Consider the following 60,948-nt stretch of genomic DNA (forward strand, 5'->3'; position numbering starts at 1 on the left):
GAAGATGAGAAGAACGTTACGTGGGAGTTAGAGGACAAGGTTAGAGTCACATCCAGAGTTATTCGCATAGTGTACTCTATCGCTGAATCTCGGGACGAGATTTCTTTAAGGTGTGTATAGCTGTAAGACCCCTATATATTTTTACATTATTTCGTAACAATATTTAGCATTTCTGTATTTGATATTTATTTTCTGGTCAACTTGCTAGTAAATGTGGGTTTGACTTTTTGGTAGAAAGAGAAAGGAGGGAAGACAAAATAGTAATTTCGAGAAAATGTTACTATTGGAAACTAGTATTTTGAATTTTGAATATTGCGTATAGATTATCTTTAATATTCGGAAAGTTTTCAAATAAAGAGGAAACAAGATATTAATATAAGGAACATAAGTGATATACTACTGTTAATAGAAAATAATATTCCATAGTTATGAATAGGGATATTTAGTAAAATCGGAAGTTTCTAAAAAGTTAAGCCAAATATATGGTAGGTAAATTCTTTAGAATGGTCACCGGAAAAATAAGGTTTTTTTTCTTGAAAACAAAAACAACACACACAAGCTAAAACAAAGAAGAACGGAGAGAGACAGGGCGGATTGTGCGAGCTAGTTTGGGATTGGTTTTCTCGCGTAGTTTTCTATATACTCTCTTTCGTGAAACAAGAGGTAAGTAGTTTCGTTTTCATTTCACGTCTATACAGAGATATAACTTTACTGTAGTATAATGTTTCCGCTCATTTTTTCTGCTCCTTCTCTTCTGTGATTATTCTTCTCGTTATTATTAAAACCGGTTAGATTTTATTACTGTTGAAAACTCTTAAGTGATTGTTAATGGAGGCGCATGCCCCAAACATCGTCTTGTCCTGTATACCTTTTGAACTGTGATATTGTTGTTGTGTTGGTATTTTATTTGTGAACTGTTATATTGTGGTTGTGTTGTTGGATTGATGATTGATGGTAGGGGGTTTGAGTGTGGTTGAAAGCTGGAAGGAGACGTTAATGGCGGTCGGATCTATGGCTGGGGATGAATTTTAAAGTTTATGTATTAAAGTTTTGGGTTTATTAAAGTGGTGGGGTTTTTCACCAGGATCAAAATCGATGGGATGAGAGTGGAGGAAGAGAGATTGGTGGTGGCCAGAATTCGCGTTGGTGCGCTGGTGAGGGTGAAGGGGATCGGTATCCAGTGCTCCTAATTCTTTTGTTTTGGTTTCTATTTTGGTTGGGCCAAATCACAGCAGTGTTGTTACTTTGGGCTGGACCACACCAGTTTGTTTCTTTGGGCCGATTCTATTTTTTTGTTTGAGCTGGGCTCACATGATTTAAAATGGGTCAAGTTGAGTCATTTAAATTTGTTTAGACTTTTGGAGGCCATGTTATAAAGGCTTGGGCCTTGGTTTTGGGCTGTGTTTTGGTTAGTTGGATTAGGACCATGGGTTGAAGAGTTTTATCTACGAGTTTGTGATAAGACCTATTTGGATGAATACCGAACTGTTGACCGTTGAGTGTTGACTGTTTACTGTGTTATATTGTTATATTAATTTTTATGGACTAATTCCATGGTAGAATGTTATGGAAGTCTGTATAAATTGGTTTGTCATTATCTAAGAAAGATTTGACGTTAATATTGTGAAATTTTATGACACATGACAAGATTGGAAATTTTAAGAGACATAGACATAAATTTGAATAAATTATGTAACGAAAATCCTAGAACCTAGCTACCACAACTCTTTTGATTTACCCCTTGTGTTGGGCGTACATAATATGATTGGCCCTTGTGTAGGGCGTATAAGATGTTGATTGACCTATGTGTAGGGCAATCGTAGCCGAATAGTGGCTTGATTATCTCGTTCGCAAAATTAGAACGAGACGTGCGATATTTTATGCCGAATAGTGGCAATACCCACATATATAATGGCGTTCGTGTGAGGGTTACCTGGTATGCAATATCCCGCTTCGGGTAACTACACACGGAGTGGTTCATTACATGAGGGGAGGCATGTGGATGTACATGTTCAGCATTGGGAAGCGATTGTGGTAGTCAGGGAAAACTAGGTAAAACATAGAGACGACGTGTTATTAGGGATACTTGATAAATGTTACTGATATGATACTTTCCTCTGGTGTGGTTATTGATTTAAGACTTACAAGTTAAATTTCATTTTATGACATGCACTACAACAGAGCATGGTTTTAGCAGCGCCATACCCCATCGCTAAAGGTGCCTTTGAGCATGGCAAAAGATCTGTCGCAACACACCAGATGGCGTTGCAAAGGCGTGGCTAAAAAGTGCGTCTCAAATACTCAAATTCAACGCCAAAAGTGGTGTGGCAAATGTTCCTAGTTTGTTGCGACGCCTATGGGCGCTGCTAATACACTAATTCTGTTGCTACTTCATTTATGAAAATTAAATTAATTGCAAATTTATTTCAAACTATTTGCGGCTTGGCGTTGCATAAGAGAGCTTGTAATAACTAGGATGGCGTTGCAAAAGTAATACCTTTAGCTGCACAACTAGGCATCGCAAAAGGCAACCTTTTGCTACACTATTCCGTTCAAGGAAAGTTCAATTTTAGTCAGTACATTTGGCGTGGCAACAGACGTCCATAAATTTAGCGACACACCAAGTGTGGCAAAAAGTGTCTACGTTATGGTAGAATCAAATCTTTTAGCTACACCAAAATTGTTGCGAATGATATAAATTCCAGAAAAGCACACGCTTTATTTGGGACGCATTTAGCATTACAAATGATGCAATTCATATATATACCTGTACATTTTCATTTACATAATCCTGCCCAAAACAATTTTTATAGAACACAGTAACCCTATAACAATTCACCACAAATCATAACAAAATGAATTTCATTACTAAATCATTCAATACAAAATATCTTAAAGAATTCACATAACTATTTTTTGTGAAAAAATATCATCTCACATAATCTTAACAATGTTCAACTAAATTTAGACGAATTATTCAAAACTAAAATTCCATAGATAATGTCTATAGCATGCTAATTTGAGCAGCATCCACTCGAAGCTTCTTCTTGATTCTACTACTTCTGGCAACCAATCAACCAATCTGGCACAACAAATTAAAAAAAAAATATATATATATATATATCACTTTAGTAAATTTATTAGAAACATTAATAAACCTAATATACACAAGTTGGCAATGCATGTGAAACTATGCACCTCCTATATACGTGCGTAAATTGGTGCCCATAGCCAAAAGCTTAGAAAAAACTTATCAAAGTTATAACTCGATCACATTCATGAAGGTACAGATCAAATAAGAAGACAAAAATAGCCAAAAGCTAATGGATTTTGAACTAAATTGTACATGTAAATGCCAAACCATTAAAAACCCTCGTGTCATAAAGTTATCACCAATGAAACAATAAAATAAGCAAGGCTAAACATCAAGTAAATCAAGCAAACAAGCTCAACTACAAAAAGCAGTTCCAACAGATGGCAGAGTCAGATGTAAAGGTATCGGGCGTGGGATGCTTCCTGTATACTCAAAATAAAAGGACTCAAATAAGAGCTGTGGGCATAGCAACTCATTCCCAACTCCAGGCACAACATAAGAGGGAGGTGTGGTATATTTGTCAACACGTTACTACATGCATTGGTTTGACTCAATAACTGCTTTCTTATCGTTAGAACACGTTTTTGACCTTATCGGTCCCATCTATCATTAGAGTCTGAAAAGGAGATATTTCTCGTTGTAGAAATGGGCATCTAGCTCGTTTAGGGCTTCAGTTGTCCTTCACTCTATTACCTTCTATTCGAAGTCTCGTTTAGGGCCCGTAGACATGCAGTAACCTGGCTCCGTTAACTCTTGGCTATAGCCTGCGGATACGGTGGCACTCCTCAACGAGCATCGAAGCCAAGATATCAACTGGCGTAATTGTGGCGTTAAACCCATACCCCTAGGCCGGCAAGTTAAGATAGAATATCCCTTAGGGGTTGACTTATCCTTTTCTTGCCCTAACCTAGGCCTGTGTGGAACCTGTACTCAAAGTAAACCTATTTGTCCGACAGGACAGACAGTCCGGAGAGAACAAGAACAATCCGGAGTTACATACATTCTTTTACTCGTTCACTGACTCTCAATGGATTACTCCCTTCGCCTTTTTGGGGCTATGGGAGTCATCCTTGGAGTCCGTACCAAAGCTTTCTAGAGGTGCCTATAAGGAAGTGGAAATAAATAGGATGATTCCAAGTAGTTTATTGGTCGTTAGGTCGGTGAAAGCTGTCCCCTCAGAGCTAAAGGCCTTCTAGTTGTATTTTTGTAGACCAAATGGGACCTCAACTTGGTTTCCAAAAAGCAACCGACTCTTTCCAGGTCTAGTGCCGAAGCAGAGTACAAGGCACTCACCCTTACTACCTCTGAACTGTTATGGCTTTCTTACTTGCTACGCGCTCTACCGGCCGTGTAGTGGTTTTTGCTCCAGCTCCAGGTGCAGGGGCAAATCCAGGTGCTGTTACTTTTTGAGTTCGAGCAAATTGAGAGGCAGGGCCAAAGCCCGTTGATTAACCAGATCTATCGAAAGCAAAGGCAGCTTACCCCGCATCTTAACAAGCAGCTAAGGTAGAAACCCATTAACCCATTAACCCATAACGTCTTTCTCTTTCTCCAAATTCCAGAGTTGTCTACAATGACAGCTTGATCCAAAACCATAAGCGAAGGCATCAGGAGGAAAAACTTTTTGTTAGGGTGATTCTGGGCTCCCGAATAAGCGAGTCGCTATCTGATCCATGAAAACCACATCATATAGTTGGACTATAGATTCTCTTCCCCCAACAAACATGCACTTTTCAGAGTTGTCGTTGCCCAGGTGGCGTTGGTGGTATCGTATATAAGATCACGCCTGGTTTTAGGAAGGGCTTTCCCTCATCTAAATGGTGGTGTGTTCTCATCTTTTGAAAGAAAGATGTACAGTGGCGGTCTTCTCGTCAATCTTTGGAGCTAAGCTAGGCACTTGCTACTGGGCGACCGGCCAGAGACTCTACTCGGCGGTGAGCTTCTTTATCGCCTCTTGTCTTTGGTTGTTCAATACTCCCATCAATCAACGGAACGTAGTCGCGGTAGCTCTGCCATCTGCAAAAGGAAGGATAAGAGCAATCAATCGGACGATATAATATCTTTTTTGATTCCACAACCAGTGCCTCTATCGAAAGAGAACAAGTCACCTATTCCATCCCCAGTTCTTTCTCTGCTCGTGGGATAGGAATGAATGAAGAAAATGACGATCGATGCTTCCGCTCTTGGCAATACCGCTGTGGTTGAATCACTATCCGGTGCTCTCTTTCTGTTTGCAAGAAAAGAAGGAGCCGCTACTCTTACTGAGATGCTATTTCATCCGGTCCTATGTTTGCAATTGAATCACCAACCCATTTATTTGGTACACTAACCGCAGGCGACTATTGAAGAAGCGGTTGGAGGAATAACCGCCGCTAGAAAGGGAACCGATTCCCTAACTGCTATTGGTGTTATATCGAAACCGCTCTTACTCTTTTCGGTGGTTCGGTCCGGTTAATCAATAGTCGAATCAATGGAAACCTCCTTCTTCAACCAAGTACCGCCCGTTGTTTCAATAACCGGTCTTGTTGGAATTGAATCGAGAATATGCCCGTAGGAACTTTTTGGCACCAAAGCAAGGAGATACTGACTTGAGCTCACCTCTCACTCTCCACTCTTTGATCGGACAAACTCTCTACGCTCGCAGTACTGCGGCTAACAAGTCGGAAGTGTCCCCGAGTCCTAATTCGGACTAGAATTTTTCTTTATCTGCATTATCCAACAGCCCATAGGCGCGGAAAACCTACTTGAAACTAGAGTTCACGCCTATAAAAGGGAAAGAAAGAGTGAAAGCACCCTTTTTGTCTTTGAACGGTATTTCCCGCGATGCGATTCGGATCTGAAACCGCTATGGTCAAGAGAGAGCTGCAAAAAGGAAGCAAAGGGGAAGAAGCTAATGCAGAGGCAAAGACAAGCTTTTCTTTGAAGCGAAGAATGCTCTGAGAATCCCAAGTCGATGCGAGATTGCAAAGTTGAGAAACATGACCGCATAGGAGGTCTGCTTTGCTTTTTCGTCGTCGCGATTTGAGAAACCGCTATATGGCTGAAGCTGAATCAGTTGTCACTCCTTTGGCTCCTCACTTCAAACTCTCTGGGGTCGTGTTATCCACTCCTTCATCAAGGTTAGGTCGACCAGACCAGGATCGAGTCGAGTACAACCCAACTCTAGAGGCGAACCGGGAAAAGGATGCTCCACCTCGCCGGTCATTTATGCCCATAGAGATACCACACTTCGAATATATATACACCATACCTTCACACTACTCACATGTCAAAACCTATCTTCTAGAACAAAACTCGTGAATATTCCAATATCCGCATACAATAGTCACATATGAAACGAAAGAAAACCACACAAGGACTCCTTTCATTAACTATTAGGTCTCCTGTTGTTGCTCTCCATCTACGTTCCAACACGGAATGCTAAAGCTAGTTCCCCTAACAAAATAACTAAAGTAACATATACACGATTATACAAAATAACAGGACTAACCGATTCAAGAGGAAACATGAACCAAAAAGTGTTGCCTTTGCCCCGTTTTGCAGCCGGAATCTGTAATTAACAACATTTTTATTTTACTATCTGACAATTTGTTTTTTACTTGGTAAGTTTTATCTATTCTATATAAGAAAAGGAGGGTTACAAAAAGATTTTATGTATCTAACAATTGAACAAACGTGAAGAACAAAACAATACAATCAATGATCTATTTGAAATACACTTGCTTCACAATATCACTTGGACCGCAACCTTAGCTTACCTCATATTTTATGTGGTGCGACAATGATTGCAAAAGTTCTATACCAAAAGAAATAATAATAAATGTGTCTATGTAAATAGAAGTTTACATATATTTCTTAACTGGCCTAGAACCTGACCACTTGCTAATTTCTTCTTATGATTATCAATCATCTTAATGAAGAATGACCAACCCCACTTACTAGTTACTTCTCGATCAATCACAAAGACAATAATATGAGCAACAAGTAGAATATGCCTAAAGCATATATGTACAATGTCAAAAGGGATACAAAATTTCTACATTGTCTAGCAAAGCTTATAAGTGTCACATACCTCCTCCGGATACTAGACACCAGACTACGTACTTTCCTCAAAAGCTACAACTATAATGCCAGCTGTTGAAGTTCCCACTGATTTGAAAATACATGAATTGAGAGTGATTGTGAAGTGAATAACTCGCAATTAACACCTTTCAATTCAACTTGATAGACGAATCAGAAGCTGGCTCAATAAGCAAATAAAGTATAAATGATGGGAAAATATATTGTCAACAAAGCTGCAATGTGGTAGCGAATGAAAGTAGCCTAAAAACCCAAAATCAGCCTCTATATACACAAACCGACCAATACCCAAAACTGTGCCTAAGGAACATATTAGATTCTAAATTAGACGCCAACTCGATACATTGTCAAACTAGACAAACTCACAGTCAATCATTTCGTTCTAGCTAGTCCAAATAAGCTCTACGTTTTCATGACACCCGTTTATCACAATTTTCCTTTTTTGAAGGTAGAAATCCGATTTCCTACCAAGCAAAAATAGGCTAAAAACCTAAAATCAGCATGTATATTTATAACGACCAATACCCAAAATTGTACCTAAAGGAACCTCCCCTTGAACGCATATGAACAAGCTTTCTAATAGGTTAACAACTTGGTAAATATCATATCGAAAACGTATCTATACCAAGCCAATGCCATTGTAACACACTCAGAATTCTAAAGTGAACATAGGCAGTTAGAGGATTAACTTCGTCACTGATGTTTTCAATGCAAAGACTAAGTGCTCTTAAGTAGTTGAAACAAGTATTAAATTTATAATCGACTTCATAAAATTACAATAACATGATTGAAACAGGATCAGGTTCGACCTATTTTGGTATTGGAAGGATTAAACGTGAAATGATTCCAAACACTACGGCATTATTAGCACATAATGCAAGTCAGAAACAAAAGAGAACAAGAATGAAACAGGACCCCCCCCCCCCCCCCCCCCCAAAACACAGTTCTTAGCAACACAATCCATCATTCACCGTAGTCAAGCATAACATCAAATGAAGTAATTGAAAGAAATATAAAGCCATTCCAAACATGCAAACTTAAAGTGGCATATACTCAAACAGTTGATGGAATTTATCGAAGTTAAAAGACTTGAGACCAAACACAATTCAGGAATGGGGATCACACAAATTCAATACCAAATTTCATAATCTTAAGACAGAAATATAATTAAAAAATAAAAAACGAAAGCATAACTAGAAGCGAGAAAATCTACCCATTTTCGAAAAAGACCACCAAAGTAATTTGGAATTAATAGAAAAAAAACATAGATATAAACAGAAAAAACGCATTTTTGCTTTGCGAACCACGGTTTTAATCTTGAACAAAGAAAAGAATATACCAAAACTTCAGTACCTTAACAAATGACATGCTTAAGACCTACACCGAAGTTAGTCCTCCAAGGGAATGATTTGGTGCATAATTTTCAAACAAAATAGGAGCGTCTAAGCTACATGGCTGATCCCTTATCTTGAATCACCTGCAAGAGAGAAAACAATAAGAACTTCCGCATTCCCCGACCGATGAATATCAACTATCAACCTCAAAAGAACATAAAATAAAGAACATGTACTTTCGCCTGACATAGACAAAGAAGCTAGTTTAGGAATAAAAGTGACCAAGTGATGCCTTCTTTTAAAAAAAAAAAAACTTAGTAGATTACCAACAACATTTAAGATTATTGACTTGAGACCTAATGCATGTTTAAAGATAACACATGTTTAAAGCTTAGAAAGTGAAAATTGTGCGAGTTAGTAAATCAACCAAAGGGTGTACTGATTAGTTCCATAATGCAACCTAAAGTTCTTTTGGGTTCCAACCTTAGCAACCTATCGTCTAGTTCAGTTGCAATGTCCAAGTACAGTTCCATAATACAACCTAAAGTCCTTTTCGGTTATAAACAAAGTATCGTCTAGTTCAGTTGCAATGTCCAAGTACAAGCAGACTTCAATTTCGCAAACAAAAGCTAGTACATAATATTTAAGCAAACAAAAGCTCGAACAAAAGAATTAAAAAAAAATACTTCATGCGTAAGTTTTGCAACAGATTCAAAATATCTAACTAAAGGTAAAGGATAATGGCATGTAACCTTTAAAGGAGGCACCACTAACGTACATAGGTTACAGAAGAAAACCTACTTATTCAACACAAGGGCCCTACAAATGACATCTACACAAAGACTACAAACCTGCTATTGATCCCTTCAACCATCTTCTCTAACCTACACGATGAATTAAGAAAAAAAAACCCAATAGACACATAATTTAAGCAACCAAAATTCAGGTTGAGGTTAAACCATACCCTTCTAGATACAAGGGGGGGCAACAAACACAAAAATATTTCCAGAGGGCATCACCAATCACATCTACACTCATTAAAAGATCAGAGACCTATATACAATTCAACAAGAAATATCTCCTTAAGGAAAATTAAAAGTAAAGCCAACAACGAAATTACAAAATTTCCTTTGTTTCATACCTTTTTCCGTCCAACCAAGATACCAAAACAAGATCTGCGCGGGTTGAATAATAGAAAAAATTAAAACTTTTGAGCAGAGTTCTAATTTTTATCAAACAATTTAAAATATTAAGATTTAATTAGAAACCCAATGTTCACAAATCCCTTACCAAAATTAGCTGACCAAATCCGAAATGTTGAGAGCGTACCATTGAGAAACCCTAACTCGTTCTCAAGCCGAAATCTAAAATCCAACCAAACCCTAAGTAGATAAACACAAAAGGTAAAGAAAAGAATTGAAGAGGAAGCCCCGAACTGTTTTTAAAAAAAAAAAAAAAACTAGGCTTTCCAAACCCAAAGAAGAAGAAGAAGATGTGAAGAAGGAGAAGAAGAAGTGAAGTAGCAGAAGATGAAGAAGAAACAAAACTAACCTTCATTATAGATGAGGAACTGCTGGTTTTAGCTATCCACTTCTAAAAGTGAGAAAGATATGAGTGCGGGTTTCCAACCTTTAATGTGGTTTGGACTTTCTTTTCTTATTTTTCATAAATTATTTTTATTTTATTTCTAACGAAATCCATCTGTTAGTCTACCGTGACTAAATAATCCCCATAATTATCTAAAAATAAAATGCGCGGAAAGCAAGCCATACTTACGCTTTCTAAGCTAAGAACCGCGGTTTACGGTAAAAAACTGTTACTAAGTGAAAAATGGATGCGTTACAAAATCACCCTTTTGGTGTAGTGATATATACACCCTCTTACTTCTATACTATAGGCTAGGCTTCGATCGAAGTGTGTTGAGCTTGCTGAACGGTATGTCCCGCATAAGACAATAGAATAGGTGTATTTTAGATGCCGATACGTTTCGGCTTTCGCTGGTCTCCAATGTGGACCGCTTCCTCGGTGAGAACTAGTCGCAACCCGTTTTATAAGGAGAACATAATATGGTTGTTCTCCTTTTTCGGTTTTATAACTAAGCGTTGGGATTTGGTTATCCCGTGTGGGGATAAGGCGGTTCAAATGATGGCGATCGATATAAAGGTATCGGTGGGATTTCGACACATTCTTGCATATCCAAGATGCACCAAGAAAACAACACAAGTATCGTGAAACGAGATACACCCGGTGTATAAAAGGCATGTTACACACCTCATTACCGCCTCTAAGCTAGTGGGTGGGACTGTTGCCTGATGTCCCAAGGCCCTTTTCAAGCAGTTGGAAGCCTTTCTTATGACAATACATCAAACGATTCTGACATTACTTGTAATAGGCAATGATATATAACTACTAAGCGGTCGGTAAAGATTTAGATTTTTGAACCACTATGAACAAGAAGTAAAAATCTCAATGAAGAAATTAAATCCGAGAGGGCATCTTCTGTTAATGGCTATATCCTAGGAATTAAGCACCACAGTCGTTGCTCATTTCCCAGGACTGACCCGACTCACACAAATGGGGGAAAAAATGGCTTGTGAGAGCACACGAGATTTCACACAACAACAAGTTAATAATTATAATAAAATAGAAAAGGAAACACATGCATAGGCGTCCGAATTAAGTGCATTAAAAAATCCAAAATTCTAAATAACTAGGCACCAAAACTCATCAAGAAGATTGAAACTAAAGTTTTTCCTTTCCATTTCCTCTGAATTGATCAAAGATGTATGAAAAAGCTCTCCCGAGTAAAATGTGAGTTCATTGAGAGATTACCCCTAGAGTTGAATCGTGTTTCAACATATCAAAAGTTAAAAACAAAACATGTTGTGAGAAGTGCAAACTAGAGCTAACACCAAAATAATGTCCAAAGTCTACCCATTGCAAACATCATGCAAATTGTGGCTTTTAAGCAGTACAAAAACAAACTAATCAACAAGGGCCTACTGAAGTAGAATCAATATATTGTGATGTATCTCGAAAAGATGAAAGAAGGCATTAGAAACTTGATATGGAAATCAAGGTAGGATAGGTTGACTGAAATTCTACCAGAATACAAGCTCACTATGTTCCTGATTTGCATTAGTTCTAAAAGTTACAAAAGATATTCAAATATGCTACTCCTATACTGACGCCAATACAGAGAGGGAGGGCAATGTTTTATTGCATTATCCAAATGCCGCAAAATAACAATTTAGTACCCTGTTTTTTTTTTGGACAATTTAGTACCCCGTTAAAGAATGATCACAAAAGGTAAAATAAGACCCAAATATTGCAATTATATGCATGAAAATGTCAAATTTAGTTCTTTACATATTGATAGCATCTCTACTACTATGGATATAGCACTAAGGACATAATCAAAATCAATATAAAAGCCTGTTTCCATTATAAGGAGAACAGAATATGGTTGTTCTCCTTTTCGGTTTTATAACTAGCGCTTTGGGACTGGTTATCCCGTGTGGGATAAGGCGTGTCTACTTTCTTCTACGTCAGATCGAAGTAATTCGGCTCTGGGGAGAATCTAGCCGTTTTCACATGTCAATCGAGAATAGGCTAACTACCTGTATAGAGGCTGCAAAGGGGGCAGAAGCTGATGCAGAGGCAACACAATTTCATTAAAATAAAAATAAAAAAAATGTCATACAATATCTAAGGAACTATGACTGGTTATCTGACGTCTTAAAGGTTCAAACACACCAAGCTTTCAAGGAATTATCAATGCCTCGATGTGTACACCTAATTGTCAATCATATATCCCTAATTGTGTGAAAAAAAAAAAAAAAAAAAAAAAAAACAATACATCATTAACAGAAGATAAGATACCAATATTTCTTACTTGCTTAAAGTTCTCAAACTACGGACCCATTGAGAACCTCCACTGAACTGTAGCATCCAAGCCTCCATCCTAGCTTGAACGGCCAAAACCTCTTCCAATTTAGTTCTTTGGGATACCATTTCAGCAGATGAGCTCGTCATTATGTTTTTCACCTTCCTCGACCCTTTGTCCTTTGTACTTCCTCTTGATCTTTGCTCCTTTGCACTTCCTCCTCTAAGTGAATGGATCTCATCCATCTAGCTGATGGTAGCATGACACCATGCCCAAGGCCTTTATAATATATCAGATCTTACACCCAATAATGTACTAAAAATTTCATCCTCGGTCTTTGGCTCACCACCTTACGCCCGGACTCAACTTTAAGTTGTCGATCCGGTTCGTAAGTTTAAACTAGGGATAAATATATGAAATTAAAGTGCAATGGTAAAAGCAAGTAAGAGTCATTTAACTTACATAATTTTCCTGAGCTACAGGGACTAGTCCATCCCTTACTACTAAAAGTGGGTTCGACGGTAGAATTCAATCTTTCCCACGGTTTGTTGGGTTTTGAGTCACAATGAAAAATATTTGAAAACGCATAATTTATTTTAAATAATAGTACACAACTCCAAAGCAACATAAATTATATAAATAAAAATATACCGATTCCTCGAAGAAATGTAGAAATGACTTTGAACCAACCTGATGCTTTGTTGAGAGCTTTTGCCGACTTGAATTCGCTTTCGCTAATTTTCTCAAGTAAAATGAATATTGTATTACAAGTTGTATTTGAATAATATAATCATATAATCAGTGGCTCATTGGACTCAACTTTGAACTAAGATGGGATAAATGTAAAGAGCTGCATTATTGCCTAATCTCAAGTCAAGAGGAAAACAAAGGGTCTCAAAATTTTAATAAAAAAAATTAGAACAATCCTTTCCTTGGAACATAGCCAGACTACCACTTCAACCTCAAAAATATAATTATATCCTCTTCTAGATTTCCTTAATTTCCTCAAAACACATGAAACCAATCACAACAATAACCAGCCAACAATAACCATTTAAAGGAGGCTAATAAGTAAACTATCATACCTTGAAATCTTCCCTTCAAAACCAATCATAGCAAGCATCCCATTTATCTTGCGCCACGCCACTATAAGAATTTCGTCGTGCCACTGCATCATTTCCAAAACGTTTATAGTGCAAGTGAAGAAGACACATATATCCTCTTAAGCGCTCCCCTAATATCTTGTCCACGACGTACTTCACATGTGGAAGTTGCATATCCACATCAAACTTGTCCTACAAGAAATGCATTACAAAGTTACAAGGAATCATTCTGATATGCCATGCAACTAGAATAAAAACTTTATTACCTTAATGCGATCACGTAATGGTCCTCTCACATCCTCTTCCACTTTATCCCAATCACTGCCTATAAGAGGTTCATGTTGTCGCGCTACTACTCCAATCTCCCTCACGAATTGAGTACTCCACCTTCCCACAGGTCTTGCATGATCTTTGTGGATATCTATCCTAGGTTTTTACCAAGAGCAGCTTTGTAATCAATGAGTTTCTTATTCATAGCCTTGCCTCTTTTTTTTCTTAGTTGGAGTCATTAACAAAAAACATTCATAAAAAGAAGAAAAAAAAAGATGCCTAGTCTTTTATTATTGAACTATCCAATGCATTAAACAAATCAAAATATAATTTTATTACCAATACTTGATGTGTTCACTTCGCTAACCGCTGACATTGGTTGTGCCTTCACTCGTCGAGTTACACCTGGCGTCATAGCTATACACGCAAAACTTAAATTTGATAAAAAACAATTGATATCAAATGGCACATAATCTAAATACAATAATAAAGCACATTAAAAGTCATATATAAAAAAATTAATATAGCATTAAAATGGAGAGTTTCAATTCTTAATATATAAGCATGTACCTGACTTAGCACGAAATAGATCCAATAACAAAACTATCACTTAATGTAATGCAATCCAAACAACCTGTCCTAGCTAGAATATGCTTTAACGCTTAATGTGAATGCATGACATATATATATATATATATATATATATATATATATATATATATATATATATATATATATATAGATTACCAACATACAAAATGGATAATGAAGTTTTTCATTAACATTCATCAATGTCTCAGATCATCATCACCGGATCTGACATGCTCCTCTTCGAACAATACTCCATTAATGTGTCATCTATTTCATCATCTTCCTCGTCAATAATGAAATTGTTATCGGTTTGATGACTTTCCATAGCGGCCCGACCACATTAGCATCAACTTCGTTTGGGTCCAAATCCTCCCTATCTAGGCGTATGGGTGTGAATGGTGCATTTTGAACCCACGCTGCTGCGCTTGCTTCATGAGTTTGATCAAGTTGGACATTGTCGATATTCACCCCAACCTGCTTCTTCCCTGTTAATATGCTACATCACTACCCTTCTTCTTCTTTCTCGGAACATCAAACACGTTTGAGGCTTTGTCTTTTGCACAACTTTCAAACAACACCTAATTTGGTATCATCGGCGTAAAAGACTTGACATGCTTGCGTGGCTAAGACAAACTGGTCTTCTTTATACCACGCCTTGGAGCCATTAATACTAGTAAAGTGACCATCGGTTTGAATCCCCGCCTTCTATTACCAACATCATACCAATCACATTTGAAAAGATAAACTTCGATTTCCAAATAGATAACTAACCTCAAAAACATCGGTTAACACACCATAAAAGTCAATCTCTTCTCCTTGGTGTTCCCTTTTTACTTTAACACCACTATTTTGGGGTTCGAGATTTTTTTCGATCCTTGGTGTGAAACCTAATCCCATTAACAATGCATCCGCTATACCGCTTTCACACGCTTTTCGTCAGGGCCCACATGCCAATGAATATAATTCATCCGTAAACCCGGAGGAGTTCTCACTGCACAATACTTGCATCTATTCATAAAATTAGTACACCAAATTAGGAAAACATAATTAGCATATTATCCAAGTTCATAACCATTGTATAAAAAAGTAGCAATACGAGCTCTTACACGTTTTTTAAACCAACTAGGAAACAATATTTCTTGTTTCTCATGTAAGTTGTGTGAGCTTTGCATTTCAAGCTCTGTCATGTGTTGACTGCATGCATATCAAATATATATAAACTTAATAACTCAGAGTAGTTGATGATGATAAAAAAAGACTCGGTAAGCTAAATGCAATAAAACTTACTCTAAATATGTTGAAATTTCTTCAAAATTATTCAACACATAGTAATGAGCCTTGGCATAGTCTTTTGGATCAAGAATGGAACTTGTATAGGCTCCCAAAGGCCGAACATTCTGTGTGAAAACAGGAAATCCAACCTGTTGATTCTCATTACCACCATCATAGTTTCGTTCTTCACGATTGAACCGAGTTTCAACTCCTTGAAGATACATGGAGCAAAACATGAGACATTCGGTGTCTACATACGCTTCAGCAATTGAACCTTCGGGGCAAGCTTTATTTCTAACATATTGTTTTAGCGTGTGTAGATACCTGTTTACATATAACACACACATGTAATATATATATAGTAAATAAAAACTTGAACATGCTAATTTCAAATTAAATAAATTACAAACCGTAAACCTCACCTTTCAATAGGATACATCCACCTATACTGCACTGGTCCTCCAAGTATAAGCCTCCGCGTGGCAAGTGGATAGCCAAATGGACCATTACATCAAAGAATGCAGGAGGAAATATTTGTTCGAGCTTACAAAGTATCACCGCAATGTCCTTTTCCATTTTCTCTAATACTTCCAATTTTAAAGTCTTGCAACATAACACTTTAAAGAACATTCTCAACTCAACCAATGCAATGGCTACATCATTGGGCACAAAACCACGTATTGCAATTGGGAGAAGTTGTTGCAAGAGCACATGACAGTCATGACTTTTCATTCCTGTTATCTTACCATCTTTAGCATTTGCACATCTAGAAATGTTAGATGCATAGCCATCGGGAAACTTCACCGACTTCAACCACTCGCAAAAAGATTTTTTCTCTGAAGATGACAATGTGTAGCATGCTGGCGGCATTACAAACTTATCACCTCTTGGGATTAGATGCAACTCTTTTCTTATACCCAATGCGGCCAAATCTAATCAAGCTTTTACTGAATCTTTTGTTTTGCTATCTATATCTAACAATGTCCCCACTACATTGTCACAGATGTTCTTCTCAACATGCATAACATCCAAGTTGTGTCGTAGCTTAAGAGTGTCCCAATACAGTAACTCAAAAAATATGCTTTTCTTTGTCCAATTCAACTCCATCTCGATGCGGCTTTCTCTTCTTGTTAGGCGGCTTTCCGAATTTCTAAAGAGGTTCTACATAGTTCACCTGTGATAACAATTCATCCCTAGACAACTCTGTAGGTGGCAACCTGCTCTCCCTATTTCCATCAAATAAGTGTTTGCCACGAGTTCTCCAAGGATGTGGTCAGCAGAAAACCACGATTGGCCATATAACACACAACTTTCGCCATTCTTTAAATACATGGAAACTATCCTTGTTACAATTAGGGGCAAGTCGGTTTCCTTTCGTGTCCAACCGGATAAATTACCTAGTCTTTGGAAAATCATTTATAGTCCATAACAACTGCGATGCAATCGAAATGTTTCCTTTGCTAACGCATCATACGTCTCCACCCCATCATTCCATAACTCTTTTAGTTCATCAATCAAAGGTCGTAAATAGACATCGATATCATTCCCAGCGATGTAGGCCACGGGATCGATGAGGGCACATGAAGGTGAATGGTTCTTTCATACACTTCCACGGTGGTAAATTATACGGCATAACCCATTACCGCCACATACATACTATATTGGTCGCTCATATTCCCCCAAACGGGTTAAATCCATCGCTTGTGAGACCAAGGCGAACATTGCGAGGATCATTGGCAAACCACTCATGTTCCTTGTCAAAATCACCCCAAGCTTTAGAATCATTGGGTGTCTAAGCACGCTCCCTCATGCTCAAGTTTTTCTTTATGCCATCTCATATCTGCGGCATTTAACCCTTGACATGAATAGCCTCTTGAGCCTTGGTTTAAGTGGAAAGTAACGAACACCTTCGTGGTATTTTTTTAGTCTTGCCTTCAAGACTTGATACCTCGGCTCATTACATTCGGACAATTTTGAAGATTTTCATTTTCTTTCCAAAACAACACACAATCATACTTGCATGCATGGATTGAGATATAACCAAGTCCCAAGTTACGATTAATGCCTTCGCCTCGTAATGGGACTTTGGGAGTGTCTCACCTTCAGCAATATTGCTTTAATCAACTGGAGAATCATAGTGAATGATTTGTTACTCAACGATTGATTATCTTCAAATGAAGCGACTTCCACGACACAATCTAACTTTGAAGATTTATAGCCCGGATACAAAGGTTGGCGTGCTTCACTCAAAAGTTCATCAAATGGATCTATATTACCTCCTCGATTCCCTATGTTTCACATTAGGCACCGGATTATCAATGTGTATTGGAGCCTGCAAATCTTCAAACATGTCATCCAGTCCATCAAATTGTACCCCTTCACCAACATCATCGCATCATCATCGTCACTTTGTTCCTCATAGTCTTCTCCATGAAAACACAACGGGTGTAATTCTTGTCCATGCCGTAAAGGTCTAGATCGTCTTTTACCTCGTCGATGTGCTTATAATTCCTATTTTTGCATTGTTTGCATGGACATCTAGTCTTGCCCGTTCTGTCTGTATGACCACGAGCAATCTCAACAAAATCTATAATTCCTTTTTTATAGTCAGGCCTAAACCTATTCGGTGATTGCATCCAACTCTTATCCATTTCTAGTAATCAAAGAAGAAAACATGAATCAAGTATGTTGCACCTTTAATAAATATGGCAAAGGAAACATATCTCACCAAAGGAAAAAAAAAATAATTGTATACATCACATGGTAGAACAAAACAACACTACTAGATTAAAATGAGGAAAAAATATCGCAGTCACTCGATCTATTATCATACTTAAGCTGGTATGAATAATTGAAACTACTGTATAAGGACAATTTGACTTGCTACAATCCACAATATAACTTATATTTGACTTGTTGCATCCAAATTTAATCATAAAAGGTAAGAAATGTATATATCTTATTTATATAGTAGCTCTTCATGACTACTTCTCAAGCTAATCCCTAATTCCTTTTTGATATTTGGACAAAACCTATTTGGCAATTGCATCCAACTCTTATCCATTTCCATGTTCCCTACTACTGAGATAATAATTGTACATCACAAAATAAGAAAACCCAAACATTTAAACTAACCAAGGACAGTCCATTAACAATCCAACTTCCTACACCACTATTGATAGAAATTAATTTAGGCATGCATATAAGAATATACTGAACAATTACGGTAAAAACAATGTGTAATTTAACTTCACAAAGTGGTCTTGTATTCAAGATTGCATTCAATCAAACTTCTACTGTCTTTAAAATGCATACACATGATAGAAAGATTGAAAAGCAACCAAAATCGAGAAAAAAGGGCCGACAATTATCAATCGTAACTTCGGTTCTAATACATAAGTCATCTTAGCAAGCATGCACACACATTACGGAAACTAGCAAGCACATAATTCACCCATAAGCTCATTGTATATAACAATGGCAGTTTACAGAAACCAGTTTTTTTCCAATAGTTATGGCAGTTTATTAGATTTACAACTTTTTCAATCAAAATAGAAATAGTGAAATTAAATACACTACAATATAGGAAATCTCATTGTATATAACTAAACCAAGTGCCTAATAAGAGTCTGTTATGGTGGAGATGCAAGTGCAAGTGCAAAAGGGGATTTAGTGACGTCATGTTCAAATTTCACTCCTTAGGTTCTTATAAGAACAAAACGAGAGGACGATGATCCTACAAGCAAAAATGCTTGTAGTCGATGATCCCATCAGCTCAAAAAAAAAAAAAAAAAATCCATCAAGTTAATATGATACGTAATAATAACGGAATTACAAATACTAAAAAATGCTAGCAAGATGATTCGGTTACATGGTATGTGACAGTGAAAACCAACGAACAATTTTCTACACCAATAACTTGGCATACTTGAAGTAAAATAAATTTAACGAATATAAAGTAAGGAGAATCAAACAAAGAATTCAATAATGAAAAACCAAACACCCAACGAAATAATCATACAACAAAACAATGACAAAAAATCAATCATACTCATAAATTAACGAAAATATTACAAAGAAATTTATTAGAACCTGAAACACTGCGGGAATTGTGTATAGAAACAATGGAGAGAACCTCAATTCCTGTAGATAAACACTAAAAAAAGGTAAATAAATTACGACTAGGGGATAAGAGAAAATGAAATATATCTGAAGTCAAGGATCTTGCTGATCATGGAAGGATGTATGCTAGTATATGTTAAAGAACTCCCAATCAAATAGTCCAATTCAATTGATGAATTGACTTAGAAAATTGGGATTCCCACGGTTCTAGTTTGTTTGGTCAAATCTATTTCCATAAGATGAATTATACTACTTCAGTAGCTTAGTACGATAATTTGATATCCTGTTCTGTAAGTCTTGTTTGGTTTCCTAGCTGGTCTTGTTTTAGAGCATATGTCAATGTTCTGAAACACAAAAGGATGCTTCCTGGGTTATCTCTATCCGAGTGGCCTAATTTCGTTACTATTAGTTTTACTCAATGTTGCATGGACGCAGACGCGGACAGAGACGCGGACGCGGACGCAGACACGGCGACTCGACTATATCTCAAAAAAATAGAACGCGGACGCAGTTTGGACGCGGAAATTAAATAATATTAATATATATATTTTAATAACAAAACAGTATAAACTAATTCATTTATGTATAATAAATTCATGAGTATTAGAAATAAACATCGATGAGCTCAAGATTAACTCATTCTCGAAGATTAACTCTGCTATGTTCTTTAACTCATTCTCGATATAACTCAAGTTTTGCACACCCAGACATCACTTCTCAATGTCTCTGACTCTATTCACAACACTCATCACCTCCTTTCCTTCATTCCAACAGCCCATGAACAAAAAGAAGAAAAACAGACCATTCTTTCAACTTCTTCACTTTCAGACTCTTCTACAACTTCTTTCACTCTATCATTACATTCTAGAGACACCCTTCACAAATCTTCACATAAATACTACAAAAGATTCACAAATCCGTTTTCTGAATTTCTAGTTCTTTAGAAGTAGCGATTCTAGTATACTACATTACCAAAGATTCGAGTTTGAAGTAATAACCAAAGCTTCAAACTTTAATTCCAAAAAATACAAAACCAAAAATCAGAACTTGAAGCATATAATTTCTAAATTTAAATGACGTACCTGTCGAGAATCAGTAACCAAAGAAATGGCTTTTAGCAATTTGAAGAAACAATTTCTGTGGTACACTCGGCCTCAGTCGATGAAGAATGGTTTTTTTGTTTTGCTTTTATCCTTTTTTTTTATGAGTAGCGCGGTAGTTTCTTTTATTGGGTAGGGTTTATTTTGGTTTCCCAAATTGTTAGCGAGGTGACCGCCAAAATAATTCCTACCTAAAATCATCCCACCCAATACTGTTACGACACCAATGGCGCTGCCAATTACAATCGTGTAGAAAAATAGAAAATGGATGAAAAAAGGAAATTGTAATATTAAATTTATTAAAGACGCCAAGGGCGTTGCCAAAGGTAAAATACTTTTTTGCGACCACTGCGCCGTAGCTAGTACTCAATTTTTTCATTAAAAATGAAATTTCAGTTAAACAAAAAAATTAAACAAATGCTTTTGCAACGCCAACTAGCGTCACACTAGTTATATCCCCATCAGGTGGTACTAATAAGACGGAAACGTTTGAGCAGCGCCATTAGACGTTGCAAATGCTATGCTTTACCAACGAAAAGTAGACATTGCAAAAGGTTGGGTTGCAACAGATCCCTTCTGTTGTAGTGATGATTATTACAATTTGCTTTGCAGAAGAGTGGGTTAAACTAATTATTCTTGCAGAGAGGACCCACTATGCGGTAGAGCATGCATAAAGGGTAGGTACTAAGATACCATAAGTTTTATTTACTCTTAGTTAGAAGCTAAGGTGCCTTTATGAAGGAACTAACTACCTTAAGCTAAGGCTTTCTGGAGGAAACTACCCGCCATATAAAGAATGAAGTATTATATATATCTAAATGGTTTTTCTAAGGCTACTCATACCAGCATTATTTATAATGCTGACCCAATTTGCATGTTTGCTAATCGGGTGTGTTCTTATATGAACATAGTCGATCAGCCTAGACATGGTTAGCTAATGTTCGAGAAGGTGGCGTGCTACTCGTGATTGATGTTAGCATTTATTTTTAATAAGATGTCATTTCATTTTCCTCAGAGATGTAGTGGAATTTGTTGGGGACATATGTTTTAATTTATTTTTCCGAATTGTTAAGTGAAGAAGTTTGTAACTAAATTTTGATCGCAAGTTTTCATAATGATGAGTTAATTGTTTTGAGTATTTTATTATTTATATTTTCCGCATGTGTTATTATTCATTAGGGTTATGAAATAGATTGGGTTTTGAGGTTGTTGTCACATTTTGGATATCAAGGAGTCAGATATTATTTATAGTATCTGAATTATCGAAATTCGGGGTGTGACAGGGGGGTTAAATAAAAATGCCCAACGTACTAATACTGTATGATGATATATATCTAAACAGTATAAAAAATTTGGGGTGTGAGGAACAATAGATTCTGATTTTGTCACGGTGGCAGTTATGCAAATAGCGTCAATTATGGGGGCAGTTTTGGTAGTTTACAATTTTTTTTTAAAAAAAACAAATTGGTCAACTTCATGGGCTCCGCTTTACTCAACCAATCTAAAAAGGTGGCTTTGCCACGTGCACAAAACTAGTATAATGTACAAATTTAAGCCCAAACACATAAATTGACCAATAATTACGGTTTTAGGACAAAACGGGCTAACATCAGCATCTATCACTAATAATTTCGCTATAAGGACATTTTCTGGCTGACGTCAGCAAGTTATTTTTTATTAATACCAATTATGATCTTCTTCTCTATTTAGCAAAAAAAAAACTCAAACTAGAAACTTGTAAAATACTTTTGAGATCTATCATCTTTGAGCTAATTGATTTGTGTGTTGTGAACTGTTGATTAGTGATTTAAGATATAAAAAAACATTTATCTTCTTCTCCATCTAGCAAAAAAAAAAAAAAATCTAATTAAAAACTTGTAATTTTTTTTAAGATCTAGTTGTTTCTATATTTGAGTTACTTGATTTGTGTGTTGTGATTAGTAATTTAAGCTATAAGAAAACATCTTATTCTCTTATGACAAATACTCTTCTCATTTTTTAATTATAGATTATTGATAATTGAAAAATAATGGGTCGATTTCGGCACCGGTTCAACAAATAATTGACAACAATTGATTTTTTTTTTTCAAATCCTCAAATCTTCTATTAATCAATTGTGTGATTTATCTCGATTTCAATATTGTTATCGTCGATAATATTTGTAAGTTTGGAGTAGTAGTCTGATACACATGCAAATACCACTATGCATGTGTACAACACACATGCATGCGCACACATTATTATGTATGTGTACAACACACATGCAAACACCACTATGCATGTGTATACTAACATGCATACACCATTATGCATGTGTATAGCACATATACAAACATTATTATGCATGTGTATAACACATATGCAAATACTATAAATGTGTATACATGTGCACAACAAATATGCAAACACTACTATGCATGTGTATACCACACATGCACACACCATTATATATGTGTGTAACAAACATGCAAACACTATTACCACACATGCACACACTAATATGTATGTATTCAACAAACATGCAAACACCACTATGCATGTGTATAATATGAAATAAATTAAAATTTTCATATTAGTCCTAACATAAAATGTGAGTGTGCTTGAAAAGTCACGTGGGAGTTTTCCCCAATAGCCATAACATTTTGATTTTGATTTAACTAATAAAAACTTAAATAAGAGTAATATCGTCTTTCAGCAGTGGTCAACCCGGTTAGCTATAACACAACACAGACGTATGATAGTACTTGTTGTTATTGAACTCAACAGAAACGCCCATACAATTGAAATTACAAAGCCCAGCCCAGGCCAATAAGGAGGAAGGTTTTAGTTTAGGGCTAGGGTTTCTTTCATCATCTATAAAAACGAAACATGATCTCATTTTCTATCTCTGCTCATTTGTTCCAAGGAGAAAAAAGAGGAGCAGCCGCAGAAGAAGAGTAACCATGGTTAGCTCTCCTCTCATTTAACACCTTCGTTCTCTCTACTCATACCTTCAGTATTCGTTGTTAATATCTAATGAATCTCTACTTTTATAGGTTAAGTATTCCAAGGAACCTGATAATCCCACCAAGTGTAAGAAGAATCAGATTCATTCATTCTTCGTTTTGTTATGTTTTGAGTTTTTAGATCTTATATTTTATATTGTTTACTTGTTCTCAGCTTGCAAGGCTAGAGGGTCTGATCTCCGTGTTCACTTCAAGGTAATGTTTTTCTTCTTTCCTGATTTTAGATCTGTTATTATTGTTTTGTTGACGTGAAATGAAAACAAATGTATAAATGAACGTATTATAATTTCATTCCTGAACTATCTCTTGTTCAAAGAGTGAATAAACCTCGTCACTAATTTGTCGACAGTTTTGGCTGCACTCTACTGCCTTGAGATACTTGTTTGCGTCTCAATATAGTACTGTTGTATCCCTGGGCTGCGTAGATGTGTTCAGTCATTCTTTTGATGAGGGTGGGTTCTTTCAGATTTCATTGTTGATTGTGAGATTGTGACTTTCTCCATGTGTTTATGTATAATACCTAAATGGACTGGTAAAATTAGCTGAACTGGTTGTTATGTTGATTTTAAGCTACTGAAACTTGTAGATAACTAAATAATTTTGGTTTGTGTATGCCTATAACAAGGAAAAAGTGGAGATAATATGTGAACAATAAATGGTTATACTGGACATTTCTAGATATCAAAAGTTGAGTGCTTTTAGTTTTAGTCTTAGAGGAGTGTTTGAATTATTTGACTTTGCCTTCTTGGGATTCTTTGAAAATGTCAGTTTAAGAATATCTAATTTGGATAGATTACATGTTTAGAATTTTTTTTTAAGTTTTATGACCTGAAGAAAAAAGCAGTGTTCCATTTGTCTCTTAGAATGGGTCTCTTGTAAATTTCAGGAAAATTTACTTCATTGTTTTTGGGTGAACCTCTGTGCATTATAATACTAGCAGAAGGTTCAGTAAATGATGGAACATTTTCTCATGACTTGGTTATTAGAGTTTACTTTAGTGTGACTATGGTTACTTGTAGAAGAAGAATTTGTAAATAACGGAACATTTAAACATGACAAGTAATGTGATCCTCTGTTGTGTATAGCTGTAGTCAAAAGTGAAATAGTTTTCCAGATGTATGCTATATCTATCTGCTTTGGATGTTTATAAGTTTCCAGTTTTGGTATTTTTAGTTTGGAACTGCAATGTTGAAAACCTTGGTATTTGGCTTTTGAACCTGAAGAAAAAAAAGCAGGGTTCCATTGCCTCTTAGAATGGATCTCTCGTAAACATCAGGGAAATCTACTTCATTGTTTTTGGGTGAACCTCTGCATATTATCACTAGCTGAAGGTTCAGTAAATGATGGAACATTTTCTTATTACTTGGGGTCTTGAGTGTACTTTTTTATGACTGATACTTTTTTTATGAAATTATAAACATCTTTTTTGGAGCATTTTATATCAAATGTACTGACTTGTAAACCTGAGCGAAAAAAGCAGGTATCCATTTATTCTCATTGAATGGGGCTCTCCTTAACTTCAGGGAAATGTAGTTCAATATTTTTGGGTGAGCCTCTGCTGTTATTTTTACTAGCAGAAGGTTCAGTAAATAATGAAACAATTTGTGTTGTTTCAAGGATGTGCATGTCTGGTGGATGTCTTTGTTGGGGACTGTCGGTAATATCTTTACTAGTTGGCATGTTCCTATGTTCTTAGATTGTAATTTGGAATCAAATTGTGTTTAAAATTTAATTCCCCGAGAAAAGGTGGCATTAGTTTTACCTTTTGGGAGAACCCCATTAGATATCAATATCAACGTGATTTGTACGTCATTCTCTGGATTATTTTTGTAAATATGGTTGTGTGATTATATGTTTATTTTTTGGCCTATTGGTTTGAGAATATTCTATGTTGTGTTCTTTATTTTTGGTTGTATTGTTTCTGTATAACTAGTTTGTTATATTTTGATAACTTTGGGAATACTTGATTGTTGGTGTTAAATTTTGTCAGCTTGGAAACCTCTTCACAGATTTTACTTATCATATTGCTACTTGTTTGTTAACTATTATTACTTTCATTCTCAGAACACAAGAGAGACAGCGCATTCAATCAGAAAAATGCAACTGGGGAAGGCAAAAAGGTATTTGGAGGATGTGCTAGCACACAAACAAGCCATTCCTTTCCGGCGTTTTTGTAGGGGTGTTGGGCGTACTGCCCAGGCAAAGAATCGCCATTCGAATGGGCAAGGGCGCTGGCCAGTGAAATCTGCCAAGTTTGTTCTTGACTTGCTGAAAAATGCAGAGAGCAATGCTGATGTATGTTGTATTTTTAGCTGTTTAAGTTTTACTAGCTTTTTTAGGAGACAGGTATCTTACTGTTTCAATATTTCTTGTAGGTGAAAGGACTGGATGTTGATTCATTGTATGTTTCACACATCCAAGTAAACCAAGCCCAGAAGCAAAGGCGTAGGACATACCGTGCCCATGGACGAATCAACCGTGAGTTTCCTACTGAAATGTATTGCTTTCTTTCACAGATTTATTTATCGATAATGTTGATATCTGAAAATTCTTTATGCAGCGTACATGTCATCTCCTTGCCATATTGAATTGACTCTCTCTGAGAAGGAAGAACCTGTCAAGAAAGAGGTACCACACTTTTTGGTGATGGAATCAGTTCCATCAGTGTAATATCAAGTGACTATTATTTTGTCTTTGTTTTGTGTAGTGGTAAGTAGGACATTTGTGTGTTTGTCTCATCTAAATTTATGTGTTTTCGTTATTGCAGGCTGAGACCCAGCTGGCCCCAAGTAGACCAAAGAAAACTCTTCGAAGTGGTGCTTCCTCTTGAGTGCAAGTTTGAAGTTGCTGTATTAGAAAGTTGAGAAGTCTGTCAGTTGTTTTTTCCCATCTGTCTTTGACAGTTTTGTTTTGGCCTATTCTCAAATATTGGAGATATTTAATTTTGCTCTTGGTTCAGTTGATAAACTATTGTTTTGTTAGTTGTGGTTACATTGGATGGTTAATTACCGATATTTATGCAATCCCCCAACCACTTTTTGTCTATTCCCTAGGAATACTCCTCTAGCAATACTGTGATCCTGGCCCTCCTTGCTATCTAAATTATATATTCGGTGTATATTTTTGTTGCATACAGCATGATGATAAATACTTTAGCTCAGTGTCTGAATGGTTTTGTAATCATTAGTCTTTCATTGTTTTGTAATATCATTGTTTTGTTTTGCTTGATTTAGTTGAATCATCATGCTTTGGTATTAGAATTGAAATGGAGTTTGTTTGATACCGTTTTTCACTTGGTTATAAATTTGACTGTTCGGTCCTTGTACAAGTTTTTATAACGTGAGTTGTATTGGACCTCTTCCAGGTTTTGTAGTTGTGGATTCAGTTTAAATATTTATGGTCGTCCTCTTAAAATTACATCTTAACAGTAAACCCAAAAATAGCTGAAGTGATGCAAGCAAACTTTCAACTTTCAGCAGGCTAAATTCTAAATACTTGTAGTAGGTGCTTTCTTGTCATTGTATGTGCTGCAGTCCCCCATTCCTTGAGCTCGTACGTTGATCCTGGTACTGAACTCTGTTTAAGCTGGGTTTTGACTTTGACCAAAGGCACCTTAACTGCTTTTTCTTCCTAATATCAATCCGTTCATTATATATTCTCTGAGCAGAAGCACAGTAGATCAAGAAGAAAATGTAGGGGTAGGCCCGACTTACAGGGACATACTCGAGATTTATGCTACAGAATGAAATTAATAGCTTAGACACTGCTTTTAGGTCCCCTTTTCTCTTGTTGTCTTTTGGTAACTATATGAAACATGAATTGAAATTTGCAAGAAAATGGTCGAATGGTGTTCAAAACATCAAACTGCGTTGTTATAAATTATGACTGATTTATTTGTGATTTTTACTTGTACTGTTATTTCTGGGAAATTTTGGGATTGGTTGACTTTTGTGCCAAATCCAAAGAGAGTCTGTGATGCAGTCAAATCAGTGTCAACATTAAGGCCATGGGCTTTTTTTTTTGTATTGGGAACATCCTAAAGATCCAAAGTTTTCGGCTTTCCATCGCATGCTGTATGCTACTTGCAAACTTATAGGTGAGGGCAGAAATTTTGAAGTGAGAACTGAGAAGGAAGTAGTCAAATCCATTTCCTGTAGGCCGGAGTGCCGGACATCACTCTTCATGGTATCATGGTATGTAGATATCGATATTGAACATATTTTCTTGGTGTTTTACTTGTCTGAATATTGTTGGTTTAAACTTGCTATTCAAAATTTGTAATCTGTTTGCAGCTTTCTCTTAAACACGGATGGTCTGTTTACGGACATGTTATAAAGCTGTTCAAGACACTATATAAAGCTGTTCAAGACACTATATAAGCTGTTCAAGACACATGTCCAGTCCGTTTAAGAGAAAGCTTGTCTGTTTGCATGGGCTCCATTGATATCGAAACTTGCCACTCCTAGAGCTCTTTGAGTTGAATTTCCCCTTTAGGTGATATGAGGAGCATGTAACTATGCAAGTATGTAACACACCGAAGGTAAGAGCTGTACCGCTGTTCATAAATCGCATTAACAGTTAATAGTGGATCTATGAACTAGATTCTAGAGGGAGAGTTGTCAATAATTCAAAGATAGGCAGATACATTTGAGGAAGTTTGTTAGCATTCAAGTGTAAGTGTGTAATTTTGCTAAAAAGCTATCAACGAATCCCTATGAAAACCAAACAACCATAACATTAGTAACGAATCCCTACGAAAACCAAACAACCATAACATTAGTAACAAATGATTATGATCATTTTTAATGCGCTTGCCCTGCCTTGTATGATTACTCCAACCATTTCTTCTTACTTTGCAACTCTAGATCATTTGACATGGTACTTACTCTTGTAACCAGTATATCTTTGCCTTATTACTCAACTGGAACACTAGACTTGCATTATAGGTTTACAGCTATTTAGCTAATTAGTTATTCAAAAAATGAAATGGACACAAATCATCACGTCCATATGTATAGATAATGTGGATAACATGCTAAGTTGCAAACTAATTTGATTTGGTAGGACCACTTCACAGTATAGCGCGCACGGTGAATGCACCCTTCATTGTACATGATCTTCATGCCCCCTCATTTGTACATGATCTTCATGCTGGGCAAATTCCCTCTAGTGAAACCATACAATACATTGTGATAAAATGATGAGCAATATATGTTCAGACAGTCATTACAAATTCTGACGACCACATAGTCAGCTTGATCATCACTTTCTCTAAGATTGTACAACTGAAAGAAGAAACTGATAACCATTATATGTTCTGACAACTGTAATCGTGTATAATTTGGAAAATGAGCAGGCACGCTTACAGACCCGAATGTATGACTGCAATAGAGACATTGAAAGAACTTAGGTAGAGCAGTTAGCAAAGTTGGGAAGGGGGGGGAGAGACGGTAAATAGCTGCTAAGTGAAACTTATAAGGTGGACAGATACTGTGTCATATATGGAAATCGTTGATATACAGGAACATACTTACAGAAACTAAACCAAATACAAAATTGTGTTTTCAAAAAGGTAACAAGTTATCTCATCAGGTTGCAGATGATGAAGAAACAAAAGGGTAGTGAATATGGTGGTAAATCATCGATTTACATAGTAGTGTCAGTATCGAAAGGTTGTGCAAGATTTCTGCTTCTTCTTCTTCTTTCCTTTTTGAGGAGAGGGGAGGGGGAATGGACTATTCTATTGAGCATATGGTAAGATGAATATTTTTGACCTTCCCATTGTTTCTTCATCTCAGAAAGGGGAGTTTAACAGTCAACTTGGTTATTAAGCATCAATTAGTTTGAATTTTTTTCACTTAATGGCTTTTCAGCAAATAATGTGATTCAAATGCACAATATTATTAACCAAACAGAGGCACAAAGTATAAAATTTAGGTCAATAACCAACCATAATTAGGAGAGAATAGGGCTGTGCTTAAGTAAATTAAAGTTTACATACGAAACAAAATGTGAAAATATCTGCAAAAGTAAGATTGTGAAATACCCAAATAACGATGTTTCCTGAGTAGCGTATGTATTTAAAGAAATACATCCAAGCTTTGCTATGTTCCAGACTCCTAGCTTTCCTATAACACTGCACTTATTCTGAAACCCTGGCAGAGAAACATCCATTGAGCTATAGTTCAAGCTAACATAACAGAACAGTTCAAAATGAAGTGACTAATGCGGTTACGTCCTGGACCAAGAAACCTCCAACGCAATTCCTTATCATTATGGGGATCTGGGGAACAAGTACATATCATCATCCCATGGCCTGCATATGAATTCCACGCTCCTCCTATAACAAGTAGCTCATCACCAAAGGACTTGAATGCTATCCCCCATCCTCTGCTATGATCAGCTCTTACTGGAACTTTACCTAATTCCTTCCAAGAGTTACTCTTCTTCAAGTACACTTTCAGCTGGTTTGAAGACGCTTCAAGTGAATATAGCTCGTTCTTAACAACAGCAAGAAGGGGTGGAGACCGAGAAGTTGAAGTAGGAGCATCTTTTAATATGTCTGGAATAAGTTCCCAAGTGTATTTATTACTAACATCAAAGCATTCCCCACAAGTGAGATTGTTACCATCCTCATCTTGACCACCAATAACATAGAACTTGTTATCCATGTAAAATCCGGAGCATAGTTTCCTCCCCTTGCGCATTTTTGGAAGAGGGTTCCAGGATTTGTTTTTGGGGTTATACATCTCTGCCGAATCCAAAACCTCCATAATAGTCCCCATAGCAATACCCCCAGCTACACAAGCGAAATCACCACAATTAGCAGACGCAAATAAACATCTTGGTCGAATCATTGAAGGGCCTTTGCACCATCTATTCACGGCTAATTCATACCTCCAAATAACTACACCTTCAATTTCTTTCCCAGAGACTAGCAAATGAGTACCAACACAAAGTGATTCCTTGTCTCCAGCTACAAAACAAGGATCAGACGGCAAAGCTGGGAGGTTCCTAAACGAATTAAAATGGCGATCAAACGTCCACCAATGAGGCTCCCCACACGCCAACATAAATACTGACGGCTCCTCTATTCCAATTTCTTTCCTAATCTTATAAAGTTCACCACTCTTAAGTAGATCCAAGTAAGACCTGCTCAGAAAACAAAGCTTCCAATGTTCTGAAACTGGAACCCTTGCTAAGATCCGATGAACAATTTCGTCACTTAGTGAAGGAAGACTATGTGAGTAATCTGCATCCTGAGGTTCAACTGAATCAGAAGAACCAACATTTCCGTCTCTCTTCAGCGAGAATCCATTCTCAACTACCACACTCTTCCTATTCGTCAACTCATAATCAAGCCTACTACAATTTTTCATTTTCGACATTTCTCAACTAAATTCTCTGTGATATTTTCTATAATGAGAAACCCCCCAAAACAGATTTCTCAACAAAACCCCCTACTCAAACCAGACCTTAGTCTTAAAACTCCACATCATCAACTACCTAATAAACCAATAGTCCATTCATAAACAAGAACCCAAGTCCCTAAAGACAATGAGTTTTAATCAACAAAAAGGCATCACAAACAGAACTAACAAGATGTAAAAATACAGAAAATCAATCAAGAACAAAACTTTTGCTCATTAAACTATAAACAGACAAACACCATCATAAATATTCACAAAACAAAAAGAGGCTTACCAGACAAGGCATGAGCAGCAGAGAAACATGAAATACTGAAAAGGGGTTGTGCCAAGTTCAATATTTAGGACTTTTTTCGACGAACAAATGAGAAGAAACCGAGATTTGCACATAAAGGAGAAAGTGGAAGAATAGAAGAGGCCATCACCATTAAAGACAAAAAAGAAGAAGAAGAAGAAGAAATGAAGTCGGTTTGAGGAGAGAGATGGAAGTAGCAAAGCATTGTATGTGGGAGTTTTTATATGCTTAAATTACATATTATTTAAATACGTTTGATATTATGAGAGACGACATTGAGGAAAACGCTTTGTTCAACAAATGTTTCTTTATTTTTTGTACTCAAAACTCTGGGGCTGTAGTGCTGTACTCAAAACTCTGTTTAACTGTTCGCCATTTTTGTGTACGCAGTGTAACGAAAAAACAATTCAATGACTGACTGATTGGTCATTGGTGAGCAACTGAGCATGCACCTAGAAACTTTACTCGGACAACTTTACTTCTGTAGGTACGTAAGTTGTTGGTTAAGATAAATTTGGTCCATATCATTCGGGCCATCTTTCTCTTACACGTTTTTGTCTTGTTTTGGGTGTGTTTTGGCTGCATTATGTTTTGTTCCAGCTATGTGGACCCAGTGCACTATGTGTTACGCAGTGCAACTCTAATATAATTCACCATCACTACAGAATCGAAAACATGGTGATTGACTGATTGGTGAGCATGCACCTAGAAGTCTTTACTTCTAATCTTCTATACTTTAGTAGTTCTTTAAAGTAAGATCAAATCTCGGCCCAGATATATCAGGCCTTCTTTTTCTTACACCTGTTTTTGTCTTGTTTAGTGTATGTTTGGCTGCATTGTGTTTTGCTGATGTGTTTGCCTGTTTACTTGCAGTGTGTATCAGCCTCGAACTATGTAGAAACTGTGCAAACTGACGCGTGGCAGGCATCTGTAGCTCTTGGGTCGTGGCCGAATACATGATTATGGGCAGTAAGCCCAATAAAACATTAACAAATGGATAGACTGTAAACTGTGGGCTTGCCCACGAAAGGTCACATCGGTTATGCATGCAAAGTTGCAAACCATTTGGGAATACCAAAACAACAGTTAGTATCAAATCTGTTCAGTAAAACAATTTACCAAAGACTTGTATTAGGGCAACTTAATCATTCCACATTAGTTTTAAATTCCAACTTAACAGAGAAATTGCCACGCTTTAATCCTAGAAAGTGGAGGTCTATTGGACAAGCCCCCTTCTTTTCCTTTCTCAAAGGGTGTGTTGGAGTGTGATTCACCCATGGCTGTCTCTCCACTGCTTTGTGTGGTGGGATTTGCCTTTTGTCTTTGCATCAAAGGTAATGGTATTATTCTATTTACAACTAACACAAGCTTCAATGTCCATATATAATCGTGTTTTATATTCCTTTCTTGAATCATTCTATGACACATAAAGTACCCAAGATTACAAGTTTTAGGTGAGAGAGTCTAATTAGGTGCTTTGTTTAATAACCTTACAAGTCCAATGAATGTTAAATTGAAGAGGCCGGATCTTCTCCATCTCCATCCGGGTGGAAAAGATCACGTTTTACACCTTACAAAATTTGTTTTACACGTGTCCGTTTATATAGCCCCGAAACTAAAATCAGTTTAGGTGTTAAATATTGCTAAAATTAGGAAATAAATAAAAATCACTACAAATCACTAAAATAAAGGAAAGATTATGTGCGTGGAAAATGGAAAACAAAATCTCCACAACCTCAATGGTCTCATCTCTACTTTTGTAATTTGTATGCTACACTGGTTATTAAGAAGCGACACACGACAAATGGTACCATTTCTTATTCCATTGCAAGAGAAATTAAAGAAGCATTTCACTGTGCTGGTCGGCTGGAGGATCACCTTGGGGTGTTGGAGTAGTTCTAGTTGTTCTCATGTCCATGATTTCATCCCAATCTTACTTCCATGAGCTTTGGTTTCCTATGCTTAGTGTATGAGTGTGAGGAAGGTCTTGTAGTTTGTATTTTGTAATCTAGCTCGTTATTAAGGAAGCAATAAGAAAGCTTCCTCACGTGACTATGTAAATTGGATTAACAGAGACACATCATTATTTTGCATCCCAATTAAGCATTGGAAAATCATGTCCCAATTAAGTTTTCCATCTTAACTTTCTAGTTGCAATAAGGGTTAACTAAACATTAGAGTATGGGCTGAATTGTAGAAAGACTAGATTCCCAGAAAAAACAAAAATAGGTAGATTAGAATCGAAGGAAACTTTCTTATTTGGTGGGATTTTTTTTTCTCCTTTAAAATTGATCTTGTTAACTCCGTTTACTTGGTTTTATTTTAGTGTTAGTTAAGTGGACAATGTCACAATTAGTTTGTAAGATGTAGGAGGGCGGGGATTACACCCGGGCGGAGAGGATCTGGACTCTAAATTGAATATATTATGTGATCCTTAATGCTGAAAACTGTGATCTAAAAGAAGGATCAGCCAACAATTTTATATTCAGGCTACATGTGTTTCCTTTCCAAAACAATGGGTTACTTTGTATACTCAATTCAACCAATACTGGTGGTAGCTTTTTAGCGAATTAGGGTGTGTGGACCAATTAGTGAGAGTAGATATTAAAAGGTGGGTTGTATTTTAACACCCTTATATCTATCCATCTAACCATCGTGTATTCTTGCAACGTAGCTTTCATACATGAACAATCCACAAATTCTTAAAGGGAAGTAAAGGCACAAATTTAAATAAAACTCCAGCAGCTCCCCCAATCAAAATTGAACAGCTTCGTATTGAAAAGTGGCGCATCGGCCGTAACAAGAGACATAATAAAGTTGTTTGGTTAGAACTAATCATAGCTTTCTAGATGGCGATTTCCAGTGGAGCCGGTAGGCTGGCCAGTCCCAGTCCAACTCAGATAGCTGATGATCACCAGAGCATTACTTCATCTTACAAAATATCAACATCTGATGATATAGACAGCCAAATTTTAAGTTTTTAACTATCAATATCTCCTATGCACCAAGTTTGCTCTAGCTAAAGTTTGTAATTCAACAACACACTGTAGATAGAATTAGGGTGATCTTGGACACACCCATAAAAACACTCTTATACTCTCAATTTTAAAATAAATAAATAAATTATTTAAAACATATTTAGGTTCCTAATTGTTTTTTTATTAGGCATACCCAAAACAAAACAAGTCATTTACTTATTCTTCTTTCTTTAAAAAAAATAAAAAAAAAATGTTCTTGAATTCTTCTCCAATAATTTACCTCGCTCTCTAACAACATTTCTCTCACCAATAAATATGATTACAAATCAACAACTAATTATTTTGAATTCTGAATTGCAAGATTACAAGGCCATGTGTTGTTGTTTTTTTTTTTGCCCTACTGGAAATACTCCAAATGAATTTGGGAGATATTATTGGATTGAAACGGTTATTGGGATATGACAAAAACTTTAGTAAGTTATAGGGTATGCAAGTGGTTTTATGGGTGTGTCCAAGATCACCATAGAACTAGGCAGTTTATGCTGTGATTTTAGCTTTGGAGAACACAGGCACCTATAAAACCATTTTAATGCCAGCGTGCACTATGTGTCTACGTGGGCGCATATAGTGAACCCAGCGGGATTTTCGCCTACATAACTGGTGTGGCCCGATGAGACTAAGAGTGTGTTTGTTATGATGGAAACATTATGGAAAGGAAAGAAAAATAAGAATGGTCCACCTTTTCAATAGTTTTTAAGGTGTTTGTTTATCCATGTAAAGGAAATAGATTTTTCCATAGGGAAACAAAATCATAGAAATGGAAAAGATTTTGTGTCATTAGCTAACCCCTGAAAATTTTGTAGAAATAAAAGGAAATAGATAGCTACGGACTTACTACTAGTACACTCAGCAATACAATTATTTATTTCCATAGCTTTTGCAAACAAATATGATTATTCATTTCCGTAGTTTTTACTTTTCTTTCTCCAGTCAAACACATACCATTTAGAATTATTTCTTTTCCATTCCATAGCGGACCACCAATTTTATTTCCTTTCTTTTCCATGAGCTAAAATTTAACAAACACACCCTAAGATTATTGTGGTGGTTTGAACTTTGAAGCCTCCCCCCCACACCAATTTGAAAATAAAATTAGATTTGCTTTCCTGACTAACTCACCATCATAGTCAACTATCATTGACCATCATCTCGTGGTCAAAACAGTTAAAATGTCTTGAATATCCTTTTCATTGAAAAATTACCAAAATGACATATTGGTTTTGCAATACCTAATTTAAACTAGAAAATATACCATGTGTCAAAATCTAGTTACTCACATCCAATAGCCCACATCACTCATTGGTAATTACCCCTAAACCTTGACTCTTTGAGTTCATTAATAGAGATTATTCAATTGTAAATTTGTAATGGTGATTTGGGGCCATGTCTAATAACACATATAAAAGTTGGGGGCATGTCTAATTTCTAATTTAAGATTTAATTTAATTGTCTTCTCTTGCTACCAATACCCCTCCTGTCAACACGTGTCTAATGTATTAAATGTTTGTGACTGGGTCGACACGTCTCTTTCTTTCTCAAATATGAAAATGGGTCTTAAATTGAGAAGTGAAAGGTTATTTTGGTAGTTTACAATGATAAAGGTATTCAAGACATTTCACTGCCTTGACCACGAAGATAACGGTTGAAATGCATTGACTAAGACGGCGAGTGAGTCTGAGGGGGCAAGTTTAATTCCGTTTTCAAATTGGGGGTGCAGGTAAAAATACCCTAAAATGAAATTAAAGTCAGCATGTTCGTGTATAGAAACTCATCTTCAATGAAGGCCTCTTCTTTTCATCTTCAGTCAATCAAAGTGAGAAGCAAAAACTAAGATTCGACTTCAAGCTGAGACAAGTTGAACTTGAGAAGTGCGGGAGTTGTTCATGCTCTGATGCTCAACTAATTCAGGCACTTCACATTTGAGACAACTCTGATCGTAAAACCATAAAAGTTATACTAACGATGACAAAATCAACAGGAAATGATATTTAAATACGTCTTTTTCCTAAGATTCTAGTAGATGTCAAGCTAAATGTGCAATTCCACATACAAGACACATGAATGTTGTGTTAATTCAGTCGCAGAAAACAAACTTAGTCTACTAAAATCATCACAGGAAGGAGGAAGTATCAGTTTCCTAACAACAGCAACAGCAACAGCAACAGCAACAGCAACAGCAACAAGGAGATTGTGTAATAACAAATATATTGCCCATAATTCCAATTAGAAATTTCCATTAGGTAAGTAGATGTCAGGGTAAATAAGCAAGTTCAAATACAGGACAAGCATGTAGGCGGTGTCAATTCATCGGTGGAACACAAACTTAGTCTACTTAAATATAAAAGGTGCCAAGTTGGAATATCATTTCCCCAAACACAACGACTACTGAACTACAATAACAATTTTTATATTCTTAATTATGATAAGAAGTACATACATGCAATCCAGGGAAAGCTTTCAGTTTTCAGAACACGAGTCATCTGTTGTTACGTTCAGTTATAAAAGTTTCTGGATGTAAAGATGTATTAGTCAAAAGTGAAAAAGCTCAAGACAAAACAAAGACGCCAGAATACACTGCATGCTGTAGAAGATGTGCAGTCTTCACGGTTGCACAGCCTCCAGAAGCTTCTCATAGACCTCTCTGGCAGACAAATCCTCCACCTGATTCAAGCAAAAGACGATCACCAGACATCATCAGACGTGGGGACTCTACTGGAATTTGTGCAAGATCTTTCACTAAAGGTTCCAATACTAGAATAGCATAATACTTAGATTCGAAGAAGATGAGAAGACGTTATCAATAAGTTTTCGATGCGATTTCAAGGTGAACAATAGTAACAGTAAGTCCAACATATTATGTTGCACCACTTGGGCCATAGTGATAGCATATACTCCCAGAGGTTTGTACTTTTTACTCACCACGAGGAGCTTGGACTTATTGTTCCACCCTCTCTGTAGAGTCATCTGGCTCAGCCGAAGACCTAACACCTGTACCAGGAACAAAGCATGTTAGATCCATACTTAGGCTTCTTAAAATCTTAGCGACTCGATGAATGCACCGGTAGTATTAGCTAACCATACCTTGCCCATAAACTCTAAAAGCTCATTGTTTGCTTCCCCACGTGCTGCAGGAGCAGCTACAGCCACCCGAACATCATCAGCATTAACCCCTGATAGATATAATCGGAAGTTAAATTGTGAAGTAAATACTCAAAGTAGCACATAAAAGTGATAATCAAATTTCAGAACAACAATGGTTTATGATAAAAAATGCTGTTTCAGAAGTACCCCTCCATGACTGCTTGGTAATACTTGAGGAGCCTGCCTTTACTCTATATTCCCTGTAACTCTCTCTCAAGTATAAGTAGTGCGTCTGATTGCATAGAAAATTGTTTTCCACAATCGGTGTGTTTCATTTGTGGAGAACTGGTTCTTCATAAATCTATAAGGGCAAACACACCATTATCTCTTTGACTTAAAATTTATCTAAAATTCTGCCCATATCCTCCGCAAGTCGGTAAAATCTTTGGGTGATGATACCAGAGGTCTGGGGTTCGAACCCCGCCAGCATCAATGAGTTACTGATCTCATTTAAAACAGGCTTACCAAACAAAAAAAAAAGTAATACATAAAGGGACAAGATCGGGGGACATATATGTTTGACACATAATTTCACTCGCGTGCACAACCAGATCCAACTCAAATACTGGGCAAACACCAGACTTTTGTTTAAAGACCCACACCTTCTTCCTCCTTTCTATTTCTCTTGAGATTCTTCACTATACCTTTCTTACTCCTACTTACCCAGTAACCCCATAATCCAACTTTCAATATATTTTCTCTCACGTTTGTTCTAGCCAGATTCCCCTTTATATAATTTCTTTGTTAAAATTGATTTAAACTCAACCTAACATGTAGGTTTCAGCAATACACAACTTTATTATGGCCTTACGGGTAAATGTTTGTCCAGCGCTGATTCTTCTCGATCTCACTTTTCTCTTTGTTTAATTGTTAATTTTGAATGAATGATACAGGTCAGGATTACTATGTCAAAGGCATGCATCTAAGGTTTTATTGCTAAAACATTGAGCTCTTATATTGAGTTGCTGTTCAAGTGAGGACGATAGCATGGTTGAATCAGATTTCTGATGAACCCTAGTTCTTTAATAATCCCAATTTCCACTGAAATTTTGTTTAGCCATAGTTGTAATCGGATGATCTTGTCAGATGGAGGTATAAGTAGCTGATATGTATGCCAAAAATTAACAGAAACATGGTTTTTGATAGAACAAGGATGTCAGAGAAATGAATTTACTTGTAATTGCTGAACGTTGAGCACGGTCTTCTACTTCAATTGCCACTTGAACGAGACCTCCCTCTAATTGTGATATGCAGGGAGGCACAGGAGCATCCTGCAGCATACGTCAAAAGGTTAGGTGTTAACTAAGAAGTATAAGTATTCTAAAGGATGCCTGTAAAAATGAGGCAATGCTTCTAAATGCAGATGATGGTGAGTGACGAAGAGAGAGCACTGCTGAATTTCTTAATTGCAACATTAGCAAGGAAAACATCACTAGGATAAAATGTGCAAGGAGGCCATCCACATCAATTAATAAATACTTGGAATAATTAAATAACCATATAATGATATAAGTATGCAATCATAAGAATGCCACTTCAGAAGTTATGACTTATGATGACAGTTGAGAGTAAAAATGTGTTCAAGGATAAAGCGAGGGATGGGGAGCAAATTTGGATTGATATTTTTGTCGGATGATGCAACTTAAAGATGCATGTGAAAGAGAACACAACCACTATCAAGCCGGTTTCAGATATAATCATATAACTGAACAAAAAAACCCATTAAGAAAACCTAATACTATAGTGAAACAAAAACAAAGCAAACATATACACCAATGAGAATCCAAAAAAATACAAAAGAAAATTCTTTTGGTAGGTGGTCACCTATTTGTATAGTACCTGAGGGTTGGTTTCTGCGGCAACTGAGCTAAGTGCACCATCAACGACATAGATGAAAGGAGCACCTTCCAAATCTTCTTCCGAGCGATAACAAACAAAAAGTCCGCAACCCATGCAAGCCATCCGGAATTGTTTTTCTAGTTTTCCTTCGCCGCTGAATAAGAAAGATCCATAATTTGTACAAATGAGCTGCAACACAACAATAATTTACTTACAGATTGAATCCCTGATTATCGAATCCAAATGATTACTAGGTTTTTGCACGCATTCAAGGCCATTGCAGTGACTGTGTAATAGAAAAACAACAAAAACACCCCTTAACGGTGAACACCAGAACTTGTAAGGAACACAATAGCAGGCAACTCAGTTATCTTGCTACTCATTAAAATGCTTTAGAAATGGCTACATTTACCAACATATCCTGATTCAAACAACATGAGTTAGATCAAGTGATAGCATGTTTGAGTTAGATACTGCAGAAAACAAATGTAACCACAAATTAAACATATAGGAATTCTAGTCTAGCATGACGGGTTTATAGAATCAGTTGGCACTTACAAAACTTGCAAAACTTAGCTCTTTGAACTATACTGTACTTAGAGAAGAGCAGAGGTTGCTGCAACTTTCGATATTCTCAAGAAGATTTTGAGGCTCTTTGGGGGTACTATCTTCATCGCAAATTCATTACCAATTCCCATCTGTTAAGTTTTATGTAGGATCCTCATTCTTTTTTCCTTTTCTTTCTAATGTAGGATCCTCATTCCAAGAAGCTGACTTTTACATGCCTTATACAAAGGAGGAAGACGCGCGTGTTAGAAGAACTCTGCTTTCTAGCTACTGCTGTCTCACCATTATCTGTTGATCTATTTGTTTTGCTTTGAACCCTAAGTCACCTTGTTTTTATACATAAATTTTGGCCTTACACATGTTTCTGATTCTCGTTTAATTTAGTTACTGAATGTCTGAATATCTCAGAAAATGGTATAATTCTGATAATTAAATTGTAATCGTAGGCTTGCAAATTTTCTATTTAACCGTTCATAAAAGCATTTCTACCGTACCTTTTGATTTAGTTCACTCTCCAATGTAAGGGCCTACTCATATATTTATAAGAAGAAGGTTTCAATATTAAGTATCGTTCCTCGATGATTACTCTTTAGTCTTTATTATGTTAAGTTTATCTTATGAAACATCGTTCCAAATTCTTTTCAATCTTTAAATCAAAATTCACAATGAAGAGCTTTGATGATAGGAAGGACTTCAGAACCGTGTTTCAGAAGACAAACCCAACAATATCTAGAATAAAATAATATTAGGAATTTAGAACTCTCATTTCATAAAAAAGGAACAATGCCTTAGACATGGATCTTTATTAAAGGTCGAAACTGAAGATTTTGCACTTTTGAACCACGAAAGTTGAAAAATCATGACTATCCAAATTTGCCAAAAAGGAAAATGTCATAAATAAAACTTCTGCGACTTAAAACATCCTTCAAAATGCAGCTCTTTCTAATACATACTCCTCCCTCTCTACTGGCTGTTCTACACAATTTCTTAGAACATCCTGCACTACACAACAAATTGGTGGTGTGTGTGTGTCTGTCTATGTTAGGGGGGAAAACAAAGTATCCAGACATTTTTTGCTCAGTAAAACAAAATATCATTTAAAAAAAAGTAGGTGTAGCGTGAGAGGTTCACACTACAATCTCAAAGATATACAAAAGGGACTTGTATTCTAAACGATTAAATTATGACAAAGTAATAGAATACCATATTGCCATCATATCATCTGTTCTAATTTCTCTAGCAGTGGGAACACGAGACAACAATGCCCATAAAATCATCTTACAATTGCATAAAATCTGCCTCGAAAATCTGGCAGTTCCTTGGGCATTGCATGGAAGATGAAATTTTGTGAAAGAGTCAGCCAGTAGGGGTCAATAAGAGTTTTATTTCTCTCCGTAAAACACATGATATTGCAAAAGGTAGGTGTAGTGTGAGAGTTTCACAGTACGATCCCAAAGAGATACAATATGGACTCAAGGTGGCAAGGTAACAGAATCCCATCTTGCCATCATACCATCTGGTTTAATTTCTCTAACAGTGGGAAGGTGAGATGTGGGCCCGTAAATCATTTTACGATTACATATAATCACTAAATTTATTGTCAACTTAAACGATAATACTAGAATATGAAGTCCAACCAGCTGACACTCTCGTTGGATCGCATTGCTTATCAGTATGTATGGTCTGATACTAAGATAACTTAGCAATAGTATCTCATGGAATATTAGAAATCAATTGCAATGTATGGATGTTACAGCACAAACAAACCCCAAGAACTAAACTATTAAAAAATGCACATACCGTTTTAAGAGAACTTTGCCAGCATCATTAATATGAAGTCTAGCAAGATGAGTCTTCTTATCCAACACATACGCTTTGTCCGTTTTCCGTTTAGGCATTTTCTGTAACTGTGTATCTTTTATTATTATTATTATTTCTAGTCAGTAACTTAAAATTGAAACAGGTAATAATGGGAAAACAAAAAGAGGAGGAAGTAGCATACCAGTGATGAGCACGTGAGAAGCACAGTGTTTGCAGTAGTACACGAATAGGTCCGATTCGGGTCCATCTGGTGCTGCATCTTCGCTTGAGTACGTGTGCGTTGTCCGTTTCGGCATCGAGACTGGATTTTCTCTCTCAAAGTGGCAGCTGAGTCCTCAAATAACACATTTGGATTGTGGGCTTTGGTTTCTGGCCCACGTCAAAGTTGGGACAGCACCCACATATAAATACCATACTTTCATTCGTCAAATAAAATATTTCAATTTACCAATACCACTAAAATTTTTGAATCAGAAAAAGAAAAGATGGATTGGCAAGGACAGAAACTAGCGGAGCAATTGATGCAGATCTTATTAGTGTCATTTGCTGTGGTGGCATTTGGGGTCGGGTATTACATAGGTTCGTTTCAAATGATGTTATACGTCTATGCTGTTGGTGTTATTCTCACTACTTTAATTACTGTCCCTAATTGGCCCTTTTTTAATTACCATCCTCTTAAATGGTTGGAATCTATTGATGCTGAGAAATACCCAAAGCCGGAGAAACAGCAGCAGCAGTCTGTTAAGAAGAAAAGTAGTGGTGGTGGTGGTGGTAATAATAACAAGGGGGCCCACCAGAAGTGAAAGTTTTTATTTTTATTTTTTACTGTTAGACTGATGAAAAGATTTTTATGTTAAGTTGGTATGCTTTTGATTAAAGTTTATTATGTTTGCCTGTTTTTCTAGTTAGATTGTTGTCGCTTTTGTTTTTTTCCTAGGTTGAGAATCAATGGGAAATTTTTTAGTTTATCAGTGGAAAAATCTTTAAATTATATGTAATCCTTTAGGAACATAATTGTAACGTTGTTTTGTTGCATCTTGCATCTGGACATGATTCGATGGAATTTTGCTGGTGTCCTATTGTTATGCATGGCTAGACCCCAAGAACAAAAAAGATATAGGTACAATTAAATGTCTCCGGACTCGTTAGAGGTGCTATAGGGTTGACTCCTGTTAGTGGTTGAATGAAGAGAGACAAGGCAAGGTTTCTTGATGGTTTCACTGTGAGCATGCATGACTGGATTACGTTTTGACCTTTAGATTGCAGATGATATATCATTGCTTTGAAGACCCTATTGAAGATGGAATCATTTTGTCTGAGGTAATGCCTCATCTTGAAATCAATATTGGGGATAACAAAAGACTCTCCAAAAGGAAGGATGTATCTCAATCTGGATTTTGGTGATTATCTAGTTTCTAGCATTATTGTCTTACATACATAATTCTGTAGGTGTCTTTAAGTATTAATTCCAGATGTGTTTATATTTGTGCTATAGTAAGTTAAGTGGTTTGGGGAAAGTCGGAAGATTGGAAGTGTAAGTACTTTTCAGAGGTGGTAGATTGGTGGCTGTCAATAAATTATTTTGGAATCTTAGCATTACTAGTTTTTCATTGTTACAGAATGGATGGATGAATACATTGAAGACTTCTTAAGTAATGTCAATCGAGAAGCTCACAAACATTACTTGATCAATTTGTTTTTTTTTTCAAAAATGAGGTGATTTGAGACTTGGAAGATCGTAATGCTGCACAAACTCTTGGAGCTTTTAAATATTTGTCTAAATGGAAGATAACATAATTTCCAAATTATGCTAGGGTCAAGGTGTAGAGTCGATAGTTTAGGGGGATCACCAGGTGTTGTGGTGGTATACATCTATAACTTCTTGGAGTCTTAGATGAGTTGGTTAAATTTGGAAAAGGGAACTGGCCTGGAGGAAGCTTGTCCTTGGATGGTTGAATAAGAAAGTCCCATCATATACCTAACAGCATATAGCCTAGGATTGGCAAGGTCAGTAACTAGGAGAACAATTGATGCAGATCTTACTAGTGTCCTTTGCTGTCATGGCATTTGGTGTGGGGTATTACATAGGTTCGTTTCAAATTATGTTATACATGTATGATTTTGGTGTTGTCCTTACAACTTTAATCACTATCCCAAATTGGCTCATTTTAAATTGCCATCCTCTTGAATGGTTTGAACTCATTGATGCTGAGAAATACCCAAAGCCCACCACCAGCAGGAGAAACAGTCTGTTGTTTCTACTAAGAGGAAGGGTGGTAATTTTAACAAGGGAGTCCACCAGATGTGAAATTAATAATATTAAGCTATTAGCAGACTCATTTTATTCTGATTGTGATCTTAGCAGACTGAATGGTGTTTTTTTAGTGGAAATATTTCTAATTTGAAATATTAGACTTTGTTTTCATTAGATAAAGAAGGGAGTATCTTCGTCAGCACTTAAATTGATTGTTTTGATGTTCACTGTTGTTTAGTTATATTCGTGCTGTTGGTAATATAGTAATTTGAGATGAATGACAAGTAATTAAAATGAATGTGGAGATTATTTAATCAATAGTGTTAGATTAGAGTATGATTATGTTTTTGTGGTGTGGATGAAGAGGAATTATTTCATTCCTGTTTCTCCTCGTGTTACTTTAGAGAAAATAGTATTTTCTTTGTACTTTTACCTCATTTAGTGACCCTGTATTCAAAATATTGAGAACATTCTCCTAGGCTACCTGCACATGTTATTTGTGAAGAATAAGGCTGCAAGCGGTTCTTCGCTTGTGGATAAGTTGTATTGAGATGAAAGAAGAGTGGCTCATCACCAAGTTCAGTTATAATTTGGTATGAAGGATTTTAAGGCGATGTAGTCCGATGACCTAATTGTGTGTGGGATTATTGTAAGGAGCTTTAACTAGGCATGGCGTTATTTGTGGGGACTTTTTTCCAAGATTTACAATAATATGAGATAAATCAAGTGACTGCAGTAGACATGTCTAGCGTATAGAGACAGAGTCCTCTCCATTCATTAGTATCTAGTATACATGTTCTCTAGTGATTTTGCTGGCAATGTCAGTAGGCATTTTGATCCACAGAAATTTTTATAGTAAGTGATCACCATGGATTCACCGAGGGGATCCAAAATCCATAGAAACAAGAAATCTCTTACGTCTCATAAAAGATCCAGCCTCATTCTTGTAGGATTATGGAGCGTTATTTCTTTACATCTAAGAAGTCTTGATGGTTATTGTGGTTTGAGCTTCAAGGAGGCAGTTTTTGTTTTGGTTGTCTGGGAAAAGTTTGTCAGTCGTTCAGTGGAAAATTCTTTGAATTATCTTTAATTCCTTGTTAAAATAACTGCAATAAAACAACGTTGTTTTGATGCATCTGGACATGGTTTTAGAAAATTTTGCTGATCTCCTATTGTTGTGTAAGGCCGGACCTTGAGATAGAAAGAAACAGGCAGAATATAGTGTACAGTATGTCATATGAAAAAACGGAGTGAACAAACTTTATAAGAATAAAACAATTAAATGCACTTGAAAATACTTAAAGCTTCTTGCAGTACTTGTTAGGCTATAGATTATAGCCTCAGTGCGATTTTGGGTATGAAGCTCTTAAGCCCCAATGTGGCTTTTCAATGTTGGTTATATTTTTGTATTAATGTGTATTCTAGTTGGAAGTTTTTTCTTGGACTTGTATTGGGTTTCTTAACCTGCAAGTAAATGTTTCCTTTCCTAACAAGTAAATATATATCTTAACTCACAGGTAACTTGGTTTCTTAACCTATGAGGTATCAGTGCCCACAACACGGTGTGAATTCTCTCCTTAAAAACCGACTGTTGTCTTGTGCACTTCTTTATCTCTGAGTTATACAAGTTTATACTTATTTTGCGCTGTAACATCAGAGATTTTTCTCAGGTTATTAGTGATGCTCTAGGTTTGGATTGATCTTTAGTGAGATCTCTAGGGAGACAATAGTGTTACGTAGATGAAAAAATCACTATGGTTGATTTCAGACTGATTGTGGGTTGTAGCAAGGAGAAAGTATGATGCAGTGGTCCTTCGGAGGCCAATTGTGTGTAGATATAATGGTAACTGGTAAGAGACACAAACCTAGAGCTACCACAGGTTGTAGGGTAAGGGTCATGCTCTTCGATAAAAAAGGTAGTTCTAAGAGTGAGGGAATGAGAAGTTGTTTTGTATGTTTTCATTGGTGAATTAGGGGTTGGGCGGAACCTATTCTTCAACTTATTTCTCTTCTTTAATTTCGTTCTCTTCACTGGAGTTTAGAGACACATTTTATCGTTTGTGGTGGTGGATCAAGCCCGTAGATGCTTATTAATGAACTTTTATTTTTTGGTCGATTTAAACTTATTTGGAAATTTGAGTAAGATTTTTTTTGAGCTCTTAGCTTTCAGGTGGGAATGATTATCTTTCGAGAGGTTGTGCTCTTAGCTTATTAGCCTTTTCCCCCTGCCCCACTTCTCCTTCTAGGGTTTATTACATGTTTTGATCTGGAATATCTTGAACAGTCACTTGTAAGAGTATCCCTGCCCCACTTCTTCTTGTAGGGTTTATTACATGTTTTGATCTGGAGAATTTCTTCACAGTCGCTTGTTGGGCAAAGTGATCTGTCTACTACTCCACTTAGGCATCTGGCAAACATTAAGAGCAGGGGATGGAGTACCTTGAAAGGGTGTGTTTGCAGAACTCCTTAGAGCAGCATCGTTTGGAATAATTGTCATTCTTCAAGAAGGAAACGGCTGCGAGATTAACCTAGATAATAAGCTGATTGAAAATCTTGAGATCAAATTATTCAGCACATACTGTCAGAGTATGACTCCACTGCTAGTAAGCTAGATTTTAAGTAGAGTCCGGATCTTCTCCACCCGGGTGGAAAAGATCAAGTTTTACACCTTACAAGATTTGTTTTACACGTGTCCCATCATTTAACCCCCAAAATTAATGCAGGTAACGGAGTTAAGATCAAAAAAAAAAAAAGAAAAAATTGCCACAAATTAGGAAAGAAAACACAACCCGCATACACAAAACTCCTTGCCCGCCTTTTGTTCTAAGTATGCTGCCAGGTTGAGAACTTGGTGTTTTAGTTTCCTTCTTTTCGTCCTGGTTCATTAACTCCCCAACAGACGTACCCTAAACCAATATATATAACGCTTTTTCGATACCGAGCATTTGACTACATTGAAAGGAATACCCAACTAAATCTGAATTCAATAAACCCCCTTATATGCTCTTCTCTTACAGGAAAAGTCTTATATATCTCCGAAGACGGAAACGGGCTATGAAGGAAAAACCCCAACCTCACTCTATTAAACCGGCCTCTTTCTCAAAAAGGTGGGCAATACCATCAAATGATAATCATGTACCCAGACGAAATCGTCTTCTGGGTTAATCACTTTAAGTATTTTATCAGCAAAAATCTTATTAACAGAAACATAAGCCTGCCATAATGATCTATCGAAACGACCTCCAAAATTCGGTGAAAGGGGTAACATACAATGAAACAAATGCCAAAATTATTGTTTACAAAAGCCATGATAATTTAGTGAAAAGATCATATGGTAAAAAAGTGGCATGGGCACAATGAGTCAAGCAGGATTTGAGACACTTCATCTTATTCACTTGGGTGTATCTCTTCTCTTAAACAACCAACATATATAACTTCAACTTCATCATGGTCATGGTTGTTCGTCGTCATCACAACTATTTGAAGATGATAAGGGTAACAAACCATCTTTAAGTTGAAGTAAAAGTCCAACCTTTGTTATCAGCTTTGGCGACTAGCTCTAATGGGTAATAATAGATTAGCTACAATTATAGTTCTATCCCGAGGCATATTATTAGTTTTGTGTCTGTGTAAGACAGTACGAGTTGTGTTTTCTTTCCTAATTTGTAGCAATTTTTCTGATTTTTTTGGTATTTGTTATTGACAGACCCATATTGTGTTGGGCAGACCCCAAAAAAAAATAATTATTACAAGTGTGTCATTGGTCCCAAAAAGTTGAATTCGAAAACCCCAAGCTTAAACTACCCGGCTAAGCATTCATTGTGCAAACCTAACGATATGACCACATTGTTTGTACTAAGTCTCCAACGATATAGCCACATCGTTTGGACTAAGTCTCCAACGATATATCCACATCGTTTGGACTAAGTCCCAAACGGCACCATTTGGGACTTAGTCCAAACGATGTGCCCACACCGGTCAAGAGGCCAAGAAACAGAACTTTATATTTTTTTCAAAGTTCAAATCCCAAACGGTCACACCGTTTGGACTAAGTCTCCAACGATATGGCAACACCGTTTGAACTAAGTCCCTAACGATATGGCCACAACCATTAAAAAAATGAACTCAATCATAGTCCACATAAGCTATTAATAAAACAATGTTCAAAATTGTTGGTGCAAGAAACAAAATCCAACAAAATGACATTTAAGTATATTCCACTGTTCTCTAGCATATCGTGGCCAAAACTCATGGTTTATATATTTAATGTAATTCCGAAATAGTTTCTGTTTGTATATCTACAACAAGGGAATTAGGGTCTACATAATCTCTCCTTAATTAGTTAAACAATGTAGGATTAGCTAATAGATATTAAAATGTTCCATGAGCACTCAGGTGACACATAATGATTAGTTAAACAACATAGGTCAGCTAAAAGATTTCTCAATAGTGTAACTCCACAACCAAAAAATAACAAGCCATCAGGACAAATCCAGCTTGAATAGGGAAATATCCTAAACAATGCAAGAAAAATGTCATTTCTTCTCAATCCAGGCAAAACACTCAATTTTGACCAATTCAACGGAAATTTGACACTTTTGCCTTGCCCATGTCCTCTCTCCAACAGAAAAAACATTTCTCTCTCCTCTCTCCTTGTTTTCTTTGATGTGACCTTGTCTCTTGCTCATCACCACACGATTCTGTTGAGATATGTGTGGTCGTTTGGAACCGTTGGATCTCAACAAATTCAAAATAAAACCACAACTTTCTCTTCTCCAACACTCTTTTTTCTCCTTCTCTAACACTCTTCACGCACAGTCCATTAAGTAGCAATACATTAAAACAACGTCAGCAACTTTGAACAAATTTTGATGTGAATTGTTTTTATGAAAAATCACAAGAATTTCTTAAAAACAACTAAATTAAGGACTTTTCTTAACACTGATTTATATAATATCAAACTTAATTACAATCATTTATATAATATCAAACTCTAAATACACTAAAATCCAATTGAAAACAAAATAAAACATAGAAGATTTAAGGGAACCAGGATTTAAAGTCTTAATAAACTAAACCAAGATCTAAGAATGTATTGAAACTAAGTACAAAATGTATTGAAAAATTCCATCTTACGAAGATTTAAAGTAAAAAACTACCACCACCGGATCAATACCAAAAACAATAAAAGTAGTTGATTTATGGTTTCAAAGTAACTACATCAGAAATTTTATAAAAAACACAAGCTAATTGTTTAACAAATATAATTTGTAAGTGAAAACAAATTTAGCCCAAAAAAAATTAAATTTGGTAAAAAATATATATCATCAATGTGAGAAAGATAATATGCTATAATAAATATAATTTATATATATATATATATATATATATCAATAAATTATATTTCAAAGAAAATTTAACAAAATAAATAGAAAACAATGAAACAAATTCTTAAAATTAATAAAATCACCAACTCACATATCAAAAAATTACAATTTGGTAAGATTACAAAAACTACTCAATTAGCTGACATAAAGTTTAAAAGTAACTATCACTTTAAACATTACATCCAATTGAAATTTACTCCAAAACATATTTAAAAAATACAAGTTTATTTTTCACTATATATCATATAAAAGTGACAAATATATTCTTCAATCTGTAACTCACAGTTTAAAATTTTACATTTCAGTTAAACTTAATAAATTTTTAAAAACAAACAATTTTTTTTAAAAAAATAATAATATCACCAACGATTGAGTACCAAAAGCTATTAAAGTAGCAGACAAATAGTTTGAAAGAAACTACCATATCAATAAATTGTATCCGAGAGAAACTTTTGCCCCAAATGTACTGAAAAAGAACAAGTTTATCATTTAACCAATATCATATATAAATGACAAACAAGTTCTGTACCGTAGTATGTAACTCACAAATCAACAAACTACATTTTAGATAAACTTAATATAAAATTAAAATAACAAAAGACACACAAATTCACTAAGTACTAAATAAACAATTAAAGTAGCAAACATGTGGTTTGAAAGTCACTACCATATTAATACATTACATCCAAAAGAAATTTAGCCCAAAATATCTTTCAAAAGTATAAGTTTATTTTTATATATATCATATGTCAAATGGAAGTGACAAACATATTCTTCAATTTGTAACTCACAGTTAAAAAAATTACATTTCAGTGAAACTTAGTAATTTTTTTTATAAGAAAAAAAAATAGTAACATAAAAAATAATAATATCACCAATGATTGAGTACCAAAAACTACTAAAGTAGCTGACATATAGTTTGAAAAAAAACTACCATATCAGTACATTATTGTATCCAAGAGAAACTTAGCCTCATATGTACTGAAAAAGAACAAATGCACCATTTAACCCATATCATATATGAATGACAAACAAATTCCGCGGTATAGAACTCACTAATAAAAAAGGAAAACATATCTCAAAGTATATTTGGTAAAAAAAAAAGTTCAACAAATATTTCAAAAATACCCAAAAAATATACTTTATGTATTTGTATAACAAGACAAAAAATTAATGAAGCAAGCAAAAGTTGCAGATATAATGCATTGGAATACCTTTTTCCTTTTGATATAATCTTTTAGCTGACACACGATAACCATTTTGCATATATTTGTAATTTTGTTTACTTCTATTTGACCGGCCACTTCTTGCTGATTTAGTAGACCAACTAGAACTTTCATCACATTCATATTAAAGTCTTACACATGGTAATAACCATGACCAATTTCAACATTCTTCTTGTTGAACTAAGGTTTTCATATTTCTAATAAAAATTGGTTTTTTGGAAATGAATAATGAAGAGACGAATTGTAAAAAATAACTAACCAACACGACCAAACCAAATGGGACAAAGTCGTCTCCGTTGATTGTTACATTAGTTTATTTCATGTGAAACATGAGCACAAACTGAAAAAGGAAAAAAAATAAGGGGTTTTGACAAATGAATTCTTGAAATGAAATAAAGAAATAAAGAGAAAATGAAAAATGCAAAGTGATAAGGTGAGTGGTAGGAGAATGATAATTAAAAAGTTGTAAAAAAGTGAGAGAACTGATGAGGATAGTGAACTAATGAGGAGAAGTGTAAGAAAAATGAGAGATATAGCTGTTTTCCTGCTAATAGTTTTTCCCGCCAAATTATTTTCCCGCCTAACCGTTTTTCTGCCCAAACTGTTATGTTCATTGTCATCTTTTATGTGAAAGATTGACAAACTCGAGTGCATTGTATGTTAGCAACTGTACTATATGCACTTTGACTTTATTATTATACGGTTAGCTAATGAATAAAGTCACTTTGTTCCCAATCTTCATTAGCTAACTATATTATAATAAAGTTGTATGAGCACGAAACACCTTAATCTAACACCCTAGTTCTCTTCCTCTTTCTTTCCACTTTTTTCCCCTCTTTTTTCTCTCTTTTTTCCTCCTCTTTCTCTCTTCTCACACTGTACCTTTTATATCTCCCCCTTTCTAGTTGAGTCGTCCATCTGTCCTCCCATCTTACGGTCCGCCTCCTGTCCGTACACGTGCCACGTCAGCGGTCTAGGGTTCCACGGTCGCGATTCCGTGCTCCCCCTTTTTCTTCAGTATTTTGCATCCTATCACCTGCACCGCTGACCCAGTCATCTTCCCCACATTATGCCACTACAAATGCCCCTTTTCGACTCCGCGGTCCTATTAAAGGATCTGGGGTCGAGAACCTTCATCGCTTGTCTTTTCTGTTCACCGCCCCTACCCTTTTTTCCTCGATTTGTGTGTGAAAGGAACTATCATCATCACACATGTTCCAGCCGCCCTCGTGTCTAGCGCCCCCACGTGTCTCATCCTGGCTGGATTGTTACTCTGATTCCTCGAATTCACCAACTCTCTGCATTTACCCCTTTACCCTTCCCCCATTTTAAACTCCTTTCCTTCTCCCTCTTTCTCATTTCCTTCTTTTTCTTCTCTTGCTCTGCCATTATTCTCTCTTTTCCAATCAGCCTCTGTCAGCGCGAGCTCTACTATTCTTCTGGCGACTCCCCTCCACTTTTGGCACCCTTTTTAGGCCTAACATATCTGTCCTTGTTCCCACCGGTACGTTTTCTGGACTCCCTCTATTTTAGTTTGAAATGGTTATTTGGGTTTGTTCATATCTCGCGTCTGTTCCTCTACCTTTTCGATGTCGGCCATTGAATCCGATGATTTGGGCTCATCTCCATCCCTTGGGGTAGCGTCTCCACCCCCTACATCCTCTGCGGCGGTACCATCCACTTCGGGGAGCCAAGGTCCCCCACTATCTCTACCATCTAGATGCCGCCGCCCTGATTTAGACTCAATTAGGGTTGCTTATGGCATTCTTGCTAGTATCAATCTAGAGCATGTGCCATCCACCACCCATTACCCCCACCTGGTTCCCCGCCGACTGGGGTGCCTCGTGATCACTGTGGGTCAAATAGTTGCCAGTCCATGGCTTCCCCTCACTCGTCTGGACGTTGAAGTATGTAATCATTTCAATATCCCCCCATGCCAAGGCATTGGGAACTTTTGGCGGACGATGTTCGCCGCGAACTCATACAATAAACTGGTGAACCTCAGATCACCAGCCGCGATATCATCTTTCACTATTTCCTCAAGAAAAGCACTAAGGACGTCGGTGTGGGGTACCAGTCCTTCTGTGTGCGCCTTCAGAAGTCCCCCCTCTTGCTCCGCGTCACCACCTCCGATAAGGTGTGGCACCACTACCCTTTATACGTGTCGGGGCAGTTTCTGTCTGTGGACCTTCCTCCAGAACTGACACTTAACCATCTCGCCTTCATAGCCCGTGGTGTGTATCTTTATTGTTCTTATCTCTTTAACCGTCTGTATCGGTGTCCACTAACCACTGCTTTTCTCCATTTTGTAGGTTGGCGACAAGATTCCAAATCTCAAATCTACTCAGGCATATCCTGTCCCATCTTCCAAAGGCTCCGCGATCTTGGTCGTGGTCAAGCCGAACTCCTTGGTATCAATCCTACCACCGCTACTCCCTTATTGCAAATCCCTACTCTACAAACTTTCCGCGGCTTCTCGGCTCCATTTTACCATCCTCCTCCTCCCAAAGAAAGGAAACCGCGAGACTCGCCCCCTCCCAGAAAAAGATCCCAAAACCCAGACTCCCACCGTCATCATTCTCCAACTTCCTCACGGTTACGCAAATCTTGTGAACCCCGCCCTTACTCTGCTCCTGAAGACATTCCTTCTTACCACTCCATATCCACTTGGGACGATCAATACACCTCTCCCCTTTCCCTCACTAATGATATGGATATCCGCAAACAGAAATTGTTTGACAGCGACTCGACGGAGATGATGATGTCAGGGAGATCCCTGTCCCTGAAATCAATGTTTCTGCCAGAGCACCGCCAACCAAGAGGCCGCGGACTTCCACATCTACCAAGTCCGACCAAGTCACCTAGCAGACTTCCGTTTCAGAAGATCCTGAGCCCATCACTTCCTAACCCCTTCAATCCACAGTCCCTTCCCCGCACACTCGCCGCCCTGGCAAAGAACATTGTTCCCCTATTGCTCATACTTCTGATTTGTCCCCTGTGGAAGAGTTCCCTCCCGTGTTCAAGGTACGCGATCGCAGGCTGACCACCACTGACTCCGCCTTGGACAATGCGGCCGTTGCCTCTTCTCTATTTTATAATGCTCATCTACCTAAAGACATAATGTATTCCGATAGGGGTTTGTTCGATCAGCATCGCACATCATTGTATACCAATTGGGAAAGGGTACACACTCTCTATCTTTTCTTTTATTTATTATTATTATTTATTTATTTTTTACATCTCGCCCTATGATTCTAGGTAAGCTTGGACATCTCTTTCATGGTTTGCGGACTCTTCAGCACTAAGAACAAAGTAGTATCCCTTGAGAAAGAACTCTGCGGCCCTAAAGGCTTAAGAAGTGCCTATGCCGGGCTTCATTCCGATCTGGAAGCCGCCAACCTTGCAAAAATCCGGGCCCAAGACGAGCTTAGGTTCGCGGAGTCAACTCACCAGCATGATATGGACAAAGTCACTGAACGCCTGGTCAGACAGAGGGAAGAACTTATTCAACAACACCAATGTGACTTGGACGCTCTTGCTCGACAACATCAAGAAGCCATGGATACCCTTACGCAGAAACACCAAGCTGACTCCACTGCCTTGCAGCAACAGCACCAAGCCGACATGGCAGCCTTGCGCGACCACTTTAAGCTGTTGGCCGACAAGCGAGTAGCCCGAAAGATTCAAGAAGAGCACGTGCGACTCACTCGAGAAGGGAGACTCCTCCCCGAAAGGCCCACCACCCCTATGCTTGAAAGAACTGATGTCGCATCGGAGGTCGGACGACCCACTGATGTCATCCCCGACCACCCCAGTCAAGAGGACCCATCCACTCAAGCAGCGGCTACCAACGACTCCACAACTACGGCCATAGACGAAGATACTGATATCAGGACTCATGATAACCCCACATCCGAGCAGCTTTAGCACTTCTCTTTTGCATTATGCTACATATGAACTCTTGAACTTTTAACAGATTCACTCCTTTACTCTGTAAACACTTGATGTTCATTTTGTTCCAAAAGAATGCTTGTTTTTGCTTCATGTGTGTTGTTTCTTTAACTATGGATCCCAATGCTTGTTTAATTTGCACTGTACATACATACCCCGTCTCCTCATGTCTATATATCTTTCCTGAGATTTTGCTGTATTGACTTAGATAGTTAGTATTCTCTCTCGGCCGTTGTCTTTCTGCTTAGCTACCTAGCCAGAAGTGGGCCATCTCCACGCACCGCGTGTAATCTATAACTCTAGTCCGCGACCACATAATTCAATTGGGACGTCTCACCTCATCACCGGCTCCACGCCGGCCTTGTATCGGCGAAGGGCTCATCCCCTCCGCTGTCTTTTGCTACTACTGGGTTCAATGCCCCACGTGTAGTTCAACTCTCTTGTCCGCGAAGGGCTCATCCCACTTCGCGGATGAAGACAACTCCTCTTGTCCCCTGCTCAACAATAGGATTATGTCAGCGAAGGGCTCATCCCCCCCGTTGTCTCTCTCTATTATGGGGTTTAATTCGCCATGTGTGATTTGTGTCACTCCGCCCGCGAAGGGTTCTTCCCACTCCGCGGTGTTATAGACACAGGAAGCCACTTGGGGCCTCTTACTTTGCCCCATGTATAATTCTGACCTCGTCTCAGTGAAGGACTCAACCCCTCCACTCTCTTTCTCACAATGTTTTCACATCTTGTCCCATGTTCATTCTGGGGATCTTCTACTGTTACTGCTAACAATCTCATCTCAAAAGTGCCGTTGTATTATATATTTACATACAGCTACATATCCTTGCTCTGGATTTTCGTTACATCTAAGTGTAAATTTTTTTGAGCATTCTAACATTCCATGGTTTCTCTACCAACTTGCCTTCCTTGGTCTGCAATTTGTAGGTTCCCGCTCCTCCTATATCTACCACAGTATACGGCCCTTCCCAGTTCGGCCCTAACTTCCCATCATTCTCTCTCTTTGTGCTAGGAGTCACTCGGCGGAGGACTTGCTCGCTTGTTTGGAATTGCCACGGCTTGACCCTCTTGTTATATTGTCTCTGCAATCTTCTGTGGTATTCTTCCAACTTGATGCGGGCTGTGTCCCTTCTTTCTTCCGCCAAATTCATATCCGCTGCTAATATTCTCCAATTTGAACCCTCCTCCACTGCCTTTGTCCGTGTTGTTGCTGCAACCATTTCTGAAGGTATCACGGCCTCCACACCTTAAGCCATAGAGAGCGGGGTCTCCTGAGTGGAGGACCGAGGTGTAGTCCGATAGGCCCAAAGTACATGATTCAGCTCGTCTGCCCAAGCCCCCTTTTTATCTTCCAACTTCTTCTTCAGATTATTCATGATAGTTTTGTTGGATGACTTTGCCTGTCCATTACCTTCTGGGTTGTAAGGGGCCGAGAAACTCTGTTTCACCCCATACGCTAGCAAGAAGCTAGCCACTTTTGCCATGGTGAACTGGGTCCCGTTGTCTGCTATGATGGCATATGGTAATCCAAACCGGCAGATGATGTTCTCCCACAAGAACTTGATCACTTGCATCTCCTTCACCTGTTGCAAAGGTACGACCTCGATCCATTTTGTGAAATAATCAGTGGCTGTGAGCATGAATCTTTGCTTCCCGCTAGCCATGGGCAGCGGTCCCACTATATCTATTGCCTACATAGCAAAGGGCCATGGAGTGGAAACGTTGTGTAAAGGTTCCGCGGGGGCAAATATTAGTTGGGCGAATCTCTGACATTTGTCACATCTTTTAGCAAACTCCACTGCATCCCTCTTCATGTGAGGCCATAAATACCCTTGTGTCAACAACCGGTGAGCCGTAGTTCTCCCTGCAGAATGGATCCCGCAATCTCGTTCGTGCAATTTGGCCAACACCTCAGCTACTAGCCGTGGGCTCAAGCATTTTAACAGTAGTCCATTTAAGTTTTTATGGTACAACTCCCTCTCGAGTAGAACGTATCTCTGAGAGGTCTGCTGCCACCTTCTTCTCTCCTTCTTGTCGGCCACCTCTTTTCCTGCCAAAAAGTGTGTGATAGGATCCATCCAACTCCCCTCTTCCCCCGTGACCTGACATATTTCTATTGCATCCTCCGTGCTTGGTTTTTCCAACCTTCTCACTTGAATTATTCTTTCTTCTGACTCGGGGACTGCGGCGGCCACATAGGCTAGGGCGTCAGCATGCCTATTCTTATCGCGACTCAAATGAATGAACCTAAGATTTGTGAAATAGGCAGACCGTTTGCGCAACACCTCCAAATATCTCGCCATTCGGGGACATCGTGCGGCGAACCCTCCATTCGCCTGGCATACGACTAAATTTGAATCGGAGTATACTGTCAGCTCCCTCACACCCAAGTCCTCGGCCATTCCCAATCCTGCTATTACTGCCTTATATTCTGCTTTGTTACTAGATGCCGCAAATCCCAATTTCGTAGTTTGCTATATTATGTCATTATCGGGTGTAACCAACACTACCCCTATGCCGCTGCATGCACCCGTCGCTGACCCATCGGTGAACACTCTCCATCCGTTCCTCTTATCCTAGGGCCCTAACAAGTCCGGCTCTACCTCTCTCTCTGGTTCCATGACCATCTCTTCTCCCCAAGTGGGATCCTCAGCGGGAAACTCTACCAGAAATTCTGCTACAGCCTGTGCCTTTTCCGCGGTCCTTACCTGATACTGTATTTCATACGAACTTAACATCACCGCCCATTTCAACATTCGGCCAGACTTTTCTGCCCTCAAAGCTTGCTTTAGGGGCAAATTCGTCACCACCACCACTACATGTGCCTCAAAGTAGGGTCTCAGCTTCAAGGTTGAGAAAATCAATGCCAAGGCATACCTCTCAATCCTACTGTATCGGTCTCTGCGTCTAACAAGGTCTTGCTCTGAAAATATACTGGCTTCTCAACCTTGTCCGCTAGGCGGACTAGTACTGAACTAACAGCATACTCCGTGGCCCCCAGATACAGATACAGTTTCTCCCCTTGCTCTGGCCATGACAACAGAGGCGCTTTGCCCAGATATATTTTCAACTCCTGAAATGCCTCCTCGCACTCTGCGGTATATACAAAATCAGGTGTATTTCTTAACAATCTATACATCGGTCGGCACTTCTCGGATGACTTGGAGATGAATCTATTCAAAGCTGCAACCCTTCCGGTTAGCCGCTGTATTTCCTTAACATTCCACGGTGATGGCATCTCTACCAAAGATCTTATCTGTTCGGGATTAGCTTCAATTCCCCGCTGGGCAACGATATATCCCAGGAATTTTCCCGTTGTCACCCCGAATGTGCACTTCTATGGGTTCAGCTTTAAGTTGTATCTTCTCAATATTCCAAACGTCTCTCTTAAACCTTCTATATGTTCCTCCTCTGACATACTCTTCTCTACCATGTCATCTATGTAAATCTCCATCCCCTTTCGGATCTTGCCTTCGAACATTTTCTCCCCTAGCCGCTGGAAGGTAGCTCCCGCATTCTTCAACCCAAACAGCATCCTTGTATAGCAATATATACCCCCCCTCCACCACAAAGGCCGTGATCTCCTGATCCGGCTTATACATCGCTACCTGGTTATACCCCATCGATGCATCCATAAAGGAAAATACTTTCAATCTTGTCGTCCTATCCACCAGCTCGTTTACTCGCGGCATCGGGTAACTATCTTTCGGACATTCAAGATTCACATCAGTGAAATCGACGCACATGCGAACCTTTCCATTCTTTTTCGGTACCGCGACTGTGTTAGACAACCAGTCGGTGAACTCCACTTCTCGGATTATCCCAGCTCCTTTCAACCTCGCGACTTCTTCACAGATTCCCTCCGCATATTTAGGTTTGATGCCGTGCAACTTCTGCCTCACTAGTTTGGCATTTTCCTTCATGTGTAATCGGTGACACGCAAACTCCGGATCTAACCCAGTGACATCCTCTATTGTTCAAGCGAAAACATCTTTATTCTCGGATAAAAATTGTATCAACTTATCTTTCCATTCTTCTGGCAAGCTAGATCCTACCGTTGTGAACTTCTCCTCTTCCCCCTTCCCAATATTTACGATTTCAATTTTGTCAATCGTCTTCAGTCCCCCTGATGTCTCCGCCTCCCCCTCCACTGAGGCGCACTGTAATTGCTATGCTCGCCTTTTTCTAGGATCAGAAACTTCTCCCTCTGGTCCGCGGATCAATCGCTTCACGGTGCCCCGGTGACTGTTCTTGGCTGTCACTTGGTCACCGTAGACTTCATACATGCCGGTAGGTGTTGGAAATCGTATCACTTGATAGTACGTGGATGGTACCGCCTTCATCTCATGGATCCATCGCCTCCCTAAAATTGCATTGTACTGCGAAACCGAATCTATCACCATGAACCGGGTGAAAACAGTCACCGGCCCTGTTGTCACTGGCAACAAAAGCTCTCCCATGGGCTCAGTCATACTTCCATTGAATCCGTATAGATTGGTCCGTGAAGGTCGCAGCTGCTTAGGATCTAGTCCCATCTCTTCCAATGCCACTCTAAATAACAGATCCACTGCGCTTCCATAATCAATCAGCACCCTCTTTACCATGTAGTTCCCCATAGCTACAGTAATTACCAGGGCGTCTTCATGCGGTGAGTCCACTGCATGGAGATCTGCGATGTTGAATACAATTCTGTCCTTCTCTGATGTCGCTCCTGCATTCTGCCGCGGTCTATCCACCCTCTAACTGATCTGTTGGATGCTCGTCGTCCGTCTTCTCTTGTCTCTATGAGCATTGTGACTTAGGACTTCACCACTGTAAATCACATTGATGGTTCCCAATATTCTTCCCTGCGGCGGCATGCGTTCCTCATTCTGCTCTCCTCTCACAAACTCTCTCATCCCTCCTCTCTCCACCATCCTCTGGACCAGCCATTTCAAGGCGTAGCAGTCATTAGTCTCGTGATTCCGCACCTGATGATAATCACAGAACGGTTTTTCCGGTATCTCTATTGGTGTACTTATAGGAACTGTTATTCATAATGCAAACATTTCTACAAACCGCGAGAACCACGCGCAGCGGAATTAATGGATTCTCACAATTTGGATAGAGAACATACCTTTTATTAATCGGCTTAGATGTAATCTCTGAGAATCCAAGCTTTATCAAATCCAAAATCAACCTCTTGATCTTCTGTTGTATTCCTTTAGAATAGATTGGACGTTGTGTGGACAACGATCTACCAACCCCCTTCTTTCTCTCAAGATCATAAACGAATTCAGATCTACTTTTCTTGCCTCTTTTTCAAAACCAGTGAATAGTCAATTTCGGCCAGAGAGAGAGTATTCTATTTATAGGCTACAACAGGGACCATGAGTAGAAATTTGGGTTGGGCCTCCTGACGGGCTTGGGCTTCCCATGTTCGCCCCGAACACATGGCCCAAGTCCGTCAACAAATGGCTTATTCCACTAAAGGCCATTGTTGCACTACCGCCCTAATCCCAAATTACGTGTCAGCGTTTATGGGCTCCATATTATATGCTCATTGATCTCCCCATATTTAAGATATTGAATGTCCGTTGATTAAGTCAAGTTACTGACAACTACATTAATCAACTTTTTACGTCCTTGAGTAATACCACTCAACCTCATTGTCATGTCGGAATAAATCCACCTACAGGGTTTACATGACCATCTTTTTGAGCTCCTCAAGGGGACATCATCAACCCGACTTCTTGCGGGACACAGATTCCTTTTATAATCAATAGCACACCTTACATACAATGTCATTACCCAATCCATCGAATTTGTTGATTCACAAATGAATCTCACTCATTGATGATTTAAAGCAATGTACAATGCATGTAAGTGCCCGTTATTATATCCGGATTAGGAGGACAAACATCCATAATAACAGAGGTGTTTGTTCTCTTATATAGTCAGTATAAGGAGAAACAACCTCACTTGGTCCTGTTCAATACACACAAAGTGTACTAGTGTAATCCTATAGTCAAGATAGACTAATACCAGATTATACTACAACCGTACTAATGGTTTGTCCAAATCCATCTAGGTTGTGAACGATTACTTATACTTTATAAGGTACTGATAATATGATCTTCTGTGTGTTCACACCATA

At 37.7% G+C, this 60,948-nt stretch overlaps 6 protein-coding genes and 3 non-coding genes across 13 annotated transcripts; 5 read left to right on the forward strand and 4 right to left on the reverse strand.

Annotated features, from left to right (window-relative positions):
* Positions 1–23,621: 23,621 nt before the first annotated feature.
* Positions 23,622–26,902, forward strand: LOC147493288 (large ribosomal subunit protein uL22y-like). Its single transcript, XM_086565280.1, has 7 exons — positions 23,622–23,797; positions 23,888–23,924; positions 24,012–24,052; positions 25,922–26,152; positions 26,233–26,335; positions 26,418–26,485; positions 26,625–26,902. The coding sequence occupies exons 1-7, from the start codon at positions 23,795–23,797 to the stop codon at positions 26,685–26,687; spliced, it is 546 nt and encodes a 181-aa protein (XP_086421406.1). The 5' UTR covers positions 23,622–23,794; the 3' UTR covers positions 26,688–26,902.
* Positions 24,692–24,823, forward strand: LOC147493289 (small nucleolar RNA snoR74). The gene has a single exon (XR_015200549.1). It is a non-coding gene; the product is annotated as a small nucleolar RNA snoR74 (small nucleolar RNA).
* Positions 25,083–25,211, forward strand: LOC147493290 (small nucleolar RNA snoR74). Its single transcript, XR_015200547.1, has one exon. It is a non-coding gene; the product is annotated as a small nucleolar RNA snoR74 (small nucleolar RNA).
* On the forward strand, positions 25,328–25,460 carry LOC147493291 (small nucleolar RNA snoR74). The gene has a single exon (XR_015200550.1). It is a non-coding gene; the product is annotated as a small nucleolar RNA snoR74 (small nucleolar RNA).
* Positions 26,903–28,107: 1,205 nt separating the features above from the next.
* LOC147493292 (F-box/kelch-repeat protein At3g27150-like) lies at positions 28,108–31,889 on the reverse strand. Of its 4 annotated transcripts, none has more exons than XR_015198225.1 (3): positions 31,562–31,768; positions 29,904–31,405; positions 28,108–28,412 (listed from the first exon to the last, which is right to left on the reverse strand). XR_015198225.1 is itself a non-coding variant. In XM_086565279.1 (2 exons), the coding sequence occupies exon 2, from the start codon at positions 31,243–31,245 to the stop codon at positions 30,043–30,045; it is 1,203 nt and encodes a 400-aa protein (XP_086421405.1). In that variant the 5' UTR covers positions 31,246–31,405; positions 31,562–31,843; the 3' UTR covers positions 29,740–30,042. The 4 variants fall into 4 exon arrangements, 1 of the variants encoding a protein (XP_086421405.1); XR_015198223.1 differs by lacking the exon at positions 28,108–28,412 and adding an exon at positions 28,740–29,239 and having other exon boundaries at positions 31,562–31,889; XR_015198224.1 differs by lacking the exon at positions 28,108–28,412 and adding an exon at positions 28,798–29,142.
* A 5,114-nt stretch (positions 31,890–37,003) lies between these two features.
* On the reverse strand, positions 37,004–42,379 carry LOC147493293 (UPF0235 protein At5g63440). Of its 2 annotated transcripts, none has more exons than XM_086566021.1 (7): positions 42,167–42,379; positions 41,965–42,079; positions 39,598–39,751; positions 38,933–39,029; positions 37,699–37,787; positions 37,537–37,605; positions 37,004–37,278 (listed from the first exon to the last, which is right to left on the reverse strand). In XM_086566021.1, the coding sequence occupies exons 1-7, from the start codon at positions 42,279–42,281 to the stop codon at positions 37,219–37,221; spliced, it is 699 nt and encodes a 232-aa protein (XP_086422147.1). In that variant the 5' UTR covers positions 42,282–42,379; the 3' UTR covers positions 37,004–37,218. The 2 variants fall into 2 exon arrangements, with proteins under 2 accessions (XP_086422147.1, XP_086422149.1); XM_086566023.1 differs by having other exon boundaries at positions 41,965–42,071; positions 42,167–42,328.
* A 31-nt stretch (positions 42,380–42,410) lies between these two features.
* Positions 42,411–42,880, forward strand: LOC147493294 (signal peptidase complex subunit 1-like). Its single transcript, XM_086566024.1, has one exon. It carries the CDS (start codon positions 42,471–42,473, stop codon positions 42,786–42,788), a length of 318 nt encoding a protein of 105 aa, XP_086422150.1. The 5' UTR covers positions 42,411–42,470; the 3' UTR covers positions 42,789–42,880.
* Positions 42,881–56,059: 13,179 nt separating this feature from the next.
* On the reverse strand, positions 56,060–58,050 carry LOC147493295 (uncharacterized). The gene is made up of 3 exons (XM_086567808.1): positions 57,690–58,050; positions 57,416–57,627; positions 56,060–56,503 (listed from the first exon to the last, which is right to left on the reverse strand). Exons 1-3 carry the CDS (start codon positions 58,048–58,050, stop codon positions 56,060–56,062), a joined length of 1,017 nt encoding a protein of 338 aa, XP_086423934.1.
* Positions 58,051–58,981: 931 nt separating this feature from the next.
* Positions 58,982–59,428, reverse strand: LOC147493296 (uncharacterized). The gene has a single exon (XM_086567809.1). The coding sequence runs from the start codon at positions 59,426–59,428 to the stop codon at positions 58,982–58,984; it is 447 nt and encodes a 148-aa protein (XP_086423935.1).
* Positions 59,429–60,948: the final 1,520 nt, after the last annotated feature.

The sequence above is a fragment of the Coptis chinensis genome, chromosome 6 (genome assembly GCF_015680905.1).
Source record: "Coptis chinensis isolate HL-2020 chromosome 6, ASM1568090v1, whole genome shotgun sequence".
Classification (NCBI taxonomy): Eukaryota; Viridiplantae; Streptophyta; class Magnoliopsida; order Ranunculales; family Ranunculaceae; genus Coptis; species Coptis chinensis.

Coding starts and splice junctions, on each gene's coding strand:
- LOC147493288 (XM_086565280.1), top strand. Junction 23,925..24,011: donor ACCTGATAATCCCACCAAGT/GTAAGAAGAATC, acceptor ACTTGTTCTCAG/CTTGCAAGGCTAGAGGGTCT. Junction 26,153..26,232: donor ATGCAGAGAGCAATGCTGAT/GTATGTTGTATT, acceptor TATTTCTTGTAG/GTGAAAGGACTGGATGTTGA.
- LOC147493292 (XM_086565279.1), bottom strand. CDS start 31,245: ATGTCGAAAATGAAAAATTGTAGTAGGCTTGATTATGAGTTGACGAAT.
- LOC147493293 (XM_086566021.1), bottom strand. CDS start 42,281: ATGCCGAAACGGACAACGCACACGTACTCAAGCGAAGATGCAGCACCA. Junction 37,788..38,932: donor TCAACGTTCAGCAATTACAA/GTAAATTCATTT, acceptor TATATCTATCAG/GGGTTAATGCTGATGATGTT. Junction 37,606..37,698: donor TTTTAGAGTTTATGGGCAAG/GTATGGTTAGCT, acceptor TTCCTGGTACAG/GTGTTAGGTCTTCGGCTGAG.
- LOC147493294 (XM_086566024.1), top strand. CDS start 42,471: ATGGATTGGCAAGGACAGAAACTAGCGGAGCAATTGATGCAGATCTTA.
- LOC147493295 (XM_086567808.1), bottom strand. CDS start 58,050: ATGCCATCACCGTGGAATGTTAAGGAAATACAGCGGCTAACCGGAAGG. Junction 57,628..57,689: donor CGATACAGTAGGATTGAGAG/GTATGCCTTGGC, acceptor AGGCACATGTAG/TGGTGGTGGTGACGAATTTG. Junction 56,504..57,415: donor TCATGGAACCAGAGAGAGAG/GTAGAGCCGGAC, acceptor TTTGCTATGTAG/GCAATAGATATAGTGGGACC.
- LOC147493296 (XM_086567809.1), bottom strand. CDS start 59,428: ATGGGGAACTACATGGTAAAGAGGGTGCTGATTGATTATGGAAGCGCA.